We start from the raw sequence: 52,186 nt of genomic DNA, 5'->3' as shown, positions 1-52,186 counted from the left end.
AGCCTGGAGCCGGCTTCGGATTCTGCGTCTTCCTCTCTCTCTGCCGCACCCCATCCCCTCCGCCCCCAGCCCTGCTCACTCTCTCTCTCTCTCTCTCTCTCAAAAATAAATAAACATCAAAAATAATAATAATAAATAATAAAGGAGTCTTTTCTGGGGAAGGTTTATGGGCCTTGCCATCTAATGAGTGGTACATGTGTATGGGGAGGGGTGGCCACAGTTATAGCCTTTCTGTTCCTGTTTCCTCAAAACCCACTTAAAAAAAAAAACAACTTGTGACAGAACAGCTTCTAGAATGGCTTCTACAATACTTCAAAGCTTCTAGAATACTAGAAGGCTTCCAGAATACTAGAAGCTTCTAGAACAGCTTCTAGAATACTTAAAAACGCTGGCAGTGAGCCAAATCATGGTGCTACAGGTAGGAATCTGAGGTAGCCATGGTCTCCCACAGAAGTGCTGTGTTACATGGCATTTAGAGGAGTCAGAGTTGGCTTCTGGCTAAAAGGATTAGGGAAGGTTCTGCAAAGAGGGGCTTGCATTGTTCGCTTTGTCGAATAAACCCCAAGTCAGTGAATTGCAAGCAGGCCGAGCCAGAAATCATCTCGGGGGCCAAGACCACACGCTTTCCCTGCATCCCCTTGCGTTTGGTAAAAGGTCGTGGCATCCCGGCTCTCCACTGTGCAGTCGGATCCACCAGAGCCAGATGGTCTCTCTAAAAATGTGGCCTGTGGCCACGATCGGAGAGTCGAATATGTGACGTGCATTCTCTTTCAGAGTGAGAATAGATCATATAAGACAGCGCTGGTTGGCCTGGCTCCGAGAGAAAAGAAGCTAATAGATGAAAATATGTGCCCGAGGTTATTGATTTGTGTCCTTGTTTATTCATCCTTCCCTCCTACTAGAAAGTGAACTTCAGGAGGGCGGGGGGCTGGGGCTAGGTGACCCAGGACTGCAGCCGAGCCCCTAGACTTGGACGTCTGGCACATGGCGAATAAATACACGTTTTCCTCGAATGCATGAGGGGCTTTCTCAGAATAAAGTTTTGTGATCTGTGATGGATACAGCTGCTGATTCTCTGCAGTCTTGAAGTCTGTTTTTTGTGTGTGAATGTCCCAACAGAGGACAAGTCTTGATGACAGTCAAGGATTGCGGCACAGACTTCCCTACTGCCCTGAACTCAAGGACAAGAATTCCTCCCGGCTCCTGATAGGCTGCCTGCAGAGTCTGACTTCACATCCAGCCTCTTCGATTAGACTTCAGGGCCAGGCTTGCCCCTCCCAAACATATTTTATTCATTCCTTTTAGCTCCGGGAGGTGAGCCAAGAATTCCAGGAGGAGGCGGAGTCCTTTTCCTGGCCCCGGCTGACGTCTGAGCACATACCGCCCTCTAGCGTTTGCCACGCATTTGACAAAATCCTTTCCAACATCCGCTAAAGCCCCGTGAAAGTGAAGTCTTCTAACAGGTCGCAAGGCACAAAGATCTCAGCATTCATGGGGGAGGGAGAACAAACATGCCAGTCTGCCCAGAATAGTCCAGAATGCTGTGAAGATGGCACTGACTATCCAACCCAGAGCTTTGAAAATTAAAAGAAATAACATAAAAGCAGCCTTGTTAGAATCCACATTCAAGGGTTCTCAGACAGAAAGTTCTACTTTGTAATGGAGTTGGACATTTTCCGTAAACTGAAATTAAAATGTTTTTAATGTTTATATACTTTTGAGAGAGAGAGAGAGAGAGAGAGCAAGCGGGGGAGGGGCAGAGAAAGGGAGACACGGAATCCCAAGCAGGCTCCAGGCTCTGAGCTGTCAGCACAGAGCCCGATGCAGAGCTTGAATTCACAAACCGTGATACGACCTGAGCTGAAGCCAGACGCTTAACCGACGGAGCCACCCGGCGCCCCTCCATAAACTGAACTTTAGACTATGAAGTAGAAGCATGAGGACGTCCCTCCAGCTTTTTCATGCTCAAGGTATTGCCTTTTGAATCACCTTTCATATGCTTTTTTGTGTTGTTCACTCATTCACACACCACATACACACACACTCACATACACAGAAATAAACCCATCCGCTGGGTTACTCTCAATCTCAATGTTAAGACTGCTTGTCTTTCTCACATACCTTCTCATGGAGGGAGAAGGACCTTGGACCTCTAACCCTGACGTCCCCTCCTCTCCACCCCTTTAAGCAGGTACAAGGTGGGTTTCTGGCACAGCCTGACAAGCACCAGAGGCTGAAAGTCTCATATTCGCTGGCCCAAGCATGGCCTGGAGGAGACTGGTGGCCCAAAACTTCTATTGTTTTGGGTTTTTTTAAGACACGAGAACAAAGACACTTTCACCATTAACATTATACAAACCATCTTCTGAACACTCAATTATGTGTTGTCCTGGGTTACATACTATAGATAAAGAAAGAATAAAGACACACTTTGCATTGAAGGAGCATACTTTTTACAGGTCACCTCATATGGGTGCAAAAATGGCAGAAAACTGCAATTAGAATCTCTGGAGGAGGCCCTGGATGCAGTATGAACAATGCTCCTGTACGTGTGCAGTGCGCAACCTGAACATCCTTTTGAAGCAGTCCTGGTAAAATACCTTATTGACAAAAGAGCATGAATGCTCAGACTATGCCTTTAAAAACCCCATTTTGGCTGCCACTCAGCAAATTCGAGAAGTCAGGCTTGCCTTCCCTACGTCCCCTTTTGATTCCCATTCAATCAGTACCATGCGTGCTTCCTACTCACCTGTACGCCCTTCCACCTTTGAGGAGAAGGTGCTTTGAGGTGCACCCTGTTTTTAATGGGACAAAATCCCTTGCTTCAGAGGAACAGAGCTCTGCTGGCAAACTCACGGGCCATGTTCATGACCAGCAGATAAGGGAGATATTGGAGTAGCACATCTCTGATACCCCTTTAAGCACACTTCCTATGTCTGTCTTTGTTATCTCTGTGAAAAGAAGTCTCTCTCTCTCTCTCTCTCTCTCTCTTTTAAATGCTTATTTTTTTAATGTTTATTTATTTTGAGTGAGAGAGAGAGAGAGAGAGAGAGCCAGCAGGGGAGGGGCAGAGAGAGAAGGAGACAGAGAATCCCAAGCAGGTTCCACGCTGTCGGTGCAGAACCTGACTCAGGGCTCGAACTCATGAACTGTGAGATCATGACTGGAGCTGAAATCAAGAGTCGGATGCTTAACCGACTGAGTCACCCAGGTGCCCCCCTCCACACCCTCTCTCTTTTTATTTCTTATCCCAGACTCACTGACCAAAGGACACTTGGCCCCAGTGACAGCGTAAATCTGACCTTTGCCTCAAGGGTCTCTGACAGGAAGCCTGGATTACATCTGTGTAATGGGCACAGGAGAAGTATGATTTGTTCTGCACTAAATTCTTCTGGGAAATTTTTTTCTGACTTCTCTTTAAAGTAAATAGAAGCTAAGGGTGGAGGGCAGGACTCTGGGATTCACGGTTTTCTACTGTAAAACCTAACAACGACTCTGTCCTCTCCAGGCCAGTTTCTAAGGTGATGCTCAACCGGATGAGTCAATTACCATTTCAAAGTGATTCCTGAAGACACCTTCCTCTTTCTGAGACCTGAGGGAGGTCTGTTCGCGGGTGGAAAATCTAAGAGAAGTCTAAATGTAACTGCTATCACCCAAGCCTTGTTCTAACCGAGCCCATCACACCATCCAGAAGGTTCTTTTGGGTCCCCACGTGGCTAAATCCAGGGCACCGTGTCCAGCCCTCCTCATCCTCAAGCTCTTTGTAGGACCTGCCTTCTCAGAGCTGCTCGTTCTCTCCGGAAACGTTCTCTCTTCTTGGCACCTTCCCTGGCTTTCCTACCAGAGCTCTGCCTCTGCTACCACAGGTCCTGCGGGGGCTCCCCTGACCTGGTTCTTCTCTGGGTCTCGGGCACATCCACAGCCTACATGGCATCTCCGTGACATGCTGCACAGGTATTTCCGATCCTTCACAACGGAGCCCAGATCTTGTCTTCATCCAAAACAACCCAGCAGCAAAACGGCTCCTCCCACACCGGGTCACTCAGAACTGGGAGCAGGTCTTGCTGTCACCCCTCCCTCACCGACCTTGAAGTCCCTGCTAAGAACACGCTCAACCCCTCGACTTCTTTCCCCCGCCGTTGCCCTGCCTACATCCAGCCTGTCCCACTCTCCTCCGGTCACAACATCGCCCTCACTGTCTCTCCTTTTCCATCTCCGTGCCTTTCCCAAGCCGTCTCCACACTGCGGCTGGTGGACCCCCTACCCCTGCCCTGAGCGTACCCCCTGCTCTCAGGAGAGAGTCCAGGATTCCACAGGTCCCACAATGTTCTCCCCAAACCCTGACGTCGCATTGCAAGCCATTCCGCACTTCCTTTGTCCACAGCCGCAAGCTCTAGCTTTCTTTCGGTTCCTCTAAGTCCAGAACCTTCCTACCCGGGACTCTTTGAACGTGTTCTTGCCTTTCCCTGGATTGCACTCGTTCCTCCACGTTTGTGGCCACGTCCTGGTCACATGTCAGACATCAGCGATTTTCTCCAGGGGCACCTTCCCTGACCCACAAGCTGGGTTAAGATCCCTCTTCTATACATCCCTCCTTCATAACACCCCTCACCACTGTAACCAGAACATATCTTTAGTTCTTTGTAATCGCTGCTTTCCAACGAAATCAAAGGACCTAGTGGCTGCTGAACGTCTTAAGGAATCTGCCTGTGAATGTCTATGGGAGAAATAAAATGTTCTACTGAACACAATGGTAGGAAGTAACAAGACCGGGTTTCTCTAGCAATCCCAGAAACGTGAGCAAAGGTGGGCAGTGGGTGAGTGCTGGGGGAACAAACGGTATGGAGAGGGACCCAATGCAGTGACTGGAAAAAGCCTTGTGGAAGAACCGAGTTAGCATTTACAATAAAGCATTGTGTTTACCCAGGACTCTAGGAGCGGATGCACCTATGTAAAACACTTCGATGACTCAGCTCCTATTGAACATGAGTTCACGAAGAATTTCTCTTCCAAGTGACAAGGACACATATGGCCAGAGAGCTGTCTGTAAGAGAACTGTCTATAGGAGTGGACAGGGTCAAGCCAGACTCTGGGACGTTGGACATCACCACACCTGGACCCTGACCTGCAAGGGTCTAGGCTCAGATTCCAGGAGGAGGCAGAACTCAGGAAGACAGGGGATGATGTGGAGGCAGTGCGGGTGGAGGCGGGCAGCCTCCGTCCCGTCCTCCTCTTCTCTCAGAATGAGCTGGCCCCCCAGGCAGACAGCAGAAGCTACAAATGTCACCTTGGAAATTCCCCAAGGTCAATCGTTAGCTGGTAATCCATTCATCGTTTCCAAAGAGGTGACTTTAAGGCACATTTATAGCTAATCTGTGTATTCCCAGTCACACGTGGGTGGGAATAAATCCTAGGACAAGACAGAGGCCAATCCAGCACCTGTGCAGTGAGACCCAGTTGGGCATCAGTTCCTCAAGGTCTGCAGCTATCGACTGGCCTAGGCACCCTTGGATTTTTTTGTTTTTGTTTTTATCACTTTTTTTGAAATTTCCCCAGAATAATAGTAAGTATTTTCTTAATTAAGAAAAATGTTTCTTGGGGCGCCTTGGTGACTCAGTTGGACGAGCTTCTGACTCTTGATTTTGGCTCAGGTCAAGATCTCATGGTTCATAGCTTCGAGGCCCGGGTAGGGCCCTGCACTGGTAGCACAGAGCCTGCTTGGGATTCTCTCTCTCCTGTCTCTGCCCCTCCCCCTCAAAATAAATAAATAAACTTGAAAAAAAAAAAAAAAAGAAAAACGTTTCTTTCTTATCAATCAAATAAAGGAAGTCAGAAGGAAGTTCTGCCTTTGAATAGGGCCACCTGCTGTTCCTGCCCCATAATTTATTCTTTTCTTTCTTATTTTGACAATACTTTAACAATGTAAAAACCATCCTGAGCTTGGGGATGGTACAAAACCAGACCAATATCAGATCTGATGACAAGCTGACCCTTGCTTTAGGTAAGGAGAAGTAGTAATGAGAACACTCAATGACACTTTCTGAGTGCTCATTAGGGGCCTTAGGGGGAGGCATCAGATGGAGGGCGGTGGTCAGAGAGGTTAAGTAACTCCTCCAACTCCAGAACAAGAAAATGCAGAGCCCAGATTCAAACTTGGCCACTTGACTCCAGAACCATGTTCTAAATCTCTGTGCCAAGAGATTTAGTCAAGTGGACTTTACGATGGTCCACTCTTTGTGGGATGCATGCCAGCAGACCTTAAAGGGTGGTCCAGTGGGACTCTCAACCGCTGTAGCACAGGCAAAAGGTTCACACGTGAGCCATCATCCAAAGGACTCCTGAGAACCAGGAGGGAAGGACTCAAAATCTGTGCTCTTCTCGCGATGGGTGCATGGTGCTTTCCCCACATTTGTAAAGTCGCTCATAATTATTTTTATTGCTTATAATTTCTTTAACGTTTATTCATTTTTGAGAGACAGAACACAAGTGGGGGAGGGGCAGAGAGAGAGGGAGACACAGAAATCGAAGCAGGCTCCAGGCTCTGAGCTGTCAGCACAGAGCCCGACACAAGGCTCAAACTCACGAATCAGGAGATCATGACTGGAGCTGAAGTTGGATGCCAAACCCACTGAGCCATCCAGGCGCCCCTTATCGCCTATAGAATCCAGAGAAAGCTCTCCTTCTAGCTTTGGTTGGGAGTAAGGGAGGGGCTGGGGAGAGACACAACGTTTATTACGTTTCTACTAGGTGCCAAGGCACTGTTGTGAGTGCGAGGCCTCCCTTGTGGGTTCAGGGTCTTCAGCTCTGAGTGTTGGGTCTACACTGAGTGCAGGGTGTACATTGTGAGTACAAGGTCTATACTGTGAATGCAGAGTCAATGCGTGAGTCCAGGGTTGGCCCTGTGAGTTCAGGGTCTCCAGCTCTGAGGGTAGGGTCTACAGCTGTGAGGTGTTTGCTCTCACTGCAATTACCTTACAGCAGTGGAAGACAGACAATGAGCAAGTAAACAGACAACATATTCCAGGTACTAATAAGTGCCTGAAGAAGGAAGGTCACCTGAGTGAGAGCATCACAGCGGGGAGTGGCTAAGATCTTTAGAAAGAGTGGATCTTGATGAGAACAGAGAGCCTCTGGAAGACGAGGGGCCGGAGGGTTGAAGCAGAAGGAGCAGTTCTGTATGTTGGTCCTTTCTTTTTTTTTTTTTTTTTTTTTTTTTTAATGTTTGAGACAGAGAGAGACAGAGTATGAGCAGGGGAGGGGCAGAGAGAGAGGGAGACACAGAATCTGAAACAGGCTCCAGGCTCCGAGCTGTCAGCACAGAGCCAAACATGGGGCTTGAACCCACGAACCGTGAGATCATGATCTGAGCTGAAGTCAGACGCTCAACCGCTCAGCCAACTGGGCCACCCAGGCGCCCCTCCGTTGGTCCTTTCCACTGCCAACCAGGCGCTGGCCGCTGGGAACCACGTTCTGCAGGCCAACAAGGCCCTCTTCCTCCTCTCAGGAAGAAAGTGGTGAAGGACGGGGGTACAGGGCAATCCACACCCAAACCAGGAAAGACCTTGTAAGGGACCCTAACAAGTCTGGATTTTATCCTGGAAGGTTTGGGGCAGGACTGGAAGTTTAAGGAAGGAGAGGGAATTGAACAGGAAAGAGGAGAAATGGGCAGGACCAGACTGAAGAAACAGAAAGAGCTAAGGAAGTGTAAATAATAATAATAATAGTAATAATAATAATGATAATAAAAATAGTGAAACTTAGAATAACATATTCTGGTAAAGAAAAAAGTGGCTAAAAGGTAATCTGGCAACTATTAGCTAACACCTGAAGGACTCTTTGATTTTTCATTTTTGCCAGATGATTTCTGGCAATAAGAAATCTTATTTTTGCCAGATGATTCTGTGGACGGAGAACCAGCCTCAAGCTATACAAGCATTCAGGTTAGTTACACAGGGGGAAAAATCCTTGATTGCAGAGAGTGGTTAAATAACCTCTTTTCCTAAGAATCTATAAGGATAAGGCAGACAGCTAATGATTTTTGGATGGAAGAAATCTAGTTTAAACCAGTGTTTGAGTGTCCCTAGCAATTGGATCCACACGATTATTGGTTATTTGATCTCATGTGTATGTACATCCAGTCCGTGAAAACTGGGACTCAATTTTAATGCTGTGTATTGATTACCCTTTGTGTGTTCAGAAAGTCTAGGCTCCTGGAGGGGAAGAATACACCATGTGCACATTAAGGAATAATCTGGAAATAATACACCTCATAACATTGTCGTGAGTATGTTATCAACTATGTCAACAGGGATAAGGAGTCACCAGTCATTCATATTATAAATTATTTACGGAACATGTGATAGGTCCGCGGCAGGAACCCAGGTAATGGACCCATAGGCGGGGAATGATAAAAGGGAACAGGCCATTAGTGACTCAGCTCTCCCACTGACCCAGACACCCAGCTGGCCAGGTCAAGGTTTCAGCTCCAGCTAATCATGAGAATATCTCAGGAACAAGACATAAGACGTGATCTCTAACACCCCTCATCTCTCAGCAGCTCTGGGCTCAGAGGGAGACTGGTCCATTAGAATCATGTTCCACCGGACTATAGGTCTCTTACCTGGAGCTTCGAGGGGCAGGGTCTCGAAAAGACAGAGAGCTTTTGCCCTGAAGGTGGAAGCCAGGAAAGGAAACCTAAAACTGGACCCCCTTTCCTGGGGCTGAATGCAGCAGGAGGCTCAGATATGGGAGAGAGGACTGAGAAACAAGCAGGGAACAGGCAAGATGAGAGGCGGGCTGGAGTGAGGCCTCCGGTACAGGCCACGTGTGCATGGAATGGACAGAGCCTGTTAGCTGAGGTCACCGGCACCTGGCTCAGAATCCCAGCTTGACGTCACCACTTGGGGGACCTTGGGCAAAGTACGCGACCTCTTTGAGTCTCAATATTTCACCTTGAAATTGGAAGACTGGAGTCTTCATTATCCAGAAGTAATTAGTCCAGAAGGCAGATATAGCTCAAAGTGAACCAATTTAAATAGGCACCAAAGTTGCACAGCAATAATTGAGTCACAAGTTTGATTACAACCTTGTCTTTAAAAATGCAACTAAAAACAAAGAAGAAGAAACAAAATAAGCAACCAAAGAAAAAGGGAGACAAACCAAGAAGTAGACTCTTAACTGTAGAGAACAAACTGATGGTTACCAGAGGGGAGGGAGTGGGGGCACGGGGGAAAGAGGTGATGGGGATTAAGGGCACACTTCTCGTGGTGAGCATGACTAAGATATAGAATTGTTGAATCGCTGTATTGCATGCCTGAAACTAATGTAACCTTGCATGGTAAATACACTGGAATTAAAATAAAAATGAAAAAAAAAATTATCGCTAGGCTACAAAAAAGAAACGAAAAATTATGCATATAAGTTATTTTATTTTAGAGTTAATGAAGCATAGGTTATAATTCCAACTAGGTGCTAATTTCTAGAACAATGAATGACTCAGATGTGATTGCAGGGTTTCTGGCATGTTTTCCTGAGACAACATTCTCCATGCCAGAGGGCTCTGCCAGTTTTTCTGAGGGTTTCTCCTAACATCTCGATAGGCAAAGAATTCTTTCCCCATGATGTGGGATCCAGTTGTCAATACATTCCTTTCAAGAGCAGATAGGAAACGAGCAAGTCTCATTGTTTTTCACTTTAATGTTAACTTTATATACCTTTCTAAAAATTTCTACAGATCATTTCCATTTCTGGCATTACGGTTGACTAGACCACGCCAAAAAGTCTCCCCTCCCCACAAAACGCTTAGAACATGGGAAGAAATGGGATAGGACTGCACACTGAGTGGGTGAGGGGAGATCTGAAGTGTGGACCCTCAGAGGGTACCTGTCAATGAAAGGAGGGTTTGGGAAAAACCCTCCTGGGACAAAGTGACACATGTAGTGTGTCTGCTATAGTTTGGGTGGTGGGAAAATGGGAGATTTGCAGATGTATGTTTCATTGTGTGTCTTTCAGTTATTTTCAGCACACACACACACACACACACACACGTACTTGTCTAAATGAGTCCACATTGTTCTGTAACTTGCTTTTTCCCTCTTAATTTGTCTTAGAGATTTTTCAATGTGTACTCTATGCATTTATCTCATTTTTTAAAAGTATAATTTTTTAAAAATTTATTTTGAGAGAGAGATAGCATGAGCACAGGGGAGGGGCAGAGAGAGAGAGGGAGAGAGAGTATCCCAAGCACTGTCAGAGCAGAGCCTGATGTGGGGCTCAATCCCACAACTGTGAGATCATGACCTGAGCTGAGATCAAGAGTCAGATGTTTAACTGACTGAGCCACCCAGGCGCCCCTGTATTTATCTCATTTTTAAACAGCTGCATGAAACGCATGTTATAGATATTATTTAATTTCAAAGTACAAAACCACCCCACACTTATAACTTTTCTTATTTTGCTTTCTTTTTCTATTGAACCTACCACTAATGTACTCAATATTTACCCATGATATTTATGTTTTGTTTCTCTCTGTGAGTGTGGAAGCTTCGTAGGGCACGGATATGTGTTGTGTTTGTTAACTGATTTATCCCATTTGCTTAGAAACAGAGCCGACACAGTAGATTCTCAGTAAATATTTGCTGAAAGAATCTAATTAATGAGCTCTCCTTTAACCAACCCCCCAATGACTTATAAGTTTTCATGACTCTCAACAATGCTGCAAACATCGATGTATGTGCTTCTCTGGGCACATTACAAATTACAAGGTCAAATACTCTGCATCTAAACAATGATGGTCATTGGATTAGTGAGTGTATGGAAAGCGACCTCCATGGGCAAGACAACTCAGTGTCATTTCACTCATGATCATTTCCTGTTGATACCTAATAAATGAATCTATTAAAATTGCTACTCCAAACTTTTCCTGGAGGCTTTTATCATTGCTCTGCCCCAAAGAACATGCAAGGCTCCAAAGGAACCATGTGTTTGTTCCCACTTTCCCTTTCACCCTAATCCATGTCCTTCCCTCAGATGGGTATTCTCTTCCCTCTGGACCAAGAATATAGACAAAGCGTGCTCTTGTCTATTTCCTGTTTCATTGCTCTGGGTTGAGCCTTTTTTTGAGGCTATTTTTTGAGCCGATGCAGAGCTGAGCATTTTAGGAAGACGAATGCCAGGGTTCACATTATGTTGAATGTGGACTAAAATCAGGATCCCATTAAGTTAACAACATCGTTAAGATGTTTATCTTCAGAGTAATGTTCTGGGTGAAGTGCGGAATGTGATGCATCAGGGAAATGACCACATAATGGCAACATTAGACGGGAAGAGACTATCTGTGGGGATCCACGAAGCCGGAAGGACCCGTACAAACCAAATGTCTGGTATGGACTACCTCACACCCCAGTGCATTTTCCTAATACGTCATGGCCCCCTTCTAATTTCACATGCAACAACATTCCTCCCCAAAGTTCCTCACTCCTAAAGAATCCCATGAACAGTGAATGACCAGATATTCCATGTTAAAGACGGTGCTCTCGTTTCTTTTGGTGTTTTTTACCTCAGGTTATTTCAGGAAGAACAATGGCCAGGCCCCACTTTCTAAAAGAGGGTAACTCCATATGAAAGCAAGATCTGAAATGGATCCATTCAAACCCTGCCTCCCATCCTTTGACCGAAGAGGAATAGCATCTTGGGGGTACCCTTCCAGAAGATATGGTTCGGAGCATCGTAACTGACTGCCCAGTGGGAAGAACAAGTCACCTGTTCCCTGGACTACTGTGACTTCTTCCTCCCTTGTCTCACCTTCCAGTGCTGCTAGCACCCCGAGGATGAACACAAAGGGCCTAGAGTGGTTTTCAAGCCTCTCTGGAGTGTGGCCCCTACATTCCTAACTGATCTCCTCCATCCCAGGTCCTCCCTGCCCGTGTTCCAATCATACCAGGGCTGTCCCCCGCGCACACCCTGCTCTCAGGGCTGGTGGACGCCCTCCACTTCTCTTTGTGTGCAAGCCCAGCCCTTCAATTTGCAGGGCCAAGATGTGAGTGCAAATGAAAGCCTGCGTGCTGCCTGTCTCAGTATTAAAAAGTGATAAGTCCCACCAGCAGATTGTTAAAATATGCTCTGTCCTTCTGCCTTGCCAAATATACCTTCATAACAACCAAATGAAAAAATATGTGTAAGTCTGTGATTTTTGGCAAAATACCAAAGGCCTCTGAAGTTAATCACTATTGCATTATGTCTGGGTATTCTGTTGATGGGTCAGGCTGTTTGGATGAGTAGTAAAATAGAGATACTCATAATTCGTACATTATGATATCTTTATTCCAGAATGTTTTCCTTCCAGACCATTCCAGAATGGTCTAAAGGATTAAAAATGAAATGTAACAGTGTTTCAACTATACAAAATTTGGATCTATCTCACCAACAGGACAAAATATAGGAATTGTAAAGGTAAAACATTTTTGAAGTATTTTTCACATGCTTACAAGTTAACTTTCTTGAAAAAAAATTCTGCAAAATCACCTACAAAACTAAAAGACAAAAAAAATTATAATTAATGAATATCCGCATTAAAAAAATTTTTTCATACTTTATTTTTGATAGAAAGAGACAGAGCACAAGTGGAGGAGGGGCACAGAGAGAGGGAGACACAGAATCCAAAGCAGGCTCCAGGCTCTCAGCTGTCAGCACAGAGCCCGACGTGGGGCTCGAACTCACAAACCGCGAGACCATGACCTGAGCTGAAGTCAAACACCCAACCGACTGAGCCACCCAGGCACCCTGAGCATCCACATTTTAAATAAAAAATTATGTATTTATTTTTTAAAGTTTATTTTTATTTATTTTGAGAGAGAGAGAGAGAGAGAGCAAGCGGGGAGGGGGGGCAGAGAAAGAGGGAGACAGAGAGAAATCTCAAGCTGGCTCCACACTGTCAGTGCAGAGCCTGACACAGGGCTCAAACTCACAAACCATGAGATCACGACCTGAGCTGAAATCAAGAGTCCGATGCTTAACTGACTGAGCCACCCAGGTGCCCCTAAATCAAAATTATTTAAATAAAGCTGAAAATGTTTTAGTGTAATTAAATTTTCGCAAATATATGCAGAGGGTGTGTTTAACGTCCATTCATTGCCCAAGGAAAGAATCAATAGCCTGTTTCATGTGCATTACGTCTAGAACTGCATGTAAACAGATCTAAGAGGAATATGTATTGTGCAATATTGTAAACATTGCTCGGCGACTTCCTGCAACTCTTGCGAACGCCACACTAACACAGGAGCACCCCGGGAGCAACCGGGAGCACCCCGGGAGCAACTAATTAGAACCCCGGGAGAAGCCAGACACTGGATGCTCGTCACTCCTAAAGTGAGGCTTTACCAGACGAGATTGTTTTGTATTTGTGCCGAGAAAGATTTAGCAACTAAATCTGTCTTTCCTCTTGCCTAAGTATTTCCGTCGCACGAACCCTCCTTCCACACGCTCTGAAGCAACCGGCCCACAGACCTCCGTGACAGAGGCATCCAAGCTCCCATTTCGGGGACACCGGGCAGGAAGGAGGACCCCACTGTCCCGGGGCCTGAGAGGGTTAGTCACCTCGTGCAGCGCAAGCTTAGGCTCACAGGCTGAGCTCTGGACCCTAAGCGGCAGAGGGACCCCTGTGTTCTTCAGTAGATGTCTTGTTGTGTGCTGGTGGCACGTGAGACCCTAACGTGCGGGGCCCAGAGAGCCTCCTGCCCATATCTAAGGCTGCCCCTCGTGCGTGGAAGGCTGCTGTGATTCCTGAGGAACCCTCCCACCCGCCACCCCCAGACCTCCTCTGTGAAGGAGGGCCTATCCCCCGGGCCTTTACAGCCGGGCTCAGCACGTCGCACTAAAGTGACTTGTGTGCTCCCACTCAGCTGCCTGAGGGCCTGTAGCCGACAAACAAGACTTGCTTGTACTTCACTCTGTCGTATTTTGAAGGCAGTACGTGTTGAATTTGCCAAATACAAAATTATATCGAGTAAGTTTTTCCAACTACTACTATTATCCTGTTTATATGCCTTGGTGGAAAGCCACCGTGCTCTAGGAAAAGCCACCATGCTCTAAGGAAAGCCACCATCCTCTGGGGAAAGCCACCATCCTCTAAGGAAAGGCACCATGCTTTCGGGAAACCCACCTTGCTCTGGGGAGAGCCACCACACTCATGGCCCACATTCCTGGGCTGCACAGCCCCTAGGGTGGGCCTGTCTACATTGACTCACTCACACTTATGACCCTGCCCATGGCTTGAGGAGCACCAGAGGCTCCAACGCTTGACTCCATGGCCCAAAGTCTTGCAATTTGGTCTTCCTTTGCCTAACTTCTTTTCACTAACTTTTGAGAGACTCTCCTCATATCTCTTAGTTTATTGGCAGGAAGCATGACAAAGGGTGGCCAAGGCCCCACAGGATTTTCTCCTTGAATCCGGGACGTGGGAGGTTTGGGTGCTTCTAAACTGGTCAACACGTCAGCCTCAGAAGGTGTTTCCTTTCTCTTAAGAGAAAGGTTATCAGAGAGGACATGGAATAAAAATGGAAAAGACCAGATGTCGTAATTCTAGTCAAGGTCTATAATTCAGATCAAGACTTCAGAGTCAGACTGGCATTGGCTGTGTGGACAAGAAAGATGACAGTAAAATGTTTCAGACCCTCATCGTCTTCTTGTAAAGATGTCTTTAGAACACATAAATTCGGAACTGAAGTAAGCTATGTTATGAGGCCAAATTTTCTCAAGGAAGTAAACCAGAGGCCCTGCAAAATGTGCCCAGGGAAATGGAAATAAACAACAGGGAGGTAGTCAGGTGCTTGGGTCCAGCCAAAGCCAAAGATGTTAGGGAAGGGCCTCCCCCAGCGGAAGGCCCCCTTCGCCGCCTGAGTCTCCCTCCTCCCTTCTCCTGAGTCCTCTCTCCGGACACCATGGGGTTCTGTGGCCGTGCTGGCGGCGGTGGCTGTGGCTGCGGAAGGGCAGCGGCCAGCAGAAGAGCTAGAAGAAGCAGTGCCCCGCCTGGCGGCCAGCGGCCCAACCTCTGGGCAGGTGCTGCAGGGGACGGGCTCGGTCCCGTGCCGAGATCTTGACACATTTTGAACTTTCATCTCTTCTGGGCCACCTAAATGTCAAGCTTGGAATCGAAGAGATACCTGACTAGAAGTCAGAAGTCCCAAATTCAAGTTCACGCTCTGCCACAGCAACCTGACGACAAATACATCATCTTAGCCTCCCTGAGTCGTACTGCCTTCCTCACTCGTCTATAAAATAATAAGGTTGAACTAAGAATTTCTGAGGACCTTTACAGCTTTAGCAGCGTACGACTCCATTAATTCTGAAAACTAAATTCACCATGTCCCCACCTCACAGATTCCCTTATTTACCTTGGGTATGGTGGACCTTAAAGTTTGTGCGTATATATATACACATACACAAATATAAACATACACATACATAAAAACACATGTATCAGCACATATATATATGCACACACATAATATAAACATACGTATCAGCATATAAATATAAAAACTCTCAATCCAATATGATCTAGCAAACAAAATCCACACTAAAAAAAAAAAAAAAAAAAAAAAAAGAAGAAAAAGAAAAAGAAAAAAGGCCACAGCTCACTCCTGAGGCTACAAAACCTCACATTAATGAACTCACTGCTTTTTCATATTTTTCTTCTTTTGAAATATTTACTTTTCTGCCTGTGAAACTTCTGCTGCACTTATATTCCTACTTAAACTAATGGTTATGTACTATATATTTCTTACAATTTCTAGTGTTCTCAAATTTTCCTAAAATATTCAAAAAAAATTTTTTTAACGTTTATTTATTTTTGAAAGAGAGAGAGAGAGAGAGATGGAGTGTGAATGGGGGAGGGGCAGAGAGAGAGAGGGAGACACAGAATCCGAAGTAGGTTCCAGGTTCTGAGCTGTCAGTACAGAGCCTGACGTGGGGCTTGAACTCACGAATGGTGAGATCATGACCTGAGCCGAAACCAAGGGTCAGACGTTTAACCAACTGAGCCACCCAGGCACCCCTAATTTTTTTTAAATGTTTATTTATTTTTGAGAGAGAGAGAGAGAGAGAGAGAGAGAGAGAGGGGGGGGGGGAGGGCAGAGAGAGGAGACAGAATCCGAAGCAGGCTCCAGGCTCTGAGCTGTCAGCACAGAGCTGGACGTGGGGCTCGAACTCATGAACCGGGAGATCATGGCCTGACCCGAAGTCGGATGCTTAACTGACTTTACCCAAACATATTTTTAAAAATAAAACTGCAGAAGTCCAATTCAGTGATCCAGGGTCCGGTCACCAGCCTCGAGTTTGTGGAGGGTCACCGACAGCAACACTGGGGGTGGCTTCCTGGAACCATAGCTGGAGCGGTACATGCTTGAACTCAGTTATTCCACGTGGGGCTTCTTGATTGCCATGACTTCTAACTACGGCAGGTGCAGCAGCACCCCAGCGGCCCATTCGGCAGTTGGGTCCTAGGAAGCATTTCTGGAGGCCGGCCTGGAACCTGCCCCCGTCCCCGTCACCAAGGCCCCCAGCAATTTTGTACCCATAATTCCACAATTACCTCTCTGAGACTTTGGAGTTTCTGCAGTTGACAATGGTAGACGAAATGCCCCTCGACCGTCGTTCTATGTCAAACTGCAGCCACCCTCCAAAGCGGGGAGGAATCGCAGCTCCCTGCCTGTCTCCATAGAATCCTTCCTTTTCCCGAACACTTGCTGCTTCAGCATGGCACGTGAGAAGTCACTTCTGTCTTTTCTATCCTTGGTTTTTGTAACATTCCTTTTTCGGGGTTTTTTTAGTTGTAAAAAGATAGAAATCCATTTAAAATAGTGTCAAAGGGGTGACTGATTATAATATAGAGGCATCTGACAGAAAACAAAGACAGAACCTACAGTCAGTCTTCATGTGGTAGGAATCAAGAAGAAAACGTTTGAGAAGCCAGATGGCTACTCTTTCTCTGACTCACTCTAAAGCCACATGGTCTGTCACTTCTTTCTGCACATCTGCATTTTCTCCTCCTCCGCTTCCTTCTTTTGTGCCGACTGGTTTCTCTATTTCCTCGGGGTATGACTCATGAATTTATATGCCCTGGTAGAGACTGTGAGTTGCCCTCCCAGTACCCTCTGTTGCCTACTCGCTCTGCCCCCTGCCATTTTACCTGGGCACAAATCAGATGAAATAATATAAAAATAATAATAATAATACATATAATAAATATTATGTAATCCCCAGACCCCCTTGCAGCTAAATGTTGTCACATGGCTCCATTCTACCCAACGAGACGGCTCTTTAAGAGAAAGAAGGTGGGCCTTTCTCTTCCTTTATCCTTCTGAGTGGAGAATACATATGATGGTTAGAGCTATGGCCGCCATATTTCCATCATGATAATGAAAGGATCAAAGACGTGGTGGGGTCCATAAGGTGGAAGGGTCTCTGAGGAAGTGGAGCTATCATTCAGGCTCTTGAGTACTTACCTCCAGACTTCTTATGAAGAACTAATTTCTGTCTTATGTAAGCCATTATTATCTTGAATTTCTTTTTACGTGCACCTAAAGCCTAATCTTAATTGAGAGGTGTGTGTCCTCCCCATTTCATGCATAACAGACAATAACTACGGTCTTTTCCTTTTCCTTTTCTTTTTTTAAAATTTTTTTAAAAATTTACTTATTTATTTTGAGAGAGATAGAGACAGCGTGAGTAGAGGAGGAGCAGAGAGAGAGAGAGAGAAAGAGAGAGAGAGAGAGAAAGAGAGAGAGAGAGAGAAAGAGAGAGAGAATCCCAAGCAGGCTCTGTACCGTCAGCACGGAGCCCAATGAGGGGCTCAACTCACAAACCCGTGAGATCGTGACCTGAGCCAAAACTGAGGGTTGGATGCTTAACCAACTGAGTTATCCAGGCTCCGCACTAGGGTCTTCTTCAATTCTAAGATCTCAGGAGAGATTAGAAGAGCTTAGCTTCTGTATCTACTTGTATTCCAATTAGCAATGACTGGTGGGAGCCAAGTTCCAGAATACAAATGAGGTACAGAAGGTCTACTCATGTTAACTGTGGGGATTGTTTTTACAGAAGGAGGCATATGGGTCACAAAGCTACCTTCAAAGTTGTCTGCTGGGAGGAGCCAAGATGGCGGAACAGCATGGAAGCTTTTTGTGTGCCTCGCGTCCATGAAATACACCCAGACCAACACGAAACCATCCTACACACCTAGAGAACCGATGGGAGGATTAACACAACAATCTGCACAACCTGAACCACAGAATTCAGCAGGTACGCGGCGCGCAGAGGTGAACTTGGGGAGAGAGAAGCCGGCAGCAGGCAGGGAGCCACTTTTGCAGGGGGAGAGAGGACGGAGACTGGGGAGGGGGGGAGAATACGGGAAAAGCAGCCCTCCCCAAAAGCAGCTGGAGAGAAAGTGGAAAATTGGAAACGGCCGCAGGGACTAAACTAAGAAGGGAGAAAGGAGAAAGGAGAGGGTTTAAATTCCATTAAGACTGTAAACAAGGGGAGCGCAACGGCTGCAACTCCGCAGCTCCCTACCTGGCGGTGCTCTGGCGGGAAGGGCGAATCCCCAGGAGCAGAGTGAGGTCCGGGAGGTTCTCGGGCCACACGGGGAAAAGCGGTTCCACTGCTGGAAGGACGTTTGGTGGAGACGGTGGAAGCCACCTGGTCCCAGCAGACCCCCGAAAACGGCCACAGTCACTGGTGCTGGAACAAGGTCGTTAAGGGTGAAGCCTGGTGCCAGACGTGTGTGGTGATTTTCCATAATCCCTGAAACACTGCTGGTACACTATCTCGTGAACTTTTTCTGGGGAGGGCTGGCACCTGGTGGCAGTCTCGGGGCACCGGCAGCAGCAGGGTCCAGCGGGTGTTCCTGGGTGCAGCCAACATTTGGCCACTGCTCATTCGGCCATTGCTGGGTTAGACCCTCCCGCAGAAGGACAGAACGGGTCAAAGCCGCAGTCCTTCGGAAGTAAGGGTCCGGGAAAACAGCCAGACGAAAAGAGAGAGGTACTGCCTGTGGCCTGGTCGCGGGGAGTCAAAGAGCAGGGAGTGGACGACAGCTGAAGACGGAGGACAGACTGGGTATCTGGGTTGTGCATTTTCACCGCTCCCGCACATGCGCATATGCACCTACGACCACCGCAACGATCCACCCCAGGAGGCTAGCAGCGCCATCTAGTGGAGAACGGAGCTGTTACACTGAGCCCCGCCCAACTGGGCCAACTTCGCTCTTCAAGAACACAAGTCTCACTGCTGGCTTAATTTATGGACTATAAAGAGCTACATAGACTGACTTCTAGGGGAAAACGAAGCAATTTCAGTCTTACTTCAATCTGTTAGCAGGTTCATCTATTCAATTTTCTTTTTTTTCTTTTTCCTTTTTCTCTTTTACAATTCTTTTTCTTGAATACAGAAAGAGAAAAAATTCATTTTTATTTTCAATTTTTATTAAAAATATCTTTCTTTAAGTTTTATTACTATATTTTTTACTTTTGTGTAAATTTTTTTCAAATTCTACTTTATTTCCATCATTTTATTTTAGTCTACTTCCGTGTACTCACCTTTTCAAATTTTCAAACAATTTCCTCTTTTTTCTTTCTTTTTCTTTTTTTCTCTTTTTTGTTTCTTTTCTTTTTCTTGAATGCAGAAAGAGAAAAACCTCATTTTTACTTTCAATTTCCATTAAAAATATTTTTATTTAATTTTATTACTACATTTTTTGCTTTTATGTAAATTTTTTCAAATTCTCTTTTACTTCCATCATTTAATTTAGTCTACTACAGTGTATTCACTTTTTCAAATTTTCAAATGATTTCTTTTTTTCTTTTCTTTTTCTCTCTTTTTTTCTTTTTCGTTTCTTTTCTTTTTTCTTAAGTACAGAAAATGGAAAAATTCATATTTATTTTTAATTATTATTAAAAATGTTTTTCTTTAATTTTTTCTACTATATTCTTTACTTTTGTGTATATTTTTTCAAATTCTATTTTATCCCCATCATCTCATTTTAGTCTACTTCAGTGTATTCATTTTTTCAAATTCTCAAACAATTTCCGTTTTTTTTTCTCTCCCCCCCTCCTTTTTTTCCCCCTCTAATCTGTCAAATGACTTTCAACACCCAGACCAAAACACACCTAGGATCTAGCATCATCTATTCGATTTGTGTGTGTGTGTTTAATTTTTAATTTTAATATTTTTTAATTTTAATTGTTTAATTTCAATGTTTCTACCTCATTAATTCCTTTTCTCCCTTCAAAATGACAAAATGAAGGAATTCACCCCAAAAAAAGAGCATGAAGAAATGATAGCCAGGGATTTAACCAACACAGATACAACAAGGTGTCTGAACCAGAATTTAGAATCGCAATAATAAGAATACTAGCTGGAGTCGAAAATAGATTAGAATCCCTTTCTGCAGAGATAAAAGAAGTAAAAAATAGCCAGAATGAAATTAAAAATGCTATAACTGAGCTGCAATCACGGATGGATGCAGTGGCGGCAAGGGTGGACGAGGCAGAACAGAGAATCAGCAACATAGAGGACAAACTTATAGAGAATAATGAAGCAGAAAAAAGAGGGGGATTAAGGCAAAAGAGCACGATTTAAGAATTAGAGAAATCAGTGACTCATTAAAAAGGAATAACATCAGAATCATAGGGGTCCCAGAAGAGGAACAGAGAGAAATAGGGGTAGAAGGGTTATGTGAGCAAATCATAGCAGAAAACTTTCCTAACCTGGGGAAAGACACAGACATCAAAATCCAGGAAGCACAGAGGACCCCCATTAGATTCAACAAAAACCGGCCATCAACAAGGCATATCATAGTCAAATGCCCAAAATACTCAGGCAAGGAGAGAATCATGAAAGCAGCAAGGGAAAAAAAGTCCCTAACCTACAAGGGAAGACAGATCAGGTTTGCAGCAGACCTATCCACAGAAACTTGGCAGGCCAGAAAGGAGTGGTGGGATATATTCAGTGTGCTGAATTAGAAACATATGCAGCCAAGAATTCTTTATCCAGCAAGGCTGTCATTCAAAATAGAAGGAGAAATAAAAAGTTTCCCAGACAAACAAAAATTAAAGGAGTTTGTGACCACTAAACCAGCCCTGCAAGAAATTTTAAGGGGGACTTTCTGAGGGGAGAAAAGATGAAAAAATATATATATACATATATACCAAAAGCAACAAAAGATTAGAAAGGATCAGAGAACATCACCAGAAACTCCAACTCTACAAGCATCATAATGGCAATAAATTCTTATCTTTCAGTACTCACTCTAAACGTCAATGGACTCAATGTTCCAATCAAAAGACATAGGGTAACAGAATGGATAAGAAAACAAGATCCATCTATATGCTGTTTACAAGAGACCCACTTTAAACCTAAAGACACCTTCGGATTGACAGTAAGGGGATAGAGAACCATCTATCATGCTAATGGTCAACAAAAGAAAGCCGGAGTAGCCATACTTATATCAGACAATCTAGACTTTAAAATAAAGACTGTATCAAGAGATGCAGAAGGGCATTATATCATAATCAAGGGGTCTATCGACCAAGAAGACCTAACAGTTGTAAACATTTATGCGCCAAATGTGGCAGCACCCAAATATATAAATCAATTAATCACAAACATAAAGAAACTCATCAATAGTAATACCATAATAGTAGGAGACTTCAACACCCCACTCACAGCAATGGACAGATCATCTAATCAAAAAATCAACAAGGAAACAATGGCTTTGAATGACACACTGGACCAGATGGACTTAACAGATATATTCAGAACAATTCATCCTAAAGCAGCAGAATATACATTCTTCTCCAGTGCACATGGAACGTTCTCCAGAACAGACCATATACTGGGACACAAATCAGCCCTAAGTAAGTGCAAAAAGATTGAGATCATACCGTGCATATTTTCAGACCACAATGCTATGAAACTTGAAATCAACCACAAGAAAATACTTGGAGAGGTAACAAATACTTGGAGACTGAATGGGGTAACCAAGCAGCTAAAGAGGGATTTAAAAAGTATATGGAAGTTAATGAAAATGATAACACCACAACCCAAAATCTCTGGGACACAGCAAAGGCAGTCATAAGAGGAAAGTATATAGCAATCCAGGCCTTCCTAAAGAAGGAAGAAATATCTCAGATACACAACCTAACCTTACACCTTAAGAAGCTGGAAAAAGAACAGCAAATAAAACCCCAAACCAGCAGAAGACATGAAATAATAAAGATTAGAGCAGAAATTAATGCTATCGAAACCAAAAAAATGGTAGAACAGATCAATGAAACCAGAAACTGATTCTTTGAAAGAATTAACAAAATTGATAAACCACTAGCCCATTTGATCAAGAAGAAAAAGGAAAGGACCCAAATAAATAAAATCAAGAATGAAAGAGGAGAGATCACAACCAACACAACAGAAATAAAAACAATAATAAGAGACTATTATGAGCAATTATATGCCAATAAAATGGGTAATCTGGAAGAAATGGACAAATTCCTAGAAACATAGACACTACCAAAACTGAAACAGGAAGAAATAGAAAATTTGAACAACCTATAACCAGTAAGGAAATCGAATTAGTAATCAAAAATCTGCCCAAAAACAAGAGTCCAGGGCCAGATGGCTTTCCAGGGGAATTCTACCAAACATTTCAGGAAGAGTTAACACCTATTCTCTTGAAACTGTTCCAAAAAATAGAAATGGAAAGAAAACTTCCAAACACTTTCTATGAAGCCAGCATTACCTTGATTCCAAAACCAGACAGAGACCCCATTAAAAAGGAGACCTATAGACCAATTTCGCTGATGAACATGGATTCAAAAATCCTCAACAAGATATTAGCCAACCGGATCCAATAGTACATTAAAAAATTATTTACCATGACCAAGTGGAATTTATACCTGGGATGCAGGGCTGGTTCAATATCCACAAAACAATTAATGTGATTCATCACATCAACAAAAGAAAGGATAAGAACCATATGATCCTCTCAATAGATGCAGAGAAAGCATTTGACAAAATACAGCATCCTTTCTTGATAAAAACCCTCAAGAAAGTGGGGATAGAAGCAGCATACCTCGAGATCATAAAAGCCATATATGAATGACCCAATGCTAATATCCTCAATGTGGAAAAACTGAGAGCTTTCCCCCTAAGGTCAGGAACAAGACAGGGATGTCCACTCTCGCCGTTGTTATTCAACATAGTATTGGAAGTCTTAGTCTCTGCAATCAGACAACACAAAGAAGTAAAAGGCATCCAAATCAGCCAGGAGGAGGTCAAACTTTCACTCTTTGCAGATGACATGATACTCTATATGGAAAACCCAAAAGATTCCACCAAAAAACTGCTAGAATTGATTCATGAATTCAGCAAAGTTGCAGGATATAAAATCAACGCACAGAAATAGGTTGTATTCCTATACACCAACAATGAAGTGACAAAAAGAGAAATCAAGGAATTGATCCCATTTACAGTTTCACCAAAAACCATAAAATGCCTAGGAATAAATCTAACCAAAGAGATAAAAAATCTATACACTGAAAACTATAGAAAGCCTATGAAAGAAATTGAAGACACAAAAAAATGGAAAAAGATTCCATGCTCCTGGATAGGAAGAACAAATATTGCTAAAACGTCGATACTACCCAAAGCAATCTACATATCCAATGCAATGCCTATCAAAATAACACCAGCATTCTCCACAGAGCTAGAACAAATAATCCTAACATTTGTACGGAACCAGAAAAGACCCCGAATAGCCAAAGCAATCTTGAAAAAGAAAACCAAAGCAGGAGGCATCACAATCCCAGACTTCAAGCTATACTACAAAGCTGTAATCATCAAGACAGTATGGTACTGGCACAAGAAGAGACACTCAGATCAATGGAACAGAATAGAGAACCCAGAAATGGACCCACAAATGTATGGCCAACTAATCATTGACAAAGCAGGAAAGAATATCCAATGGAATAAAGACAGTCTCTTCAGCAAGTGGTGCTGGGAAAACTGGACAACAACATGCAGAAGAATGAACATGGACCACTTTCTTACACCATACACAAAAATAAACTCAACATGGATGAAAGACCTCAATGTAAGACAGGAAGCCATCAAAATCCTCAAGGAGAAAGCAGGCAAAAACCTCTTTGATCTTGCCGCAGCAACTTTTTACTCAACACGTCTCTGGAGGCAAGGAAAACAAAAGCAAAAATGAGCTACTGGGACCTCATCAAAATAAAAAGCTTCTGCACAGTGAAGGAAACATCAGCAAAACTAAAAGGCAACCAAAGGAATGGCAGAAGATATTTGCAAATGACATATTAGATAAAGGGTTAGTATCCAAAATCTATAAAGAACTTATCAAACTCACCACCCCAAAAAACAATCCAGTGAAGAAATGGGCAAAAGACATGAATAGACACTTCTCCAAGGAAGACACCCAGATGGCCAACCGACACATGAACAGTTGCTCAACATCACTCATCATCAAGGAAATACAAATCAAAACCACAATGAGATACCACCTCACACCTGTCAGAATGGCTAACATGAACAACTCAGGCAACAACAGATGTTGGTGATGATGCAGAGAAAGAGGGTCTGTTTTGCATTGTTGGTGGGAATGCAAGCTGGTGCAGCAACTCTGGAAAACAGTATGGAGGTTCCTCAAAAACCTAAAAATAGATCTACCCTACAACCCAGCAATTGCACTACTAGGCATTTATCCAAGGGATACAGGTGTGCTGTTTCGAAGGGACACATGCACCCCCATGTTTATAGCAGCACTATCAACAACAGCCAAAGTATGGAAAGAGCTCAAATGTCCATTGATGGACGAATGGATAAAGAAGATGTGGTGTATATATATACAATGGAGTATTACTCGGCAATCAAAAAGAATGAAATCTTGCCATTTGCAACTACGTGGATGGAACTGGAGGGTATTATGCTAAGTGAAATTAGTCAGTCAGAGAAAGACAAAAATCATATGACTTTACCCCTATGAGGACTTTAAGAGACCAAACAGATGAACATAAGGGAAGGGAAACAAAAATAATATAAAAACAGGGAGGGGGCAAAACAGAAGAGACTCATAAATATGGAGAACAAACTGAGGGTTGCTGGAGGGGTTGTGGGAGGGGGGATGGGATAAATGGGTAAGGGGCATTAAGGACTCTACTCCTGAAATCATTGTTTCACTATATGCTAATTTGGATGTAAATTTTTAAAAATAAAAAATAGGGGCGCCTGGGTGGCTCAGCAGGTTGAGCGTCCAACTTCCGCTCAGGTCATGATCTCACAGTTTGTGATTTCGAGCCCCGCGTCGGGCTCTGTGCTGACAGCTCAAAGCCTGGAGCCTGCTTCAGATTCTGTGTCTCCCTCTCTCTCTGCCCCTTCCCTGCTCATACTCTGTCTCTCTCTGTCTCTCCAAAATGAATAAACGTTAAAAAAATAAATAAATAAAAAATAAAATTTTAAAAAGTTGTCTGCTATATTGCTTCTCTTCATTTGTAAGTGGATTCCCTTTCCTGCTTTATCCCTAAATATCTTTCCCTTGATAATACAGATTATATTTCTACATTTTTACACAATTTTTCAGGTACCTACTCTTAGCTACAAGTGGAAAGACTACCAAAGCCAAGTGGAAGTAGGCTTTGTTATGGCCACTACCAAATCATGCTACTTAGTTTTGGTCCTCTGGCAAAGAGTCTAGAAGTTAGGTAGAGTCCAACAAGTTCAGGTCCCTTTGAACACCCCAATACCTAAAGAGTTCTGTAATTCAACTCCTTATGGGGATGGAAAAGCATGTGAAGTTGCCTAGTCCGCCTGCTAAAATAAGTAACTACCTCTTCCCATGCAGTTATCTCAGTAATAAATACATAATTTACTTATATATTATTATAATTCTGTAGCCATATAATCTATATAACTCAGCGGCATGGTAGTTTCTCGCAGTGAACTTTGATAAAATAAATATGAAATTATTCTAGATAACCTCAACCATGCAGAAGTATACAAACCATTCAACGGGACTATCCCCCTTCTCACAGCGCCACTGAAGGGTAGTGCTCTGTCCTGGTGTTCCTTCCGTCATTTTCAGAGGTTTGTGTGCTATGGTGATGGGTGGGGGATGCTTAACCCATTTGGTACGAAGAGTCATTTTCTGTTTGGACCCCAACGTGGAACTAACGCTTCGGCGTCCCTTACCAGACACGCCCAGTGTAACACCTGCCCCATGCCCTCCTGCTTCTGCAGGTTGGGGTGCCACTCTCTGAGACCATGACGCCTGAGCTTGTGGATGACACCGACTCCCCTTCTGCACTCACTCAGCCATTCGTCATTCCCAACAGCATCCGCTGCATGCCTGCTCCGGGCCGGAATGGGGACCACTCGGGTGCAGAAGGAAGGCATGGGAGGCATTAGAGCCGCCTAATGTTTGAATCTCTTCCGGACACACATTGGTTTGTATCTCATCACCCACTTGAACTCAAGCATAACTGGCCAAGCAAATGTGGCAAGCATTTCTTGGCCAAGCAAATGTGGCAAGAGGTGATGTGGATCTCTTCTGGACAAAAACCTTAAGACCTCGTATGTGGCTCCCCGCATCTTTTTACTCTGCCTCTATAGTTGTGAGAGCCGGGGTAGAGATGGCTGTGCCTCTGTCAGCCTGAATCTCTCAGTCATTACCACAAGCAGAGCCCTCTTGAAGACCCACGGATGGCCAATTAGCACGAGAACTTTTGTATTTCATTTTATTTATTATTATTATTTTTTAATATTTTAAAAAAAATTTAAATTTGCATCCAAGTTACGTAGCATATAGCGCAATAGTGATTTCAGGGTAGAATCCAATGATTCGTCCCCTACATATAACGCCCAGTGCTCATCCCAACGAGTGTCCTCCTTAATGCTCCTTGACCATTTAGCCCATCCCCCCATCCACCAGCAACCCTCAGTTTGTTCTCTATATTTAAGAGTCTCTGGTGTTTTGTCCCCCTCCCTGTTTTTATATTAGTTTTGCTTCCCTTCCCTTATGTTCATCTGTTTCGTATCTTAAATTCCACATGAGTGAAGTCATATGATATTTGTCTTTCTCTAATTTCTCTTAGCATAACACACTCCAGTTCCATCCATATTATTATTTTTTTTAATGTTTATTTGAGAGACAGAGAGAGAAAGAGAGAGAGAGAGAGCATGAGCAGGGGAGGAGCAGAGAGAGAGGGAGAGAGGGAGAATCCAAGGCAGGTTCCAGGCTCTGAGCTGTCAGCACAGAGCCTGACACGGGGCTGGAACTCACAAACTGTGAAATCACGACCGGAGCTGAAATCGGACACTTAACCGACTGAGCCACCCAGGCATCCCATATATGTTCATTTTATTATTGAACGTTTTCCAAATAAGGAACTTCCACAGGTGGTAATAATATCAATACAACAGAAAAAAATCATGTAAAATGGATATTCTTGTTTTTATTTTTTATAAGGCATACTAGTCAAATATATTAGAGAAGCATACCTTAAACCCATCTTTTTTTTTTTTTTAGTTTTCATCTCTTTTTTTTCTTGCATAAATGTATCTAACACATACTACATATTCCCCCCCCCCCCCCCCCACTTTCCTTGTCCTATGGAGTCACGGAGAGTGACCTTTATCTGTGTTATTATGTGGGTCACAAGGGCAAGTTCGACCAAGAGTTCCTGCAGTTGTGGTTCCTACCTGACAGGAAATTGAGGTGTGCCAACAACAGCAATTATACAAATAATGTTATGATCAGAAAAAGAGGCTTACGTACATAAATGTGTGATACGGCAACCGAGGAGAATAACTAATGACAATGAAAAAGCCTGAGAGGACGACGCTTTGTGGCCTCCTGCTGACAGGGTGCGCTGGCAGGAGCTTGAAATTGTCATTGCAGATGAACACGTTTCTTTGACCACATCAAAGATTGGCTCTCATGGATGTCATTCAATCCAAGGATCCAGAAGGCGTCCTGGTGCTTTACTGTCTTGCCCAGGACCTGAAGTGTTTTGTCTTCAGTCTTACTGGATGACACTTCAAGATTAAGCCAGTGTAGGGGCGTCTGGGTGGCTCAGTCAGTTAATCGTCTGACTCTTGATTTAGGCTCAGCTCATGATTTCAGTCAAGGTTGTGATATGGAGCCCGATGTCGAGATCTGTGCTAACAGCGAGGAGCCTGCTTGGGCTTCTCTCCCTTTCTCTCTTCCCCTCCCCTACTGATACTTGCTCTCGCTCTTTAAATAAGTAAACTTTTTAAAAAGATCAAGCCAGTGTAGATTGGATACTGGGGTGGACACAAGTTTGTGTGTGGGGTGGGTGGGAGTGGCTGTTTTTAATCATTATCAGGAAATTTTTGTGTCTATCAGGGAAACATTTTATTATAAACTATAAAAGCTTGTTTTTAACAAATACATAACGAAGTGCAAATAAACCCCAATTTACTTCCTTAATAGTTCTCATAATAACGTCCTGCCCTGCTGGACTCTGAACTACTTCCCGCAATTATTTTTCTTAAGTTCTAAACTTTAACTAGAAGGCTCAGGATAAAAGGCAAGGCAGCGCCACCCAAACAGCCACTTTGACAGGGTTTCTCGTTGAACCGGGGACTGACCACTGACCATGACCTGCTGTGAAGGATGGACATCCTGTAATGGATTCACCTTGCTGGTTCTACTTCTACTGGGAATAACCCTCAACGCAATCCCTCTAATTGTCAACTTAGTTGATGAAGGCCAGTTTCTTCAAAACCCCATCTCTTGCTTTGAGTGGTGGTTCCCAGGAATTATAGGAGCAGGGCTGATGGTGAGTAACGTTTACTTGGCCTGATTTCGGGAAAGGCCTGTCTATTTTACCCAGCTTCTAAAGACTTTTAGCTTGCTGGTGGGCCACGTCTTGGCTGGGGATGCTGTCAGGAGGAGTGGAATGGTATTAATTTATACTGGCATTAAGTGAAGACCGACAATTTAAGTAAACTGGAGTACAGGCCAGGGGGCTCGGGCAAAAAAATTAATAATTTGATAAACGTTGGTTGGGTTCGTACGGATCATATTTCTTCACATGTAACGCTGTTCTTTATTGTGTTCAGGATGTTTTGAATCCATTCCTTCAGCTTTCCTTTGCCAATGCTAGTCTCTAAGTATTCACAGGAATATGGGGTGGGAAATGCTACCCATAAAGGGACTCTGGTTAAAGCCAGAGAAATGAGCTTTTGTTTGGATGTGTGTGTGTGTGTCTGTGTGTGTGTGAATGATGATGATCATGTTACTGCTTCTGGTCTTATCCCAGACTTATATGAGAACACTCGTGGGTCATTAGATATTAAGCTTTAGATAAAAAATCCTCCTTTGGCTGGCACGCTGGATTTGAGACTACTCTGGCACCAGAAAGCCATTTTAGGAAGCATTCCGCCCAAAGTTGATGGTTTCTTTTCCTTTAACATCGTGAGCAATCTGTTCACCTTGTTCTAGGTAGAAAAAGTTGCTCAAAGGGCTATTTCTTCCAACCACCATGGGACTTCTCTTCCAGGCTGAGAGAAAGTGATCAATAGCGCTCATCCGCGATGCAACTGCCAATCCTTGTGTCTGCTTTCTGCCCTTCTAGAAGTTTCTCTCCACTTGAATGTCATGAGCTTCCTTGCATCTGCTTAGACCAGCAGCCAGGAGCAGCTAGCTGGTCAAGTGTTGTTTGTTTGTTTGTTTTAAGCTTATTTATTTACTTTGAGAGAGAGTGTGTGAGAGAACATGTGCCAAGGGCAGAGAGAGACAGAGAGACAGAGAGACAGGGAGAGACAGGGAATCCCAAGCAGATTCCTTGCTGTCAGCGCAGAGCCCGACGTGGGGCTCGAACTCACAAACCATGAGATCATGACCTGAGCTGAAGTCGGACACTTAACCAACCACACAGGCGCCCACAGCAGGCCAAGTTTAATCAATGATGGCAATGTCCATGAAAACCCTAAAAGTTCCTAATCCATTAGGGTAACTCATGTAATTTTAAATATAAATTGGTTCTACTATAAACCCCACCCCCATTGAAAAGAATTTCTTGCTAGCATTAATGGAGCCTCAGGTGGTGATAGTGCACAGCTATGTTCTATGTATGCTTATTTTGGTGGGGGGAGAGGGAGAGGAAGAAGAGAGGGGATGAAGACAGAGTGAAAGACGCACAGAGAGTACCGTTAAGCACCAGCTACTGGGGGTCATGCTTTACACTAGTTCATTTCATCTCTCTGATGATCTGGCCAAGTAGATATTATTACTTGTATTTTGACAGATCAGCACACAGAAGGTTAGGAATGTTAACAAGGTCACATAGTAGGGGTGAAACTCAATCCCAGATGTAGCTGATTCCAAAGGTTTGTTTTCCACCAGTATTAGCACCATCATTCTCAACGACTGTCTCCAACTGACAAAGGGGAAAGATGAAATCCAGAACGTAATTCACACATTTAAGTGGCCAGGAAACTGAAGGATACAGAGGTGACAAAATCTGTGAAACAGTTCCAGAGGATCTGGACTTTCTGGTTCTACGATTGCACTTTATCATCCTCAATAAACATTAATGAGGTACCAGAATCACACAAGGTTATCTCTGTTGCGCAGCATTGTAGAAGGTCATCAAAGCAGCAAACAGCTCCTTGAAAATTTCAACATGTCTCTTACAGACTGAGCTTCAAACTCTAGGCTAGGCTCACAAGCAAACTGGTGGATGATAGAAAGGCTCAGAATGCAGGTACATTTTCCTGATCCTTGGCTATATATAGGACCTGGAAGAATATCTTTTTCAAAGGGAATCGTTCAAAATGTGGATCTCTTACTACACTTCTAAATACAAAGAAACGTTAATAAGGAAGAATTCACTGCTTGTGATAGCACTTTTGTCCTAGTTCTTGAAATCTTTCTAAAATTGCTAAGGTATTTTAAACTTTTTTCAAAAATGGGACTTTGCAGGAAGTAGCTAATAATAAAAACTGGGGAATTCATTATTGATTATTTCATAAAATACACACTCATTTTATGGTTTTATGATTTACTCAAAAGAGAGGCGAACTTTTTCATCTTTTGAAACCATAACCAAGAGTAAAGATGTTGCGTAATTATTTCCAACCATTATCTCCTAAGTGGAAAAATCAATACGTGTTATTTTTTTCAGGTACTAAAAAAAAAAAGACTTGAAGTCCATCCTCTAAAAATAGAAAGGCCATTTTATTTTATATGAGTTAGTTGGAAGTCTCATCTTAATTATGCTTACTCATTGAGTGTACTTATTACATAATGGTAATATATTAAATATCATTAATTAACACAGAACAAGTCTTAACAGAGAACAAGTTGTTGAATGCTAAACACATTAGAAATATTACATATAACAAGAGTTCTCAAAATATAATTTTTGTATTTATGCTGAACTATGGCTTTGTGTGTTATTCTCACATTCAAGTACATAGAAAAATCCCCAAAGTTTGCATTTTATCAGAGTTTCAATGATCTAAAAGCTCTCTTGTACTTCATTTACCAAATCATATACTACCTTACTTCTAAAACTGGATAAAAGTATGTGTTTCTGTAAGAAAAAAAATGAACAATACTATTTCTTTCTAAAAACAAAATCTATTGTGGTGCCTGGGTAGCTCAGTCGGTTAAGTGTCTGACTTCAACTCAGGTCATGATCTTGCGGTTCGTGAGTTCAAGCCCCGCATCAGGCTCTGTGCTGACAGCTCGGAGCCTGGAGCTGCTTCAGTTTCTGTGTCTTCCTTTCTCTCTGCCCCTCCCCTCCTCATGCTCGGTCTCTGTCAAAAATAAACATCTTAAAAAATTAACAAAAAATCTATCGAGATTTTTAATTTCACACAAACTCATGCTTAGGAATTGAAGAGAAAGAGTATTCTCATAACTACTAATGATCACAGGAGATTATCTGGAAGACTTATAATTCAGTCACCTATGTACACATATACTTTTACATTTTACTGTCCATGGGCACCTGGCTGGCTCAGCTGGTGGAGCGTGCAACTCTTGATCTCAGGGTTGTGGGTTCAAGCCTGACATGGGATGTAGACTTTACTTAAACAAAAATCAAATCAAATCACATTTTACTGTCCATTTCATAAAGAGCCCCTCCAACTCCCAAAACTCTGACTGGGCAAAATGGTTGAGCTACAGTGAGTTATTAAGTTACCCATAATCACGTAACAAAGATGTGTTAAGATGTCATGAAGCTGGGGGGCCTGGGTGGCTCAGTCGGTTGAGCCCCTGGCTCGATTTTGGCTCAGGTCATGATCCCAGGGTTGTGAGATGGAGTTTTGCATCGGGCTCTGCTGACAGTGAAGAGCCTGCTTGGGATTTTCTCTCTCCCTCTCTCTCTCTCTCTGTCCCTCCCCGTCTCATGCTCTCTTGTGCTCTCCCTCTCAAAAAAAAAAAAAAAAAAAAAAAAAGATGTCATGAAGTCAACTGGGTGAGAATTCACATATTGTCAGTCATTGTTATGTTATAAAACACCTTTGCAAGGGAAAAGAATTACGAAAGAAGATGTTCAGCAGCTCTGAAATAAATTAATACTCAAGAAAGTTAGTTTAATTTACATCGATAGGGAAAATGGAATGATTTATCCGTTTAAGTTGTAACTTAATGTTGTTCCAACTTTAACATATTCATTACATTTCTAAATCAGGGGCTGGGAATTTTGTTCTATAAGGAGCCAGACAGTATTTTAAGCTTTGTGAGCCAGACAGTCTCTCACAATTACTCAACTGTACCATTGATGTGTGAAAGCAGCCGCACAAAATATGTCAGTGAATGGGCATGGCTGTATTCTGATAAAACTTTATTTATAAAAAAAGATGGGGGGGGCACAGTGCCGGTTGTGTCCTAAATGATTTGTCCTGAAGTTCAGAAGACAGTATAGCTTATGAATACAACAGAAGAAGCTTAGTCTATCAATGCTGACACCTATTTGGGAGCTGAAGTTTCTTTTCCCTTTGGGGGTTCTCAGCTATGCCCCTGAGTGGCTTGGCTGTCATACCTACATGCCTCCTGAATTACAAGGGTGTTGGTGTTCAAGGCAATAGGCAAGCAAAGCTTGATAACAATACAGCATTCCCCACAAGTGACGTGGAGTCAGCACCTGGTCAGGGTGGGGTGAAGTTCGTCAGGAAGGCTGCCTTGTAAGGTGTAAGTAAATCTTAAACCTGTTCTTAAAGGACAAAGGTGGATGGGGGCTTAAAAAGAAGCATCAGGGAAGGAACAGTTAGAAGAGGAGGGTGGGAGGAGCCAAGGGGGTGTGTGGGAGGAAGGATGAAGTGGGACGGGGGCGGGGGAAGGAGGTGAATGGACAGCGTCTCTGTAGGAAGAGAGGAGAATTGTCAGGATTGGCCAGGGTGGAATCGTGGTGGAGTCTGGGCTCTGGGGGCATCTGGGTGGCTCAGTTGGTTAAGTGTCCGACTCTTGATTTCAGCATTGATAGCGCAAAGCCTGCTTGAGATTCTCTCTCTCTCTCTCTCTCTCTCTCTGTCTCTCTCTCTGCCCACCCCTCCCTCTCTCTGCCTCTCTCAGAATAAGAGAATAAATAAAGAGTCTGGGCTCTGGAACCCAAATGTCCAGCTTTGGCTCCCAACTCGTCCACTCTCTTAGGCAAGTCACTCGAACTTTCTGTGTCTCAGTTTTTTCACGGGTAGAATGGGAATAATAATAGTTCCTACCTCAGAGGATTGTTATGAGGCTGGCATGAACTAAAACATGTTCAGCACCTACAATGGTACATGGCCCCTTGTTAGAACTCAATGAAACATTAGAAAGCAAGAGTGGAAGGAAAAAAGAGAACTACTTTCAGGGCAGCTATGCTGAGAAGGCAGAAAAACCTCATGGCTAACATTTCTTAAGCAGAAGGAAGTAATTCACATGTCGCTCTTCAATGATACAACACTTTTTCCGGGAAGAATTTCTAGTCAGAGCCGCTGACTAGGTAGTCCTAAAAATTGAAGCCTCATCCCGAAAATGCGGCATCATTTCTTACAGCTTTCCTCAGCATTGCGTATCTCCCTCGACACAGAATGCATTATAGACAGGATTCCTGAACATCAGTGTAAAGTGAGATCATTACCCATCATGGACACACGAGCAGAAAGGAGAATGTGGAACCAAAAAGAATGCTCGGATCATAAGCTTGGTAACTAGCTAGACAGTGGTGACCTCGGGGGGTATGAGGAAACTTAGGAAATGGGAGAGGGTGGTGACAGAATTCTTACTTCCCAACTGCCAGCCCCACAATTTCCTTTCTGGGCGCTTCCCAGATTAACTCATGCGATTTTTGGGAAATCGGATAAGTGGTTGTAGATTATAGTAACTTAAAACAAGAAGAAGAAAAAAAAAAAAGAGAAGAAAAGGGAATTTTGGATGGTGCAAACAATTCTTCCAGGAGCGTTCCTTCCAAAATAATGGATAAATAACTCATTCTATTCCATTTAAAATCCGAGTCTCTCTAAAGATGAGAGTAGAGCCAGAATGTAGATGGGAGGGTTTGAAGCCGTTATCCTGAACTCCCTCATCTTTGTGGTTGAAACGGGGACCCCGATATCAGGAGATGTTGCCAAATTTCCCCGTTGGTTCTCTCGAGACTTGATTTCCCACAACTTGGCGGGAGTGGGGGTTACTGCTTTTTCATCTGATGAGAAGACACGATGCTCATCCTGTCTGCTGATGTGATTTCCAGGTCATTCCGGCAACAACAATGTCCTTGGCAGCAAGAAAGAGAGCGTGTTGCAACAACAGAATTGGAGTGAGTACAGACCCGTCGGGGCCAAAGCGCATGAGCAGTTGCTGATGCAGCAGCAAAGCTTCCCAAACCGTCAGTGGCAGGACCACAGGCTTAGCGAAGTGCCATTTGCAACGATTACACGATAATATGGAAAGTGTGAAGTTTTTCTTTTTCAGTTTCTTTTTTTTCTCTCCCCACAAAAATTTACCTTTGAGGTCCAGTCTTCAGACCTTTCCTCAATCTTCAGTTGTCACTAAAGGTTTTCAAAGAAAGGGGATTTGTAAGTCATACCCAGAGCCCCAGTCGATTTCATAATTCTCAAATATTTGTTATTTTTTGTGGCGCGTATAAAATACTTTGGGAAAGTGTATCCTCAGTTCTGTGAAAGACTGGCTTGCTACGATCGGGAGAATTGTCCTTATCCAGTATAAAGAAGATAACGGGATATTTTCTCAAACGTGTAGTATGTACCTATTATATACAAAATTGTAGGTAAGTTAAAAGTAAAGGAAGTTAATACTTATTAACTTTCTGTTACTACGCTCAGAACACTTCCAACTCGATATTCTTATTTAATGCTCTCAAAGGCACTAAGTGGGAAGTATTATGATCTCTGTTTCACTGACCGAGAAATTGATCCTCAGAGAAAGGAAATAATTTGCCAGCGTAGCCAGTAGGTGAATTTGCATCCAAATCCATCAGACTCCAAACTTCACAATCTTTACACTATTTATGCCGTGACCATTGCTATTAAGTAACACCGAGGGCTTCCAATAATCTCTAAGGAAGGGGGATCAATTAATAAACAAGCAGTCGCAGTAAATATTCCTGGCTGAGCTGGCTCCCAGAGATTCAGTATTTTTCAAAAATACCCTAGGTGATTCTAATTGTGATCCCAGGGGTGAGAACCAGTTTTTTAAAGCATACATATCTATATCTGTATTACATATTTATATCCATAACAGAAAATTTATATTTTTAAAATTTACCTTTTGACATTTGATATTTATCTAGGCTTATAATTACTTTCTAATTGTTTATAGTCCATCTTTGTTCCTGATACACTATAGGTATTCAGTATATATTAGTTTTCAGTTTCCCCCCTCTGGTACTTTTTAAATCATAATTTGCAGTTTGACTTTGTATTACCTCTCTATTGTACTTACATTCTTAAGAAAGACACTTGAGATATTTCTAAATCCCTGAACGCCAAAATGTCAGAACACTTATCTAGATTTTTCTCTCCAATCATATTTCCATTAGGAATCTTTTGTTCCCCGACATATCCTTTAATGGCAAATTAGTCATCTTTTCAACGATCATTTTTCTTTGTCCTTGGAGGGCAGTGAGTTCAGAATAACCAAGACGCCTTTCACGCTGGTGTTGGGCTTAACACACCAGGCTTTGCTCCCCCACACCGTGCTTGAAAATCACTGGAAGTCATGCTTCAGCAACATTACAGATTATTACGTGCCAACGAGCTGCAGGAACTCTGGAGTGCCAAGGCGGTGGTGGAGGAGGGGCGTGTTGAATAATACTGCTCATGTTCTATCAATGATAGTGAGGCTGCCTACTTAATTAAAATTTCCAGCTTATATTGACTAGATGCAATAGAGTGTTCCTAAGCACTTTTCTCACTTGGTGGCAGCTATGGGAAGCCTGCGTTTAAGTCAGACCAGGCATCTTCCAAGTCTAGAAAAGACCAAAGCGTCATAAAAGTGAGAAAGGCTGGATCTTGGGGTGGGAGACGGGGTCACCAAGGCTTGGCTTCTGTATTAACTGTTCCTACTATCTCCCCCGACTCAACTGTTCCTTGCTCCTTCCCTTTGTCGCTTCTTGATTTTGTTTCCAAATGCTTTGGTTTTGCTGAGTCATTTAAATGAACCCCGACTCGGGCAAATTCAGATCCCCAGAGTCACTTTTCTAAAGCCAGGCCCCTTTGTAGCGATGAGAAGTCAGAAATAATAAATGACCTAAAACATCAACAGCGCACTTCTTGATGACCAAGTGAAGCATCTTGCACAGGCCACAGTAGTACAGAAGAATCCGGATTGGAATTAGACTCCAAATCCATCATTCTTCGCTTTCGGCTGGAAGGATTTTGGTGTCGTGATTAAAACCCGAGCACTAGCATTTCCGTGAGATCCTGACAAGTTCACCAACCTCCCTGAATTATACTTTTCTCATCCATGAAGTGGGAATAATTGTATCTATCTCTTGGGGGGTTATTAAAAGGGCTAAATGATATATGTAAAGCCCAACATCCCACAACATACACTATGTAGGTAACTGCTTATTCTGCTTACGCATTAGGTCTCCTAAACCCTCTAGGAGTGGCAATATTATCACATCAAAGGAAAAGGACATGTACCCCTTCCCTTCATTTCTGTAGACTTTAAGTCGTGATTATCATTGACTAACAACATCACTGAAACAATATGGAGCTTCTTTTTGGAAAAGGTAGACCTATACAAACTTTCGCTTGGGCCGTAACATTTCCTATGGGCAAATTTCACACTTTTTTCTCCTTTCTCTGGCTCTCGTTCATGAAATGAAAGATGCTTAAAGGCTTGTAATCTTTGTCTCAAACACAGTATGGTTCTCCAAGGGGGGGGCAGTTCTGCCCCCGCCAAGGTGACCTTCGGCAATGTCCAGGACACTTTGGTTGTCAACAATTTGGGGCGGGGTTGGTGGGGGGGGGGGGGGGGGGGGGGGGGGGGGGGGAGAGGAATGGTACTAGCACCTAAACCCTGTTCGAACACCACACTGTTGACTGATCCCTGCACAATGCAGGGCCACTCACAGCATCAGGACCAAATCTGGATGAAAGATTTGGGAGTCAGGAGACCAGACACCAAAATGTGTGTGCTTAAGATGTAGTCAAGGTTCTGTGAAGTAGAAAGTACACAGAACGGGGAGAAGGTACCAGATTTCAGTGGTCCCTTGAAACGGAAAAGCCTCCGGTATACAAAAGCGCAGAGTTCCCAGAGACAGTGGCAAGCCCCACAACCTTTTCGTGAGTCTAATCAAATGGCAGGGACGTCACCCTCTTTGTTCTTTTATAATTCAGACCTAAGCAAACCGAGATCTTAAGACCTGGGGCTGCGGGGTGGCCGGGGAACAGCAGCAGTTGAACCGAAGCCTGCACGTGATGCTGAGACTTGAAACAGACCAGGAGCAAACGTGTAAGAACATATGCCGGTCGGCGCCTCCTTTGTTTTTCAGATGCTTCTGTCATCACTTCTGAATGTGATCACAGTCATTGGTGCTGTGTACTGCATGTTAGTATCTCTCCGGGCTCTCTCGGAAGGCCCTCTCATTTGTAACTCTCAAGTGAACAGCACTTCCAGTTGTGAATTTTCATTCAACAACTTAAGGTGAGTCACCTGATCTTCACGGATTCTCTTACATGCTGCAGCTAGTTACACGAGAAGAGTGTGGTGTTGACATGGGGCCCACGTTGTTCTTTGATGGCGTGGCTGGGACACACACTCTTAGGGATTTAGCACATTTTCCCCGATTGGCACAATCTCACAGAAACGGAGGAACCACTACGTTCAGAATGCTTTGGGGGTGATCCTGTCTAAAAGGAGTAGTTGCCTCAGATGGCTCATCCTGGTCTTTTAAAAATCCGTGGCTGCCTAGGTGTATGTGTATCAAGAATTCCGAGAAATATACGCCAGAAATTTAGCTTTGATCTTTGGAGAATGGTAACGGAAGATGCCCTGGGGAAGTGAAGGGAGCATTGACTTTCTACACTTCTGAACTAACTAAATGTCTAAGTCCTAAGCGTATGTTACCTTTATAATTTAAAAAGTTGACTAAAAACACAACACATAAAATCTAGAACCTTCCTTATAAGCCCTAAAAGAAACAAAGCAGTCAAAAGATTCATGCACTTACTATAAATATACCGTAGGCACGGGAATGAATCCACTTTAACGCCTACAGCCACAACACTGAAGTTACTTGTAAATGGCTCATTTCAGTCTTGTAAGATGGTTCTGTGCCTGAATCTAAGCACTGAATTTGTAAAACTGGAAGAACAGAACAACCTAATCCATCAGTTACCTATAGGTTCCTCAGTTTGGAAAATAATCAGAATTCGCTTTTGGAATTATGTGAAAAAAAATTTCCCCCTCATTTCCTCTTATCTTGCTACATTAAAAAATAAAGATCTCTCGGGGGCACCTGCGTGGCTTAGTTGGTTGAGCCTCCAACTTCGGCTCAGGTCATGATCTCACAGTTCATGAGTTCCAAGCCCCACATCAGGCTCCGTGCTGACAGCTCAGAGCCTGGAGCCTGCTTCAGATTTTGTGTCTCCCTCTCTCTTTGCCCCTCCCCTGCTTGCCCTCTGTCTCTCTCTCCAAAATAAACATTAACAATTTTTTTAAATAAAAAATAAAAATCTCTCAAAATTTGCAGACTGCAGTTGCCGTGAATCAAAATTCAAAAACATTCCGTTTCCTAATAGATCCGAAGTTTAAAATCAGAGATTGTAGGCACAGGTGCTGTGCACATTTAGTCCTTCGGAGAGGACAAGTCAGCATACACCAGGCTAAGCTCTGCAGATAAGAGTCACTCTAGTTGGGGACACAGACAGTTACAGAGAGTAAACAGTTACAAGAGCGATCCTACACTTGCTGGCAAACCGCAGAAAGCACACGCCTATTCTATGCGCTGAAAATACTGTCATCTTCCCCGGATAAATGTCAGCTTTGGGATCCAGAAATGCAAACTGTCTAAGAACACTTAGCCTTACTCCATAGTAAACTGAGGAAACATCATCTTAGGACGGTTCGTGGTAGGGCTAGAAGCTCTCATTTTCCAGACCTGGTTACAGTGGGCACGGATGGATGGTAATCAGACATACTGAACATGCCTTTTGTCAGCAGAAGTTGCACATCTCGCTTAAGAGCAGATACATCATTGCAGTTTTGCACGAAGGATTGAGCTCCACGAAAGAGGTGCCTCCTTGATTTGCATGTCTTTAGCAAGTAGAATGCCTGTATAATTAGGTTGAACCACAGGAGATGAATATTCAACCATTTCTGACATAGCAAATTTCATATGGTTCAACCTAAGAGCAGGCGCTATAGAATGATGGGCTATATAATCAACGAAAGTTTTGTAGCTATCACAGTACATGGACTCATGACCAGAAACCTCAAACTTAGCTATAGTTTTTGGGCACAGTATTTCAAAGTAGTTGTGTGTGTGTGTGTGTGTGTGTGTGTGTTTTAATGTTTATTTATTATTGAGAGAGAGAGACAGACAGAGCATTAGCATGGGAGGGGCAGAGAGAGAGGGAGACACAGAATCGGAAGCAGGCTCCAGGCTCTGAGCTGTCAGCACAGAGCCCGACGCGGGGCTTGAACTCACAAACCATGAGATCACGACCTCAGCCAAAGTCGACGGTTAACCGACCGAGCCACCCAGGTGCCCCTCGAGGTACTTGTGTTTTATTATACTCGTCCTTTTCTGTGAGTGTAAGAAACAGCACGATGCTGCATTCTTTCTTCATGGTGATATTCCTGAATATCTTCTCTCGTTTCTTGCGTTTCAGCAACATCCATCCAGAATCCTTCGATCTACAGTGGTTCTTCAGAGAGTCCTGCGTGGCTCCTGCTGAGGTCACTGATCCCACCCTCAGTGGCACCAGGGCCAGTGATGGTGGACGCTATAGCTTGAACTTCAGTTCTAAAGAAAACAGACACAGGATGATCCATTTTTCAGTGTTCTTGGGCCTGCTGCTCGTGGGGATTCTCGAGCTCATGTGTGGGCTCAGTCAGATGGCCATCGGTCTTCTCGGCTGTCTGTGTGGAGTCACTAATCGGAGAAGCAGGATTGTGTAGTTTTGTGGCAATCAGGTGGGAATCTTAGCAGTTTGAATCATCTGGGGATTGCGTTTGAAAGACACTCTTTCAGAAGTTCAATAGCGGAATGCGTCTAGGAAGCTACAGCAACCTTTTTAGGCCAAAAGTCACCTTTGAGGTGGTTAAAAAAGAAAAAAAAAATCAGCCTTTCACGTATCAAGCAAGAGCAATCATCAGTGGTTGACTTGGAGGAAAGGCGGAGAGAAGTTTTCAGTTTGTTTTGTAGCTTTCGGTACTTCTGTACTATTTGAATTTTTAAGGACTATATTCTTGTGTGTGGAGGGAGAAGGGAAAGAGGGGGAAGGAAAGGGGGTGGGGAGGGAGGGAGGACAGGAAGGAACAGTTGTCCTGGAAGTGAAAATATAGAACTTGTTTTACTATATTTCTTTATACTTGAAATAAAAAAAAGAATAAACAGACAACCTGAATGTTTTTAGACCTAATTTCTAGCTCACAATATGGGGAAGAGGACACACTAGGACAAACCCCAAAGGTGGGGCATTGAAAAGACAATAGCCCCGTTTTCAACAAGAAAATATACGGGAGAATAAAAGGCGTGATGGGCAGAGGGTGCTACTCTAGATTAAGAGGCCTGATTCAATGAAATGCATCTTGCGGACTCTATCAGGGATAACTGGGGAGACGTGTACAAGGATTGGTTTGGGGGGCGATGCCTGGAGGGCTCAGTCGGTGAGTGTGCGACTCTTGATCTGGGACTTGTGAGTTCGAGACCCACGTTGGGCATAGAGATTACTTAAAAAAATAAATAGGGGGCACCTGGGTGGTGCAGTCGGTTAAGCCTCCTACTCTTGATTTCAGCTCAGGTCATGATCACACGGTTCTTGAGAGTGAGCCCCATGCCAGGCTCTGCGTGGACAGGCTGCTTAGGATTCTCTCTCTCTTGACCCCTCCCCTCCCCTACTCATGCTGTCTCTCAAAATAAACATTAATAGACACGTAGATGGATGGATAAAGAAATAAATAAGAACTGGTTTCAGTGATGTTCTTAAACAATTATTGCTAATATTTTTAGGTGTGACAATGGTTTAACGGTTGTACAGAAAATGTTCTTGTTTTTGAAAAAATGTAGATTTACATGAGTGTTCTTATTTTTATTATTTTTTAAAATGTTTATTCATTTTTGAGAGAGAGAGAGAGCACGAGCAGGGGAGGGGCAGAGAGAGAGAGGGAGACACAGAATCTGAAGCAGGCTTCGGGCTCTGAGCTGTCAGTACAGAATCCAATATCGGGCTTGAACCCATAAACCGCAAGATCACGACCTGAGCCAAAGTTGGATGCGTAACTGACTGAGCCACCCAGGTATCCCCGTGAATGTTATTTTTTTAAAAAATGTATATGTACATGTTTGGGGGGAACTGTCATGTTTTTTTGTTTTTTTGTTTTTTTTTTAATTTTTTTAACGTTTATTTATTTTTGAGACAGAGAGAGACAGAGCATGAACGGGGGAGGGGCAGAGAGAGAGGGAGACACAGAATCGGAAGCAGGCTCCAGGCTCTGAGCCATCAGCCCAGAGCCCGAAGCGGGGCTCGAACTCACGGACCGTGAGATCGTGACCTGAGCTGAAGTCGGACGCTTAACCGACTGAGCCACCCAGGCGCCCCGAAATGTCATGTTTTTAAAATACTTCAGCCAAAAAATGAAGCAATGGAAAAATGTTAATTGTTATATTTAGGTGACAGGTGTATCGCAATCCATTACATTCTTCTCTTTTCCCGTTTGTATTCTTTCACGCTTGAAAATAAATGCCTAGAAAAAAACCAGTCTTTCGAAAGCTGCTTTCTATATATGCCAGTCTTTAAGAGACACGATAACAAAACCATGCACGTACCATATTAAAATGTTGTAAGACAGATAAAACTAAAAATCCCATTTTCTGAATGTGATCATTCCTGCATTTGATTTCAATTATGTATGTTTACTGGGCTTCAGGTTCTAGAAATAATTTTCAATACCTATATTATAGCCGTCCCCATCCCCAACTGGTAACATCAAGAACACACAGGCATTTCTTTCTGGTTCTGTCTGCTGCATAAAGACCCTCTCCCCACGCCCCCACATATGCTTATTTATCCTTAAGGTCTGGCTTTAGTATCTCCTACTCCAGAAAGCCTTCCCAGGGCACAGGATTCCAACCAAGGTAGCACTTATCAAACCACGGTCATCATACTTGTCACAACAGAACGTAAATGTTGTGTGTGTGTTCCCGCCGGAAAATGTAAGAGACAGGAACTGTGTCGTTCTCAACCACTTAGCTCTTTCTCGCTTAGCTCTTTCTTAGCTCTCACTTAGCTCTCGTTAGCTCTTTCTCGCTTCGGAGCCTTAGCAGGGCCGGTCCTCTGCCCAGCCCCCGGCCCCCACTCATATATTCTCCGGCTGCACCCTCTTCATTCTTAAGATTGCAGCACAACCAAAAACAAACAAACAAACAAACAAATAAATAAAAAATATCACTGTACTTGAAAAAAAAAAAAAAGATTTCTGCACAACCATCAACTTGTTCTCAGGGGCCTTCCCTCACCACCTAATGAAGATTTCCCTTGACTCTCCCTTTTAGCATTCCGTCACCGATACTACTCATCACGATGGCAACAGCACTTTTATTTGTGGCTTTTTACGTTTCACTCCCCGCCCCCCCCCCGCCCCCCGCCCCCCAACACCATATGCTCCATGGGACCCGAGATATGTCTCTTTTATTCACTCCTGGTATCCTCAGTAGCAAGTACAGTGCCTGATGCAAGGTGGGGCCGTTGTAAATATTTTGTTGAGTGAACGAGTGGATCTCACCTTTCGTACTCAGCTTTTGGGGAGAGTCAATGCTGACTGAATGAGCGTCAACCTGCTAATTGCCATAAAATTAGGACACAAGTAAAACGAACGTGACCGCTCACCGGACCGGACAGTACAAGGGTCAGCGGTGGTGCGCAGAATCTTCTCATCACCCCGGAGATGGGTGGGATGACCCCAGTTCTCCACAGGGACACGAAGACAGAGACTTAAGCCTCTCGTTTGAGAGCAAAAGAAAGAATGGTTGGCAGTACTCGTGGCTATTTGAGTCTTGTGGGAACGACTCCCTTGGATTACATGCCTACAGCAAAGACCACCTGAGGTTAAGCATCTTTTGGGGACCATGGCATCTCTGTTCTGGTACCTACACTTACACATGCATGTATGTAACACACACACGTAGTCACTCGCAAAGCTCACCCATTCTTTTTCACTTTATCCCATGTTCAATCTTGTTTCGGAGTCTTTAAACTTTTTTTTGGCTGTATCCACAGCAAAACACTCTCCTCTCCCTTATCCTTCAGCATATATCCCAAGTTCCTCTTCAATAAAATTTTATTTTTTACTTATTTTTAATATATTTTGAGAGAGAGAGAGAGAGAGAGAGAGAGAGAGCAAATAGGGGAGGGGCAGAGAGTGGGAGACAGAATCCCAAGCAGGTTCTGTGCTGCCACGGCAGAGCCAGGTGTGGGCCTCGAACTCCCAAACCGTGAGATCATGACCTGAGAGGAAATCAAGAGTCAGATGCTTAGCCAACCGAGCCACCCAGGCACCCCTCCAGAAGATCATTTTATAATCCTCTAATTGTTTAAAGAGGCTTACCCCCTCCTTCTCCACGGGACGGTCAACTCCTTACAGACGGTCAGAGCCTGCGGCCTTCCTGCTGTACCCGCTTACCGCAGGGGTCAGGGCGTGCACACGCGAGTGTCTACTTCGTGACACAGTAACACGTTGTAAGTAAATAGCAGTTATGGTGAATTAAACCTTTTTTGAGTTTGAGGCCCAGGAAAGACAGTGCAATTTCAGTATCACTGTAATTGAGACGCTACAAAACATTCATTCAAGAAAGGAAGGAGAGCTCTCTGGCAAATACATTTTCATAAAATTACCCCTCAAAGTGTAAATAACCCGCTACTGCATCGACAAGGATTCCCAGAAGTAGGAAAAAAAACCCCAACCACCACCTACCACCCACCTCCGAACAGTGCTCTGAAGGCAGTGGAACATGCTCACTGTACTAGAGCGTGGGGCTGACCTCTGTACGCCTGGCCTGACTACACTCCTGCCACTTTCCCTGCACCAGGAATCCTTTCCTCATTCTCTGCTTGTTGAAATCACTGCGTGTATATGCATGCATTTCGAGGCTCAGCTCAAACACCTAAGAAGTGTTTCTTGACCCTCCTGACCAGGAATGGATTTGTTCCTCTCAACTCCAAATCCACCTTCTAACAGTGGTGAGCAACCTCCAGGCGAGGGAGGCTGGCATAATGGAGCTTGGCTTTGGACTGATTCAAGCGCTTCTGGTTTTTAGATCTGTGACAAGGCGAAAGCTGGATGGGAAGTTGATTTCCCGTCTTCCCTTTCCCTGGCGGGGGGGGGGGGGAAGGTTGTCTTTTGAGGTCCCAGCTTCATGCAGGGATCCTGTGCCCAAGACACGGAACTGTTATCTCCTGCCCCCTGCACAGCCACTAAAGGAGAAAGTTCTAGGTCTCCAGGATTTGGTAAAAATCAACAGGGGAAAAAAACCCAGCTTTTGTGCTGATCTCCTGGAATGCCTCCTTGTATTTCATTTTTGGCCCAAGCAGAATCCTTTTCATGCCTGTCCAGCAAAAGAAGTACTAATTTTATCCATCGTTTTTTATCATTTTTGTGGTTTCAACTGGATCACTCAGAAATTACCTTGTGACTGACACACACACACACACACACACACACAGCTAGAATTAATATAATCACATCATTAAGCTATTATAAAAGTCAGAAGATTTTCATAGGTTAAAAAAAAATTTGTCATCAAACTCATGATAAATTCTAGGAAGAGAAGAATGCTTCCTCCAAGTACCTTTTTGTTTTGTTTTTTGTTTTAAATGTTTATTTGTTGGGGTGCCTGGGTGGCTCAGTCGGTTAAGCGTCCGACTTCAGCTCAGGTCACGATCTCGCGGTCCGTGAGTTCGAGCCCCGCGTCGGGCTCTAGGCTGACGGCTCAGAGCCTGGAGCCTGCTTCCGATTCTGTGTCTCCCTCTCTCTCTGCCCCTCCCCTGTTCATGCTCTGTCTCTCTCTGTCCCAAAAATAAATAAAATCGTTAAAAAAAAATTTTTTTAAAAAAAATAAATGTTTATTTGTTTTTGAGTGAGAGAGAGAGAGAGAGACAGAGACAGAGACAGACAGAGACACAGAGAATCCCAAGCAGGCTCCACACTGTCAGCGCAGAGCCCGATGTGGAGCTCAAACTCACGAACTGCAAGATGATGACCAGAGCTGAAATCAAGAGTTGGATACTTAGATGACTGAGCCATCCAGGCGCCCTCCCAAGTCAGGTGCCCTCCCGCCAGGTATTTTATTTTGGAAGGACGGGGGAGAAACAAGAACACAAACATTAAATACATCTATCTAAGGAATTTCCTTCAACTGCCTTTCCTGAAATTGATGGCCTGGGTAGAAAGATATTGAAGACATGTGGAGAGCCCCACGTCTAATTAAAATCCTATCTGTTTCTGAATGCAAAACAGGGATGAAAAACTGGGAGAGCTAAAGGGTCCCAGGATTTAGTTTCACTGGTGCATTTAAATCCCCTGAGATCGTGCATCTTGGCTAAAAACTACAACAGAAAAAGCAGACACAACTCAAGTTGTTTTCATCCGAACCACTTTACAGATCCTTCGACTTACGTAACCACCTGTAATGCGACCAGCGCCTCCCGCTGCCGGGACGGAGACCCGAAAGGAAGCACGGGAGGTCCTTGCTACCTGCAAAGTCATTACTTGCATTTCCTGCTCCTGAGGCGGGAAGACTTGCGTTCATTAACGGTAATATGATAGAAGACATCGCTCACGGCACAGCATGATGAAATAAAACTTTTTGACAGACAACCGTTGCTTTCGTTGACAGTTTATTAAATACACTACATTTGTACCTTATTCTGTGGTTTTTTAAATCATTCACACGGGGCTTAGTAAAAACATACTTTATAGAAAACCATCTGCAAAATTAAAATAAAAATAAGAATGCACATTTTACACATGTATTAGATAAACTGCTGGAAATGTCAGGAATTATTTTAACGAAGGTGACTGTAAAACACGAGGCGCCTTGACTTCATTAAACCTGACACCAGACCATGACTATGGAAGCGCGGACGCTGAAGTGTGGATGCAAAAATGTCTATTGACGGAACTGTTTCACTTAATCGCGTTTGAGAAACAGGACAAAATAAAGGACTAGTCTTCTTTTACAGATACTTCTCTAACTCCACTCACTATGCACTCTCTTTCCCATTCAGAGAATTAATTGTGCGGACTGATGAGGCAAAAATCATTTCCCTTAAAGAAAAACAAACTGGAGCCTATTTACAAAACATGCAAAGGGAGAATGTGAAGTGTGCGCGTGTTACTGCAGAACTGCGCGACAGTGACCACAGCGGAGGGAGACAATGGGCCTTTACTTCCCCGAGTTATCAGCCCTTCCCCCCTCCTTTCTGGAAGAAATACACGGGCAGGGCACGGACTATAAAACGGCATACAATGCAAACACAGAAACAGAGAAGTTTGCAAGTTCTTTATGTTTCCAGCTGTTGAGACAGAATTTTCCAGAGCCGAGGTTACCTCTAGCGGCGAAACCAGAGCCAGCTGTTAAGCAGCCAGAACGCCACAGTAATCGAATACATGACCATTTCTCTCTTCGCGCGCTCTTTGTTCTCCTCTTCTAGAAGCTGTAGACGTCTATTTAGTTTGATTATCTAAGTGAAAAACAAACGACAACAAACCAAATAGAAGCTTTAGTGCAAGGAGCAATCAGAGTCTCAGGAAGTAGCAGGACTTGTCAAAAGAATTCTGATAAACACTTGGAGCAAAATGAACCCTATAGAGAAAAAATGTCACCCAAGACAGCTTCAATTCCGAGATAATCTTCTCCCTTTCCCTTCTCCAAATTTCTGAGTCAGAAAAGAGTGTACTTTCCGTCCTTCCTCGATTAAGTGTGAGGTGAGGAAACCGTGGCACGCTGACAGCTAATTCCGACAGGGGGGACCAAGCACACACCGAGGCAGGTGCAGCACAGCAGGATGAGCTCCTGTCTCTGCTCCTTCTACAAGCTTCTGTCACTCGGCCTCAGTTGCTCATCTTTAGCCTGCGTTAACTGCCTTCCCTGTCCGCTGAGCTCCTGATGGGATCTCGTAACAGCCTATTGTGGCGGGCCCTGTGCTCTGTCACCCGGACCCTTCAAGGGCTGAAAGGCTAGGAATTCTCTCGTTGACAGCACTGCCCTCGGCTGCTGATCCCTACCACGGACAGCCCTGGGCTGAACGACTGCCCTGCCTAAGCACATGCTCCCTTCCTGGGGCAGCTGCGTGCGTCCAGTAACTGGTTCACAATGGGGTTCAAGGCCCAGGCCGCCCGCTCCACTCGGCCTCAGGCCCCTCGTGAGGCTGGCCATGTGCAGACACCGCAGCCCAACACTCCCCTCGTGCCCCATCCTGCTTCCTCTCCTTCCCCTGCAGGTGGTAACTGCGGGAGCACTCCCGGGGCAGGCTTTCGTGCCAACCTGCAACCCACAATCTGCTTTCTGTATAAAAACACAATGAGCTCTGTAGAGCACTATGAATGCTCTATGGGATTACTATCATTATGTTAGAGAAGGTGAAGGAAGAGATTTTCACAGAATGTGGAATCCTTAGCATTTTGAGGACCGAGAACTCCAACCTGGGGGGGGGGGGGGGGGGGGGGGGGGGGGGAATGGGAGTCTACGGACAGTGGTGCAGAGATAACCATTTTCACAACCTGGAAAGGTACGTCACTTTTTAATCAGTGCTGAGGAGCCATTTTTCTCTTAGGGCCAGTAAAAAAAAGATAAATATAGTGCTTAGAGTTAATCACCTTTTCCCAACCACTCGCAACGAGAGGGGCTTATTTGGTGCCACGGGATGCTATGTTCTTACACTAAACGATCCATCTTATCGTCAATGAAAAAAACGGGGCATTGATCTTGAGTCGTTACGATATTTTTATCTGGGCAGCAGCAACACCAAGGCCGCTTTTTAACATGGAGAGTGGATTACATTTTCTCTCTTGAAGCCAGGCGGCCCATGGGTTCCCCATCCCAGGATGAATGGAGTACAGGCTGGTGGGTTTCCAAATTGGCAACGGACCGAGGGAGCTTCCCCTGCCGCCGGGGTCACAGACGTGAACTCTGTAGAATCTTCTCGAGATGCGGTGCTTGCGCCTGGTCTCGGAAGCTGGGTTTCCCACCTGGCTTTCTACTACTTGTCACAGGACGTGTGTGACCTGTTTACAATGACTCGATCTTTGTCTGCTACTAGTTCAGCCTCTAAGCTAAGGATCGAATGGATGTTGTTACAACCCCGAAGCTCCTGCTGTACTCTCAGAAAGCAAGGTTGTTGGTCTGACTGTGAATTCTACGACAAATGCCAGAGAAACTCCCTTTCTTCAGCAGGCGAGGTATAAATAAATATACGTGAGACCTTCTGACACAGCATCCATTTAGTAAATAAACGAGACTCACGAGAAAAAAAGCAGTATTTGTTTCATATTATCGTTATGTTGAATCTTTAAAACGATATTGACTGATTCTAATGCCAAGATATTTAGTTTCTTGATCTTAGAAATACTTTCTTTCATTCACGTCTCCTCTACGCCTGTTCGGCACAGACACAATTACAACGCTGCCTGCGCCTTCTCCACGTGTGTGTGTCTGTGTGATTCCAGAGGCCGTGGGGCCGCATATTAAAAATGTGCATATGCAACTGCACTGCCAAGGCAGGACTTATGACAGAACACGAGAAACACGTTCATAGACGCGCTGCGCAAACCGGAAGCAGTGACTTCCAAAGCGGAAGTCTCCAACATCGTACCACCGGTCCCCAAAGTGACTTCCACATCTCAAAAAGTCAAACGAGCAGTCTAGTGGCTATGCTCGTTGGCTAAAATGCCGAGAGTCTTTGTTAGTGGCCAGAATTGTACCCATCCATTTTGGTAACACCGTTTCACGCTGATTAAAATGTGTAAATGGTGGCTTAACATACCTTTAATCAAAATGGAAAAGTCAATTATGGCTTATTAAAAACAGCTGGACAAATAAAATAATTCGTGGGTTCCACAGGAGAGAAAATGGTAACATGTTAAAAAGTATCGGTAACATACTGTATGAATATAATTTAGGATTCTCTCTTGTCTATACATGAAATACCTGCCGTCTCAACGAAGCCGCATCTACAACAGTCATGTCGTCCGAAGTTCCTTCAATTGTTGCATCTATATGTGACATGCCATGCCTAGCAGATGAGACATAAAAATGCAATTTAATATTACAACAGAACTAAGAGTACCCGGGTAAGTCACATCATGTGCTGGGCAATGCTCAAAGAACTGTTCAGAAGACTGATATTTAACAACAGGAATTACTAAAATATTTTACCATCGGAATTGGTACTAACAAAGGAAAACAGAGGAAGAAGCAAAAAGTAGTTTGAGCAATGATTTAGGAGCTGCCACTCTGAAACAGAACAACGCATAATTCTTCCACAAACTTCTGTCCGTATGTAGCTCCACAGGAGTCTCTGTCGAGACTCACTGGCCGGGAACACTAACTTTAGCTAAAAAAAATAACATAGATTTTTTTAAAATTTCTCCTCCTCTTCTCATCGCCTCTTACCATTTCTACTCTCTACTTATTTCTAATTACCTGTTCTCTACTGTGTCTCCCACAGAAACAATGATAAAATCACCTGAGGACATCTTGTCACTGCATTCAGATCCAGAATTGGCTCAAAGATTAATCATTAAGCGGCTGTGTATAAAATAATACTGGAAAGCCACGAAGAACCACCCCAGGGAAAGCACATTAAAAAATACTTCTTTTTCGAATACAGTTACTTCTAAACAAGCACTGACTTTTAAATGCCTGGCAATAAACCTCTGAGAAACAAATATACACAAATGCTATGCTTCCCCTTTGCCTGGATTTCCACTTCTTAAGCTTATTTTAATTAACAGCTTAATTGAGATATAATTTACATACCATACAATTCACCTCACATGTTTATATCCTCACTATTTTAATCCTGTACGGTTATTTCCCTAAAATGGCATAGTAACTTCCCCAAATGAGCAGAATCTAAATCAACTGAATTAAAAAGTCACTCCTTTGTCATCCAGAGAGAGTTGGCACATGGATTACATTATTCTAATCTTTCAAGCAAGTCCCCGTTACAAAAAGCACATAACCACACAAAGGGGTATGAAGAAAATTATAGTTTTCATCCAGGCACGTTCAAGACAAGTCTATTCAGAAAATCCTGTTTCATATGCTGTTGAAAATAATCCAAAAATAACTTAATAAAGTATGTGGAACAGGATTTATTTTATAATCATTCACTGTGTTCCCAGCCAGGGTCATCATTCTGAACACAGATGATAACCATACGTGTTGCAGTTTCAATGGCTGATGGTGCGTCTCGACTCTAGAACAATGTCTACATGTTCCTTTTATCACTAAATGAACTTGCTTTCGCATTTCACCACTCCTTTCTTCATTGCAAGAGGAAATATCCTCGAATACTGAGACTAACTGCATCTGAGAAGTAAGCTTCTATGTGAGTAGAACAATGAGTTTATAAATATCTGAGATAATTATTCTTTTGAAGATTAAGACTGAATTATTACATGACTGGAAAAAAAAAACACGGGTTGAAGATTCCTTTTCTCTACACTTTATGTCAAAATAAAACTTTTCGGGTGGGTGGCTCGGTTAAGTATCTGACTTCAGCTCAGGTCATAATCTCACAGTTGGTGGGTTTGAGCCTCGTGTCCGGCTCTGTGCTAACAGCTCACAGCCTGGAGCCTGCTTCAGAGTCTGTGTCTCCCTCTCTCTGCTCCTCCCCTGCTTGTACTCTTGTCTCTCTCTCTCTAAAATAAAAATAAACATTAAAGAAAATAAAACTTCTATTTCCCTGAGATTGCCTATGAGATATAAACTGGGGGGACAAGAGGGGCGCCTGCGTGGCTCAATTGGTTAGGCGTCCGACCTTGGCTCAGGTCATGATCTCACGGTTCACAAGTTCGAGCCCCATGTCGGGCTCTGCGCTGACAGCTGAGAGTCTGCAGACTGCTTTGGATTCTGTGTCTCCCTCTCTCTGCCCTTCCCCTGCGCTCGCGGGCCCTCTCTCTCTCTCTCAAAAATACATAAACATTAAAAAAAAATTTAAACTGGGGGGGAAAAAAGAAGCAATGGCTTCAAAGGTAAAGGAACCCCAGACTGAACACAGAGAATGAAATATAAGTGATGGGAATTACTCACTTTAAATCCTGAATTAAATAAGGTGTTAAACACCTGTGAAGGAAATCTTCATTTGCAAAGGAATCTAAGGATATGGCAAAAGGCCTTACGTATATAATTCAACTTACAATAGAAAAAAAAAAAAACATTAAAAGAGCTATATATATCAGATATAAAAAGCT

At 43.7% G+C, this 52,186-nt stretch overlaps 1 protein-coding gene, 1 long non-coding RNA gene and 1 pseudogene across 2 annotated transcripts; 2 read left to right on the top strand and 1 right to left on the bottom strand.

Moving 5' to 3' along the window:
• The first annotated feature begins 27,688 nt into the window (after positions 1 to 27,688).
• On the top strand, positions 27,689 to 28,120 carry LOC125918038 (protein mago nashi homolog; annotated as a pseudogene).
• Positions 28,121 to 28,682: 562 nt separating this feature from the next.
• LOC125918037 (transmembrane 4 L6 family member 20-like) lies at positions 28,683 to 42,001 on the top strand. The gene is made up of 4 exons (XM_049624101.1): positions 28,683 to 28,865; positions 34,770 to 34,835; positions 38,040 to 38,191; positions 40,381 to 42,001. The coding sequence occupies exons 1-4, from the start codon at positions 28,683 to 28,685 to the stop codon at positions 40,667 to 40,669; spliced, it is 690 nt and encodes a 229-aa protein (XP_049480058.1). The 3' UTR covers positions 40,670 to 42,001.
• Positions 42,002 to 47,255: 5,254 nt separating this feature from the next.
• LOC125918039 (uncharacterized) lies at positions 47,256 to 52,168 on the bottom strand. The gene is made up of 2 exons (XR_007456357.1): positions 49,917 to 52,168; positions 47,256 to 47,451 (listed from the first exon to the last, which is right to left on the bottom strand). It is a non-coding gene; the product is annotated as an uncharacterized LOC125918039 (long non-coding RNA).
• Positions 52,169 to 52,186: the final 18 nt, after the last annotated feature.

Source organism: Panthera uncia, unplaced genomic scaffold (genome assembly GCF_023721935.1).
Source record: "Panthera uncia isolate 11264 unplaced genomic scaffold, Puncia_PCG_1.0 HiC_scaffold_393, whole genome shotgun sequence".
NCBI lineage: Eukaryota > Metazoa > Chordata > Mammalia > Carnivora > Felidae > Panthera > Panthera uncia.
Note: the sequence above shows the minus strand (reverse complement) of the source record. Positions and strands in the feature narration are given on the sequence as shown.

Coding starts and splice junctions, on each gene's coding strand:
- LOC125918037 (XM_049624101.1), top strand. CDS start 28,683: ATGACCTGCTGTGAAGGATGGACATCCTGTAATGGATTCACCTTGCTG. Junction 28,866..34,769: donor TTATAGGAGCAGGGCTGATG/GTGAGTAACGTT, acceptor TGTGATTTCCAG/GTCATTCCGGCAACAACAAT. Junction 38,192..40,380: donor TTTTCATTCAACAACTTAAG/GTGAGTCACCTG, acceptor CTTGCGTTTCAG/CAACATCCATCCAGAATCCT.